Below are 72,089 nucleotides of genomic sequence, written 5' to 3' on the forward strand. Positions count from 1 at the left end.
TGTAGCTTTCAGGTATCTCAATATTCCTTTCACTGCCTCCCAATGTTTCTTGCCTGGGTTTGACATGTATCGACTTACTACTCCCAATGCAAATGCAATGTCTGGGCGAGTAGCAATCATTGCATACATCAAACTACCCACTGCAGACGCATATGGAATCTTATACATTTCAGCCTGTTCTTCCCCAGACACAAGACAATCTTGTTTGCTAAGTTTCTCATATGGTGGCAATGGAACACTCAGTGCCTTTCCCTTCTCCCTATTGAAACGTTGCAAAACCTTGTCAATATACTTTGTTTGAGATAACCAAATCAACTTCTTTGATCTGTCTCTCTCAATGCGCATACCAAGTATATGAATTGCCTCACCCATGTCTTTCATGTCAAACGATTTTGCCATCTTTGACTTCAAAGCTGAAATTTCTTCCAAGTGCTTGCTAGCAATCAACATGTCATCCACATACAAAATAAGGATCAGCCAACTACCATCCTTAGCCTTCTTTGTATATAGACAGTGATCGAACTCACTACGTTGTAGCCTTGAGAAAGCATAAACTTGTGGAATTTATGGTACCATGCCCTCGGTGATTGTTTTAAGCCATAAAGACTCTTTAACAATTGGCATACCCAATCTTCCTTGCCTTTCTCAACAAACCCTTCTGGCTGCTGCATGTAAATTTCCACATCTAAATCACCATGCAAGAATGCTGTCTTGACATCCATTTGGTGCAACACCAAATCTAATATGGCAACCAATGCAAGAAAGCATCTCAATGTAGTCATCTTGACCACCGGAGAGAAGACTTCATCAAAGTCAATGCCTTGTTCTTGCTTAAAGTCCTTGGCAACAAGCCTTGCTTTGTACTTTGCCTGACTATCATGAGCGGTGATCTTATACCTGTAAACCCATTTACAAGGTAGAGCCTTTTTTCCCTGTGGTAATTTAACTAGCTTCCATGTCTTGTTTTTATGCAGAGCTGTCATCTCTGACTGCATGGCCAATTGCCAATTCCCGGAGTCCTTCATTTGCACTTCTTCCTTGTAACATGAAGGCTCATTGCAATCAGTCAACATGACATAGTTCATAGATGGAACAAACCTATCAGGAGATCGCGTGGCACGTCCAGATCTACGCACAATAGGTGGCTCAGGCTCAGCCACAACCTGTGGTTCCACTCTATCCTGTCCTTGCTCCTCTTGAGCCCTGACATTTTATCTTGCACGTACAGGTCCATCTTCTTGGAAGACAACTCTTCTAATCTCCTCAACCCTCTCTGGTTTAGAATGATATTTGGATTCATTAAAGTGAACATCATTGCTGCGGACAACCTTTCTAGATTCGGGATCCCAAAGTCTGTACCCCATCTCACCAGAATTACCATAGCCTAGAAAGATGCACTTTCTACTCTTTGGCTCAAGTTTGTTCCTAAATTCCTTTGGAACGTGAGTATATGCCTCACAGCCAAAGACTCTGAGATGCTTGTATGAGGGCATTTTGCCTGACCATACCATATCTGGCACTGAATCCTTCTGCAAAACCTTGCTAGGAGATCTATTTACAAGATGAACAGCTGTTGATACAGCTTCAGCCCAAAACCCATTTGGCAGTTGTGCATTAGACAACATACTTCTGACCTTCTCTTGTATGGTCCTATTCATCCTCTCAGCAACACCATTTTGAGGAGGATTGTAAGGAGTAGTAAGTTCACGTTTTATACCTTTTGACTCACAAAAGTCCTGAAAGGCCTTTGAAACATACTCTCCACCATTGTCAGTGCGTAAGCATTTAAGCTTCTTGCCACTCTGATTCTCCACAAGTGTCACAAACGTTTTGAAAACACTAAACGCTTCATCCTTGTGCTTGAGAAAGTAAACCCATACTTTCCTCGAGTAATCATCTATAAATGTCATAAAGTAAGAAGCTCCCCCTAGAGATAGGTTAGGCATAGGTCCACACAAATCACTATGAACAAGTGCCAACTGTGTATCTCTTCTACTGCTTCTATGCTTATGTGGCGTCTGTGTTTGCTTACCATACAGACAATGTTCACAGAATTCAAAATCATTAAATGAAAAGCCAGGCAAATAACCAGAACGAGACAAGATTTCCATTCCCTTCTTGGACATATGTCCTAACCGGCTATGCCACAAAGAAACGTTCGGCTGCTCGGTTACATTGATTACATTTTTAGAGACATTTGATACATAAATCATGTAAAGTCCTCCAGAATTTACTCCATGTGCTACTGTCATAGAACCCTTGGATATCTTCCACATGTTCTGTCCAAAAGTGGTGACGTAGCCAGCATCATCAAGTAAACCTGTGCTGATCAAGTTCTTTGTAATTGCGGGAACATGTCTCACATTCTTCAGCCTGAAAGAAGAGCCATTCTGAAACTTCAATTGAACATCTCCAACAACTAAGATCTCACATGTCTGCCCATTGCCTAGCCGAACATGATCTTTAGTGGTCACATAAGAAGTAAACAACTCCTTGTTTGGAGACACATGAAGTGATGCCCCTGAGTCTATAATCCAGTCACTCAGTGCATTTCCATCAGATGCTGTAAGAAGAGCTGAGTCCATTGTATTCTTCAAGAAGTAGATGTCTCCTGACACTAGACTGTCATCCTCTGCAACAGTGTTTGTCACATTTATTTCTTGAATCTTCACTGAGGACTTGTTCTTCTCACCATGGTCTTTAGCTTTCTCTTTGCCTTTTTCTGCTTTCCATTCTCTGCAGTCTCTTTTCATGTGACCCTTCTTGCGACAATGGTAGCATTCTATGTCACTCTTGCCTTTAGCACTGCGGGACTTGCTACGAGACTGATTCCTCTTTCCACCTTTGTACTTTTCTTTGGTCCTTCCCCTGACAACTAAGGCTGTTCCTTTGCCTTTGTCCATTGTCTTTCTATTGGTTTCTTCAGTAAGCAGACTTCCTTCTACACCTGCTATGTTCAAACCATCTGGAGGTGCAGAATTACTCAAAGCTGTGCAAAAAGTGTCCCAACTTTTCGGCAATGTGATCAACAGGAACATAGCTCTAACAGGTTCATCAAACTTGACACCTTGAGCTGACAACTGACTGTAGATTGTGTTGAATTCATTCAGATGATTGGACATAGGTGTCCCTTCTTTCATCTTCAAGTCAACAAGCTTCTTAAGCCAGTATACCTGTGAAGCTGCACTCTGCTTCTCATAAAGATCACTCAGCTTTAACCATGCTTGATAAGCCAACATCTCCCTCACACCCCCGAGGGTTTTCATCATTTGTCAATCTCTCTCTCTCTCTCTCTCTCTCTCTCTCTCTCTCTCTCTCTCTCTCTCTCTCTCTCTCTCTCTCTCTCTCTCTCTCTCTCTCTCTCTCTCTGTGTGTGTGTGTGTGTGTGTGTGTGTGTGTGTGTGTGTAAGTTTGCGGTGTTCACATCATCGTGGTCTACGTCCTAGCCGCTCAAAGCTAGGTGGTGCCCCCTGTTCGCTTTACCGTGACCGGCTCGAGGCGTGCCATTGGTCCCCGACGTTTTAGAGGCCGTCGTGGTTCGGGTGTCAATTTGCTCCCGTCAGCATAAATAGGATGTCCCATCATTGGACATATGCATTAGACACTCTATTTGGCTTCCACCTATGCACCTTGAGTGGACTACAACAAACCAATGTTCATCATGCTACCCTTTCATATTTGCTGCCTTTTTAATTTCATATCTATCAACAAATAATCCCCTCAGTACTTTGTTAATATTTCCCATGCTTATAAGTACTCCAACAATGCGCGTATCCCAAAGGCATTTTTTTTCCACTGGGTTTTTTTCTTTGATCATCTAGGTATTATACCCTAATTTAGATCCTCATCATTCTACTTCCCTTGTACATACTTTTCATAAATAAACATCAGCCTCATCATTATGCTATTACAATGAACAAATGCAACATCATCTCTCACATCAGACATTTTTGGACCAATCAAGATGCTGCAGCAAATTGAACCTCATCAACAAGTTCAATGACAGATAAAGACAATCAGCCCCATCAACAACCAATAAAAACCTTCCACAGCCTCCATGGACACTTTTCAATAGTGTCCAAGGACGGGCACTAAAATCGGAAGGGGGGAATGTTAACTGAGTCAATGTCAGTTAACAGAAGCTGCTAAAGACCAAAGACATACGTGAAGAAGCATTAAAGATTGGAGTTACACATTTTTCATGTTTCTCCAAAATGGTCATGTATTGTAAATTCCCGATTTATTTCAAGCCATTGTAATATTCTAATGTGTTACAGGCTCAATGGGAGTTCCAAGCTATAAAGAATAGGTCAGATATTGTGCCTAGGTTGCAGATCACTAAGTGGTGGAGCCCTGAAGGCCTTGGGCGCCCGGACAATGCATATTTTTACCATAGGTATATAAGGCAGTGTATAAAAGAAATTAGGGTTTTCAAGTTCATTTGTTGAGAGCACTCTTTCTTGAGAGCTCTTGAGGTGTGTGGCTATGGAGTCCTTGAGCTTCTCCTTGCTCATGAGACTTGATTAACACTAATCAATGATTCATTCTCTTTCACTATGCCTCTCTCATGCTTCTTATGATTGTCTATGATGCTTAAATTAACTAGATCTTAACTAATTAGTGGTTAATCCCTCTCTAATCTTGTGTGATTTTCCTCTTTTGCTTGTGTGTGCATGTAGGTTTGATTGGAGTGTGGTGCTCGATAGATCTATGTGTATGTGCTTGCAATTAGTGTGTTGCATGATAGGATTAGTGTTGTGTGTGTCTTGCAATCATAGTGTGTGTGATTGGGTCGATTAGAGGTGAAGAGAAGTGGATATGGAGATTGCCCTTCATTGTGGCTTAGCTCCTCCATAGGCCAAGAAGCTCACCTCGTAGAGTTAACCATTTGTGTTGCCACGATTAGCTCACTAACCGTGTGAGTGTTTCCATGCCCTAGCCGGGTAGCTCATCCCTCCGGATTGATAATTTTGTTGGTCATTAGAGCTATTGCAACGATGGGGCCCCCAACATTGTGGGCCATGGCATGCATGTCTTGTCTTGAGCTACCGGGATTATGCATTGGGTAACCCTCCATGATGTCATAGTCAGAGGAAGAGTCACTAGATGCAATATGTGGGTCCTGAGTGGTACTACCTTGGGTTCCCGCCTGAGGGCCTAGAGCCTAAGGTAGAGCAAAAAAGAGTGCCCTGCACGTAAATGGAGACACTCTCGATGTGCTCGTCCTCTAGCACACAACCAGAGCGTAGGTGCATGTGACCTCAACACTCTAGAGGTGTTGGTGAGTGCCCGTGAAGGTCGCTCACCTAGTTTTTTAGGTGTTTACAACCCAAATTTTTTGTATTTTTGGTCCCTTTTTTTAACCAAGCCATGGAATATGGGGTGTGATAGCTCAAAACAAGACTCTTGGCTAGGGGGACGTGCTATGATTTACAGCCCCCAATTCGGTTACGTACAACCATCAGAATCCTAGAACCCGTCTTTTCTTAGATGGGGAGAGGGCTAGAATTAGTAAATCCAAAGGGTGAGTGTGAAGGGGATAGTGGAGGACTTGAGGAACTTGTCCCACATGTCCTCCCTTCACTTGAGGACCTAGTCTTTATATATAAACTGGTGTGTATAGTATATCATAAGACTGAGGCCTAGGCCTAGGCATGGGCCTGGGCTTGGGAAAGATCTCGATCCCTTCCTTTTAAGATAAGGTTTTTTAAAATTTTTATTTTGAGTTTTCTTTTTAGTCCCAAATATCCCAAATGTAAATTTTTATTATTATTTTAAAAAAAAACTTTTTTTGAGGATAATGTGGCCGTGTGGATGTCGAGCTCCCCCGCCTGTTAAGTATGGAGCCTGATTTACCCTTGTAATTTTCTGTGGTAAAAGCGCACATTTGTAAGGCCCCCATTATGAGCGCACATTTGTAAGGCCCCCATTATGAGGAGAAGCCATCGTGCATGAAGGAAAATCACTCACCGGAAACCAAAATTTTCAGGGACAAGAATCAGGGGCCGGAATATTCCTTTTCGCCCGAATATTATGGCCGGACGACAGCCGGAAAGTGGTCGAAAAACAACCGATCGGTTGGCCGGTGGCCGGTAGTCAATGGCCGATGGCTGGTGGTCGAAAGTCAATGGCCGGTGGCCGAATTCAAAAGCGGACTTGTCTTCTCAAGGGCGGCCACACATGGGCGGATTGGAGGGGCCGATTTGTACTTACTCGCACAAGGACGGCTACACATGGCTATCTCTCATAAGAGAGGGCAACCCTTTTGGCCTATAAAAGGAGGCCATTTCTACACACATTTCATAGAGTAAAGTTGATGCAACAACGTGAGTGTGAGATGGTGAGAGTGAAGCAAGGCGGGAGCTCCATTAAGGGTATAATCCATTTGTAAACTACTTCTTGTTTTGAAGTACTAAAGCCATTGAGTGGCTGCTTTCTCGTGGACGTAGCCCACATTGGGTGAACCACGTATATCGTGTGTACTCTCTCTCTCTCTCTCTCTCTCTCTCTCTCTCTCTCTCTCTCTCTCTCTCTCTCTCTCTGCTCTATAATCTCTTGTGTGTGAAATCTATATCTCTCCATTAAGTAATCTACTCAAATATCTATTTAAGTACGTCTTATTTCCTAACAACTGGTATCAGAGCAAGATTTGCTCGTAGCTAAATTATCTCAAGGAAAGGATTCCTTGAATTGAGTGGGAGTTATGGCGGAGGAAGGGAAGCTCAAGATTGAGAAGTTCAACGGAACAAACTACCAACATTGGAAGATGCAGATTGAAGACTATCTCTACCAGAAGGACCTCTATTTGCCACTAGGCGGTCTTGCGAAGAAGCCCGCAACAATGGCAGATGAAGCATGGATTGTCCTTGAACGAAAGGCACTGGGAACAATCCGGTTAAGCTTGGCGTCAACGATGGCCTTCAATGTTTCGGAGATGAAGACCACGGAGGACTTGATGAAGTCACTTGATGACTTCTACGAGAAACCATCTGCATACAATAAGGTATTTCTTATGAAGCGCTTGTTCAATCTAAAGATGGCAGAGAATGGTTCAGTTGCAGAACACCTGAATGACTTTAACACAAACATAAGTCAACTTCGATCAGTGAAAATCAATTTCAATCATGAAGTGCGAGCTCTCCTTATACTATCATCTCTACCGGATAGTTGGGACAGCCTTGTGATGGCTGTAAGTAATTCTATCTCTAGCACAAATACTCTTAAGTTTGATGATGTTGTGGGTGTTCTCCTAAGTGAGGAAATGCGAAGGAGAAGCACAGGAAAATCATCAAGTGCTGCAGTATCAGTGGAAACAAGAGGAAGGCCTAAGGAGAGGTTCAAAAACCAAAAGGGTCGTGATCGCTCAAGGCGGAGCAAGTCACGCACAAAGTCAGTTCTTGAATGTTGGAACTGCAGCAAGAAGGGCCACGTCAAGAAGGATTGCTGGTACAAGAAGAAGAAGGAGACAGAGTCTCAAGACAACAAGCCAACATCGAAGCCCAATGTGGCAAGCAAAGTACAGCAAGATGCTCTAATTTTCTCATTAGACAATGTGTCTAATTCCTGGATAGTAGATTCCGGGGCTTCATTCCATGCGACACCACACAAGCAACATTTCCAAGACTACACCAAAGATAATTTTGGGTATGTATACTTGGGAGATGATGAAGCTTGTGAGATTGTCGGCAAAGGTACAGTTTCTGTCAAAACTGCTAACGAAAATGAATGGAAGCTTAAAGATGTTAGGCATGTTCCTTCTCTTCGCAAAAATTTGATCTCTACAGGACAATTGGACGATGAAGGTCACAACATTGCATTCGGAAACAAACGGTGGAAGATCTCAAAGGGATCTTTGGTGGTTGCCAAGGGTGAAAAAGTCGGTACACTTTACTTGTGGACTCTTAGCACGCAACCTTCAGCTTGTGCAGCAACTACAGAAGTTGACAGTGCGGTGTGGCACTACCGACTTGGGCATATGAGTGCCAAAGGAATGCAAATCCTTCAAACAAAGAAGCTTCTACCAGGTTTGAAAGAAGTGGACTTAGAGTTCTGTGAAGATTGTGTTTATGGTAAACAAAAGAGGGTAAAATTTCAAAAATCAGGAAATGAAAGAAAAAATAAAAAACTTGAGTTGGTTCATTCTGATGTTTGGGGTCCTGCAAGTACACCATCACTTGGTGGCTCATTGTACTATGTAACATTCATAGACGATGTGACTAGAAAAACATGGGTTTATGTCATGAAGAATAAATCCGATGTATTTTCCATATTTCAAAGGTGGAAAGCCTTTGTGGAGAATGAAACAGGTACCAAGGTTAAATGCCTCAGATCCGACAATGGAGGTGAATATTGCAGCCAAGCTTTTGAAAGCTTTTGTGCTAGCAATGGCATTCGGAGGCAAAGGACAACCCCAAGGACACCTCAACAAAATGGGATTTCAGAAAGGATGAACAGGACAATCATGGAACGAGCACGAAGCATGCGGCTACATGTAGGCCTACCGCTTGAGCTTTGGGCGGAAGCTGTAAGTACGTATGTGTACTTAATCAATCGGTCACCCTCAACGGCATTGGATGGGGGAGTTCCAGAAGAGGTATGGACAGGTAAACCGGTGAATTATGCATTTCTCAAAGTGTTTGGGTGTGAGGCTTTCATGCACATAGATAGAAGCCTAAGATCAAAGCTAGATGCAAAGCCCAAAAAGTGTTTCTTCATTGGCTATGGAGAAGGAGACTTTGGGTATCGCCTATGGAATCCTGAAGATGGTAAAATCTTAAGGAGTAGGGATGTAATTTTTAACGAACAAAATATGTACAAAGATTACTTGGAAAGAAAACAAACAAAAGAAACAGGTGATGAGTACATGGAGCTTGAGGACAGTGAAGACTCAAGGACTGCAAACGGTGACAATGTGCAACAACGTCAACCAAATGAGGAGCCTCAACCTATTCCCCGAAGATCTACAAAAGCAAGTAGACCTCCAGAAAGGTTTGTTCCTTCCTTCAACGATCTCTTGATCTCAGATTCTGGAGAGCCGGAATCATACGAAGAAGCTATGCAACATCAATCCAAAGAAGAATGGACGAAGAGCATGCAAGTGGAGATGGACTCACTACATCGCAACCAGACATGGGAGTTGGTTGAGTTGCCTAAAGGTAAGCAGGCACTTCAAAACAAATGGGTGTACAAGCTAAAGGAAGAAGAAGCTGGGAAGAAAAGGTACAAGTCTAGGCTTGTGGTAAAAGGTTTTTCTAAAAAGAAAGGTATTGACTTCAATGAAATATTTTCTCGTGTTGTAAAAATGAACTCAATTAGGCTTGTATTAAGCCTTGTGGCCGTTCATGATCTAAATCTCGAGCAAATGGATGTAAATACCGCATTCCCTCATGGTGACTTAGAGGAGGAAATCTACATGCTTCAACCAAAGGGGTATGAAGTAAAAGGTAAGGAGAAAATGGTTTGCAGATTAAAGAAGAGCTTGTATGGTTTAAAGCAAGCATCAAGACAATGGTACTTGAAGTTTGATCGATGGATGTTGGATCATGGATTCACAAGATGCAACTCGGATCACTGCGTCTACACGAAGAATTTGGGAGATGGGAAATTCATCATCCTAATGTTGTATGTTGATGACATGTTGATTGCAAGTGCTAACATGCAGGACATCAAAGACCTAAAAGAGGAGCTGTCCAAATCTTTTTCAATGAAAGATTTATGTGCTGCAGAGAGGATACTTGGTATGAAAATATCAAGGGACAGGACGAAGAAGACAATAAAGCTATCTCAAGAAGATTACATCAAGAAGGTACTAGAAAGGTTTGCAATGCAAAATGCAAAACCAGTTTCTACACCTTTGGCTGGTCATTTTAAACTAATGAAGGATATGTGTCCAAAGACACAAGAGGAGATAGCCTATATGTCTAAAGTTCCATATGCTGCAGCGGTAGGTTCTCTAATGTATGCTATGGCCTGGAGAAGGCCAGACATTGCACATGCAGTGGGAGTTGTGAGTAGGTTCATGGACAACCCAGGGAAAGAGCATTGGCAAGCTGTGAAGTGGATACTTAGGTATCTAAAAGGGACAACAACAAATTCTTCGTATTTTGGAGGAACTGATATTTTTCTAGAAGGGTATGTTGATGCAGATATGGCAGGTGACAAAGATACTCGAAGGAGCACTACTGGCTATGTGTTCACGGTTGGAGGCACAGCAGTAAGCTGGGCTTCAAAGTTGCAGAAAGTGGTTTCACTTTCTACCACGGAAGCAGAGTATGTAGCAATGACGGAGGCAAGCAAAGAAATTCTATGGCTTCACAGATTCTTAGAAGAGCTTGGATTCAAACAAGACAATTGTGTCTTGTACAGTGATAGCCAAAGCGCTATCCATCTTGCGAAGAACTCAGCCTTTCATTCAAGGACAAAGCACATTGAGGTGAGATATCACTTCATACGCACTCTTTTGGAAGAGGGACAGCTAAAGCTAGGAAAGGTGCATACAAGTGAAAATCCTGCAGACATGTTTACAAAGGTGGTCAACAAGGAGAAGTTGAGCTTTTGCTCATCTTCAATCGGCATTCAAGGATAAGAAGCCAGAATGGAAAGCAATCACAGGTTTGGTTTGGAGATCAGTCTCCAAGTGGGAGATTGTTAAGTATGGAGCCTGATTTACCCTTGTAATTTTCTGTGGTAAAAGCGCACATTTGTAAGGCCACCATTATGAGGAGAATCCATCGTGCGTGAAGGAAAATCACTCACCGGAAACCAAAATTTTCACGGACAAGAATCAGGGGCAACTTTAGAGGCCTCGGGAACGGAGGCCCCGGAGACTTTTTTTTCGCCGGAATATTATGGCCGGACGGCGGCCGGAAAGTGGTCGGAAAACAACCGATCGGTGGGCCGGTGGCCGGTAGTCAATGGCCGATGGCCGGTGGTCGGAAGTCAATGGCCGGTGGCCGGATTCAAAAGCGGACTTGTCTTCTCAAGGGCGGCCACACATGGGCGGATTGGAGGGTCCGATTTGGACTTATTCGCACAAGGACGGCTACACATGGCTGTCTATCATAAGAGAGGGCAGCCCTTTTGGCCTATAAAAGGAGGCCATTTCTACACACATTTCGTAGTGTAAAGTTGATGCAACAAGGTGAGTGTGAGGTGGTGAAAGTGAAGCAAGGCAAGAGCTCCATTAAGGGTATAATCCCTTTGTAAAGTACTTCTTGTTTTGAAGTACGTACTAAAGCCATTGAGTGGGTGCTTTCCCGTGGACGTAGCCCACATTGGGTGAACCACGTATATCGTGTGTACTCTCTCTCTCTCTCTCTGCTCTATAATCTCTTGTGTGTGAAATCTATCTCTCTCCATTAAGTAATCTACTCAAATATCTATTTAGCTACGTCTTATTTCCTAACACCGCCCACCCAGCAGATCCTACGAGCTCTATCTAACCTCTTTTAACCTAACACAGCTAATTAACATTAACTACCTCTACGAACACACTGTCAAACACAGTATAATGCACACTCACTGACAATCAACTTTACTACTCACTGACTACTCTACTTCTCACTGTCTACACTCACTAATAGATATACTAATACCTGCACCTTATAGATCTTGAAACTAACAAAAACAAGTACAATGCAGGACTAATAGAGCTTACAGCCACTTAACAGAAGCTGACAAAAAACCTGCTAATATGTCCTTTACAGTCACTTGATAGTAGCTAACAAAAACCTGCTAATCCGCCCATTGCAACCATTTAATAGTTCTCACATAATATAGCAAAAAATAGAAAACAGATGGAAGAAAGGCTTCTAGAGGTAGCACTGAGTGCTCCTCAAGCTTAATGCAAGGCACTCCTCGGCAATGGCGCCAAAAATGTACGCTTTGTCGTATGTGTCGAAGCTCGGAACTTGCCTTTGCACTGTGTGCGAGCCTCAAAAGGCTACAAACACACAACTAGAAGAGCCTAGAAAGCTCAAAGGGGCAGGGTGTTCCACTCACCACTCAATGCTTCCGTCATGAAGGATCCTGTGCTGCAAAGAAGAAGGAGCCACCATCAATGCCACACTCAACCGCCTCGCCATCGTCGATGTCGCTGCAATGCTCTCTCTCTCTCTCTCTCTCTCTCTCTCTCTCTCTCTCAAGCATACATACACACACACACACACACACACACCCTGTGAGCACACGAAGGAGAAGGAGACAGAGATGGAGCAAGAGCACTTCTTAGCTTACACCTCAGAGAATGAGGATTTTTAGGTCAAGTGGACCTTTTATAAGAGTTTAACCCATTCACACATGAGCTCCCACAGTGGCCGATTGTTGCAAAACTACTGTAAAAATAAGATAAGTGATGCGCCTCTCATCGGCAATCACCTACACACCTATTGGACTGACAAGCCTAGTCCATGACTCAATCAAATAAATAATATGCGTCCATCAAAGGTGATAGGGTGTTCGTGAGGGTTAACACTGAAAAATTGCACCATTTCTCTGCCACATCCTATGGACTTATACAAGCCAAATAATGGTATTCAAAAATGTTGCACTAGGAGACAATTTTAGGTCTTTTAAAGCTCGTATTCAGAATCAACAATATTATTATTTTAGTGCAAAGTAACAATCCAAAGTGAGCTTATAGCCTAAACCCAAGAACATGTATACCATCTTGAGATTCAATCTTGCATAAATCTCATAAGCCTAGTGTCATTTTAAATTTCAACAAAAGCAATATAGTTTTTGTAAAAAATAAACATGTCACCAAATCAGCATGTAAATGAGAGGATAGATTCTCTATTTATATTCTTGTTGAGGAATGGGATGTAATGATTTATTGATATGGAAAAGAAAAACAGAATCTATACCCATTTTAATAGCTCATGTCGCATGCAAAAAATGAAATATTTCAGTGTGTGCTATTTTGCAACATGTAACAATATATAGTACTTGTAGTTCACTTTGATTCTTTACTTTCATATTCAAGCACAGAATCAAGACAATTTGGAACACACCTATGAAGTACAAAAACTGCATGGATGAAAACAATAGCTTCCACAATGTGGCCTTCTGTATGGAACGTATACCTATCAAGTTGGCTCCAAATCAGAATTTTTTGCTTATTGATGGACCTAAGATTGAAACGTACCATTTTTGTTGAGGGAGATTTAGTAATTTGAAGAAAACATAGTATTAACTCAAAACGAGTCCGATTCTAGTAAAATGGGAAATCACTCCCGGCTTTGTGTTGTTTGCTATTTAGGGTAATAGGTGCCCAAAAACTCAAGGAAGAAGAGTTAGATTGTGAGAACTCCATTTTGAGGACATAAAAGTGTCGTGTTCCCAATCTATGATTAAAGCAATTCTCTATGAGTTCAAACTTATATACACATGCATATATAGAGAATACAAAACAATAGTCTTCATTTTTTTTTCTATGTCAAATATTTTTTAGCTAGTGTTTTAAGATGTCTCTCTACGGTCTTACTATGCAACAATCTACTAGTTTGATCAATAGGCTTAAGAGCCTATGCAGACCCTTATTGTACATTGATGCCATAGCAAATAAACAAGAAATGTTTTCAATGTGCTATTGAAGGTTGTGGTTAAATAGTATAGTCAAATTCTATCAATTTTCATGAACAAGGGTTCATTCCTTCCCTTGAGGATGTCCTATTGCAAGAAGAAGAAGAAAAATTCCACAAAATTTGAAAAGGCGTAACACCACCAGCAAAATGGTTTCTAAACCATCTATAGCTATTGTAAATGGAAGAAAAGTCCTCTTGTAAAAGAAAAGGTCAGAAAGCCAATCTATCTATTTGTTGAAGAGGAATCCAATAAGCATGTTTGTATTACAACCTCTAGGAAAAGACCATTGACAACATAACCAACCATTAAGGAAGACCCAATCATGCAAGGAGAGCAGAAGCTAAAAGGAAAAATCAATATGATAGAAAAATCAAAAAATGCAACCAATATGGATTTGTTGGGGATATAAGAAAAATTCTCTATCTCTTTTAGATCTTTCCATTAACTCTACAAGTCTTTGCCTACTATGCCCTTTGAGCAGGAATACCTCTTTGTTTTTCTAGTGCGCACCCATAAACAAATAGCACTTTGGTCTAGTAGAACATTCTTTAGCATAAGAAGCAAATCTTGAGGGAGGGTTGTTGGGTAAGCTCAAATTATCCCACATAGAACCCTTGGCTCCTTAGTTTAGCACCTCACTATCTTGGGAAACACCCGAAACTTTGCCATTGATGTAATGTAACTTCCTTAGGAACTTCCTAGATACGATATCCTCGTTAAGTAGCTTTTTACAACAACCATCATTAATGACCAAATGTATCATCTGATTTTGTATCAAGGACTTCAAGCCTTGTTATTGTTTGTTGCTATCTGATATATTTGAATAAATTTTTGGTTTTTTTTTTTTTTTTTTTAAGGAAATTAAGTCATGTGGCCTTAAGTTCTAGCATAAAAGAAGTCCTTTAATTGGTATAGACTTCATAAGAGAGTACAAAGAACATCGTAGAGCTCCATAACACTTTGTACCCTCACAATTTCACATAGAAGACCAATTTTTCATACTAGACTATACAGTTGTCATTGAGTTTCTTGACCTTTTAAAAAAGTCAAGAATGTTTGCCCCAAACATACGTGGACAATATCAAATGTAAGCACACCTAGGATAGTGAAACATACTATCTACTAACATAATGTGGCAGAGTACATAACCCTTGCACGTGTCTGTCTCTGCGAGATGAAAGCTAGACGTCAAGTGAGATAAAGGGGAGAGAGAGAGAGAGAGAGAGAGAGAGAGAGAGAGAGAGAGAGAGAGACCGCGAGAGGCGGCCGGCAATACTCGTTGGTCTTGTATAGCGAGCGTTGGTCTTATATAGCGAGAGAAAGCTAGTAACCATCTCACGAACTTAAACAAGGTGAACTAAATAAATATACACAGAGTGTAACCCTACGTTGCCCATGTAGGAAAAAGAACTGTGGAAAGCATTTGCTTTTCGGTAGAAGGTTACTTATTGATATTGTCTTTAACCGTGGCCTTCTCGAGTTCTTTGATGGCGGCGTGCATGAAGTAGAGGTGGAGGGAGAGGGTGGAGAAGGTGACGGAAGGGGTGGGCGAGGCTAGATCGGGGGCGTCGTCGGCGGCAGGGAAAGAGAGGGCGAGGAACACGAATTGCGGGTAGTGGCGGGAGACGGTGACGTTCCAGACGTGCAGGTGGCGGCGGACGTGGTTGATGTGCATAAAGTAGGTGATGGCGGCTTGGAAGGATCTGTTGCAGCTGCGCTCGAGGAGGTACGAGATCTTCTGCGTGATGGTTTTCTCGTAGAGGGCGTGCAGCTTCTTGAGGTTGCGGAGCAGCGATTCCTCCTTCAAAAGGTCAAGCGTCCTCCAGTACTTGTTCATGAAGGTTCTGGTCTCCTCTGTCCCGACCCCAAGGGCCTTCACCAGCGTCTCCACGTAGTTGGACTCTAATTGCAGTCTCGGATGGCACATCATACTGGCTCTTGGCGTTCCCACCGGCAGCCATTTCCACTCCTGCGACGGATCCCTAGTCCTATTGATTGGCTCCCCAGCGCTCCTGTCCATCTCTCACGCCAACGCACCTCTCTCTCCCTCTCTCTCTCTCTCTCTCTCTCTCTCTACCGGCGCAACGCATCATTTTCTCGTGGCTTCCTCATTGACTTGGTTGACACCACGCGGGAATTACATCAATCCACGTGGACTCCTCTCAGCCGTTCGTGAGGTTTGGCTAGGACTTCTCTCTCTCTCTCTCTCTCTCTCTCTCTCTCTCTCTCTCTCTCGATAGTTCCCTACGACATTAAAATCCTCTTCTTCTTCTTCTTCTTCTTCTTCTTCTTCTCTCTCTCTCTCTCTCTCTCTCTCTCTCTCACAAAAGTCCTCCATCAACTCCTTGGGTCCCAGCTACAACAAGGTGGCATGTGGCCATATCCACCCCTTCAAATATGCTAATACGGCCGGCTGGCTCTCTCTCCCTCTTTATCGTGTGCAAAGGGGCTTGTTTTTGTTTTGAACTTTAGCTTTCAAGTCGAAGACTGCGACACGTGTAAAGGGCTCCCCCTTCCGCCATATTATGTTAGTAGATTGAAGAGCTAATTAGTGTTTCTACTAGTGGTTCTAGACACGTCCGGCCCACACAAGGGCAACAAATTGTGGATATAGGAACCTCACACACACACACACCGCCCCCGCCCCACCCCTTCCCCTTTTTCTCCCCTTCACTCTTCACTCTTGATTAAATTAATTAAATTAAATGTCTTGTAAGACCCTCCCCTTCTTGATTAAATTGAATGTTTTGCAAGAAACCTTCACTTTTTATTACATTAGATGTTTTAACCAATGGCCGACACGTGGAAGCTCTCTCCATGCTTGAAATTTTTTAAGCTCAGGGCTCGAACTACATCTTTGTTTAGTTGTGCTCTAGGTTGAGGATTCTTCGGAGCTACATGTATAGCATGGGAACTTTGGGCATTCCTCTTTGGAACCATCTCTTGCATAGTACGTGTAAAAAGCAAACAAGTGTAGGATGTTATCGGCTTTACGGATGGCAAATAAGAAAACCTTTGCAAAGGCTCTTTTGGTTAGATAATGAAAGTGCGTGGGTAGAGAGCTAAGTTGCATTGTATGCTATACATTGTCGTATAAGAACGTCTTAAACGGGTGCATTATACGACATCCATATTTATTTGGCCATATTATACGGTGACACATCAAGAAAATGAGTGTTTTCTATAATTTTTTGTAATTTTGATCAAAATGTATTTCGCTCAAAGTAATTGTTGTCACTAAGTAGAGCCCGCACACTTTGTGTTCATTCTAGGTGGCTCTCTCTTGAAAGCAGTGCCTTGAGCTCACCTAAAAATGAAGCCCACTATAAATTATAAAAAAAAACAAAGAAAGTTCTTTGATTTGTTACTTAGAAATTAAAATGGATAGTTAAGATAGAAAGATAAATTAGTTAAATGTAGTAGTTTGAACTTACTTAGTCTAATCCCATGATAGTGAAATTTAGAGTTTTGCTTTGTGTAGTTTCTATTTCACATTTAGAAGTAATTTAGGTAGATTAGTTAGTGATTGCTTGCCTTGTGTATAGAGGAAACTCACACTTGGAAGTGATTTACTGGTAGCTAAAGTTAGTACTTGTTGTTGTTAGAAAATAAGACGTAGCTAAATAGATAATTGAGTAGATTACTTAATGGAGAGAAACAGATTTACATACACGAGATTATAGAGTAGAGAGAGAGAGTACACACGATATACGTGGTTCACTTAATGTGGGCTACGTCCACGGGAAAGCAGTCACTCAATGGCTCTAGTACTTCAAAACAAGAAGTAGTTTACGAAGGGATTATACCCTTACTGGAGCTCCCGCCTTGCTTCACTCTCACCACCTTACACTCACCTTGTTGCATCAACTTCACACTCTATGAAATGTGTGTAGAAATGGCCTCCTTTTATAGGCCAAAAGAGCTGCCCTCTCTTATGAGAGACAGCCATGTGTAGCCGCCCTTGTGTCAATAAGTCCAAATCGGACCCTCCAATCCGCCCATGTGTGGCCGCCCTTGAGAAGACAAGTCCGCTCTTGAATTCGGCCACCGGCCACCGGCCATTGACTTCCGACCACCGGCCACCGGCCAACCAACCGGTTGTTTTCCGACCACTTTGCGACCGCCGTCCGGCCATAATATTCTTGTCCGTGAAAATTTTGGTTTCCAGTGAGTGATTTTCCTTCACGCATGATGGCTTCTCCTCATAAAGGGGGCCTTACAAATGTGCACTTTTACCACAGAAAATTACAAGGGTAAATCAGGCTCCATACTTAACAATCTCCCACTTGGAGACTGATCTCCAAACCAGACCTGTGACTGCTTTTCATTCTGGCTTCTTATCCTTGAATGCCGATTGAAGATGAGCAAAAGCTCAACTTCTCCTTGTTGACCACCTTTGTAAACATGTCTGCAGGATTTTCACTTGTATGCACCTTTCCTAGCTTTAGCTGTCCCTCTTCCAAAAGAGTGCGTATGAAGTGATATCTCACCTCAATGTGCTTTGTCCTTCAATGAAAGGCTGAGTTCTTCGCAAGATGGATAGCGCTTTGGCTATCACTGTACAAGACACAATTGTCTTGTTTGAATCCAAGCTCTTCTAAGAATCTGTAAAGCCACATAATTTCTTTGCTTGCCTCCGTCATTGCTACATACTCTGCTTCCGTGGTAGAAAGTGAAACCACTTTCTACAGCTTTGAAGCCCAGCTTACTGCTATGCCTCCAACCGTGAACACATAGCCAGTAGTGGTCCTTCGAGTATCTTTGTCACCTGCCATATCTGCATCAGCATACCCTTCTAGAAAAATATCAGTTCCTCCAAAATACAAAGCATTTGTTGTTGTCCCTTTTAGATACCTAAGTATCCACTTCACAGCTTGTCAATCCTCTTTACATGGGTTGTCCATGAACCTACTCACAACTCCCACTGCATGTGCAATGTCTGGCCTTGTCCAAACCATAGCATACATTAGAGAACCTACCGCTGCAGCATATGGAACTTTAGACATATAGGCTATCTCCTCTTGTGTCTTTGGACACATATCCTTCGTTAGTTTAAAATGACCACCCAAAGGTGTAGAAACTTGTTTTGCATTTTGCATTGCAAACCTTTCTAGTACCTTCTTGATGTAATCTTCTTGAGATAGATTTATTGTCTTCTTCGTCCTGTCCCTTGATATTTTCATACCAAGTATCCTCTTTGCAGCACCTAAATCTTTCATTGAAAAATATTTGGACAGCTCCTCTTTTAGGTCTTTGATGTCCTGCATGTTAGCACTTGCAATCAACATGTCATCAACATACAACATTAGGATGATGAATTTCCCATCTCCCAAATTCTTCGTGTAGACGCAGTGATCCGAGTTGCATCTTGTGAATCCATGATCCAACATCCATCGATCAAACTTCAAGTACCATTGTCTTGATGCTTGCTTTAAACCATACAAGCTCTTCTTTAATCTGCAAACCATTTTCTCCTTTCCTTTTACTTCATACCCCTTTGGTTGAAGCATGTAGATTTCCTCCTCTAAGTCACCGTGAGGGAATGCCGTATTTACATCCATTTGCTCGAGATTTAGATCATGAGTAGCCACAAGGCTTAAGACAAGCCTAATTGAGTTCATTTTTACAATAGGAGAAAATATTTCATTGAAGTCAATACCTTTCTTTTGAGAAAAACCTTTTACAACAAGCCTAGACTTGTACCTTTTCTTCCCACCTTCTTCTTCCTTTAGCTTGTACACCCATTTGTTTTGAAGTGCCCACTTACCTTTAGGCAACTCAACCAGCTCCCATGTTTGGTTGCGATGTAGTGAGTCCATCTCCACTTGCATGCTCTTCATCCATTCTTCTTTGGATTCATGTTGCATAGCTTCTTCGTATGATTCCGGCTCTCCAGAATCTGAGATCAAGAGATGGTTGAAGAAAGGAACAAACCTTTCTGGAGGTCTACTCGCTCTTGTAGATCTTCGGGGAATAGGTTGAGGCTCCTCATTTGGTTGACGTTGTTGCACATTGTCACCGTTTGCAGTCCTTGAGTCTTCACTGTCCTCAAGCTCCATGTACTCATCACCTGTTTCTTTTGTTTGTTTTCTTTCCAAGTAATCTTTGTACATATTTTGTTCGTTAAAAATTACATCCCTACTCCTTAAGATTTTACCATCTTCAGGATTCCATAGGCGATACCCAAAGTCTCCTTCTCCATAGCCAATGAAGAAACACTTTTTTGGACTTTGCATCTAACTTTGATCTTAGGCTGCTATCTATTTGCATGAAAGCCTCACACCCAAACACTTTAAGAAATGCATAATTCACTGGTTTACCTGTCCATGCCTCTTCTGGAACTCCCCCATCCAATGCCGTTGAGGGTGACCGATTGATTATGTACACAGACGTACTTATAGCTTCCGCCCAAATCTCAAGCGGTAGACCTGCATGTAGCCGCATGCTTCGTGCTCGTTCCATGATTGTCCTGTTCATCCTTTTCGAAATCCCATTTTGTTGAGGTGTCCTTGGGGTTGTCCTTTGCCTCCGAATGCCATTGCTAGCACAAAAGCTTTCAAAAGCTTGGCTGCAATATTCGCCTCCATTGTCGGATCTGAGGCATATAACCTTGGTACCCGTTTCATTCTCCACAAAGGCTTTCCACCTTTGAAATATGAAAAATACATCGGATTTATTCTTCATAACATAAACCCATGTTTTTCTAGTCGCATCGTCTATGAATGTTACATAGTACAATGAGCCACCAAGTGATGGTGTACTTGCAGGACCCCAAACATCAGAATGAACCAACTCAAGTTTTTTATTTTTTCTTTCATGTCCTGATTTTTGAAATTTTACCCTCTTTTGTTTACCATAAACACAATCTTCACAGAACTCTAAGTCCACTTCTTTCAAACATGGTAGAAGCTTCTTTGTTTGAAGGATTTGCATTCCTTTGGCACTCATATGCCCAAGTCGGTAGTGCCACACCGCACTGTCAACTTTTGTAGTTGCCGCACAAGATGAAGGTTGCGTGCTAACAGTACAGACCTTCATCGTCCACTTGTCCTGTAGAGATCAAATTTTTGCGAAGAGAACGAACATGCCTAACATCTTTAAGCTTCCATTCATTTCCGTTAGCAGTTTTGACAGAAATTGTACCTTTGCCGACAATCTCACGAGCTTCATCATCTCCCAAGTATACATATCCAAAATTACCTTTGGTGCAGTCTTGGAAATGTTGCTTGTGTGGTGTCGCTTGGAATGAAGCCCCGGAATCTACTATCCAGGAATTAGACACATTGTCTAATGAGAGAATTAGAGCATCTTGCTCTACTTTACCTGCCACATTGGCCTCCGATGTTGGCTTGTTGTCTTGAGACTCTATCTCCTTCTTCTTCTTGTACCAGCAATCCTTCTTGACGTGGCCCTTCTTGCTGCAGTTCCAACATTCAAGAACTGACTTTGTGCGTGACTTGCTCCGCCTTGAGCGATCACGACCCTTTTGGTTTTTGAACCTCTCCTTAGGCCTTCCCCTTGTTTCCACTGATAGTGCAGCACTTGATGATTCTCCTGTGCTTCTCCTTCGCATTTCCTTGCTTAGGAGAACACCCACAACATCATCAAACTTAAGAGTATTTGTGCTAGAGATAGAATTACTTACAGCCATCACAAGGCTGTCCCAACTATCCGATAGAGATGATATAGGAGAGCTCGCAATTCATGATTGAAATTGATTTTCACTGATCGAAGTTGACTTATGTTTGTGTTAAAGTCATTCAGGTGTTCTGCAACTGAACCATTCTCTGCCATCTTTAGATTGAACAAGCGCTTAATAAGAAATACCTTATTGGATGCCGATGGTTTCTCGTAGAAGTCGTCAAGTGACTTCATCAAGTCCTCCGTGGTCTTCATCTCTGAAACATTGAAGGCCACCGTTGACGCCAAGCTTAACCGGATTGTTCCGAGTGCCTTTCGATCAAGGACAATCCATGCTTCATCTGCCATTGTTGCGGGCTTCTTCGCAAGACTGCCTAGTGGCAAATAGAGGTCCTTCTGGTAGAGATAGTCTTCAATCTGCATCTTCCAATGTTGGTAGTTTTTGCCGTTGAACTTCTCAATCTTGAGCTTCCCTTCCTCCGCCATAACTCCCACTCAATTCAAGGAATCCTTTCCTTGAGATAATTTAGCTACGAGCAAACCTTGCTCTGATACCAGTTGTTAGGAAATAAGACGTAGCTAAATAGATATTTGAGTAGATTACTTAATGGAGAGAGATAGATTTCACACACAAGAGATTATAGAGCAGAGAGAGAGAGAGAGAGAGAGAGAGAGTACACACGATATACGTGGTTCACCCAATGTGGGCTACGTCCACGGGAAATCACCCACTCAATGGTTTTAGTACTTCAAAACAAAAAGTAGTTTACAAAGGGATTATACCCTTACTGGAGCTCCCGCCTTGCTTCACTCTCACCACCTCACACTCACCTTGTTGCATCAACTTCACACTCTTTGAAATGTGTGTAGAAATGGCCTCCTTTTATAGGCCAAAAGGGTTGCCCTCTGTTATGAGAGACAGCCATGTGTAGTCGCCCTTGTGCGAATAAGTCCAAATCGGACCCTCCAATCCGCCCATGTGTGGCCGCCCTTGAGAAGACAAGTCCGCTTTTGAATTCGGCCACCAGCCATTGAATTCGGCCACCGGCCACCGGCCATTGACTTCCGACCACCGGCCATCGGCCATTAACTACCGGCCACCGGCCAACCGATCGGTTGTTTTCCGACCACTTTCCGGCCGCCGGCCGGCCATAATATTCCGACGAGAAGGAATATTCCGGTGAGTTGCCCCTGATTCTTGTCCGTGAAAATTTTGGTTTCCGGTGAGTGATTTTCCTTCACGCACGATGGTTCTCCTCATAATGGGGGCCTTACAAATGTGCGCTTTTACCATAGAAGATTACAAGGGTAAATCAGGCTCCATACTTAACAGTTGCCTTGTGTTGAGCTATGCTCGCACCTGGAAGTAACTTAGGCTAAATTTATCTAGTGGTTGGTTGCCATGTGTAGAGCAATACTCACATTGGTGGCAATCTAAGTAGGTACCTCTTGCCTTGTGTAGAGGTATTCTCACAGTTTTAATGATTACCTGCCATGTGTAGAGTTTGACTCACACTAGGAGGTCATATAACTTGCCATTTGTAGAGTTGTAGTTAGTATTTCTCATCATGTGTAGAGAGAGAAAGAGAGAGAGACAAAGACAGAGAGAGAGAGAGAGAGATGGTGCCTATGTTTGATGCTGCGAATGATGCATAATGTTTATTTTTCACGTGAAACTCAATTTTAAAATGCTTATTATAAATGGAATGTGCCAAATTGTCAGTGATGTCTCCCCCCATCTCTCTCTCTCTCTCTCTCTCTCTCTCTCTCTCTCTCTCTCTCTCTCTCTCTCTCTCTCTCTCTCCCCTAGAGGAGAGGTAGGGGGATAGGTAGAGAGAGACATGGTGAAAATTGCAGCAACACAAGTCATATTAAATTCATTTAAGTTACAAAAAAGATCTAATGGTTGTCCATTAATTTAGTTTATTGGTTGAACCTCTCATAAAATCAGATAGGTGAAACTCATCTGTACCCAATGATCTGCTTGGACCAGCATTGTGTATCGTTGATTTGTTTGTTGGTCCATACTTTGCCTTGTACCATGCTAGCTTCCTTTCTAGCTCCCTTATACCAATGCATAACATAGCCAAGGTCTCTTCTTGGCTTTCTAGGTGCACTCGAGTCGCAAGTTGCTCAAGGACTTCCATCTCCTTAGGGAGATATATACATCCTTTTTTGAGAGAAGGTTCTTCTTGGTTTGCCTCCTGAGCATGAACCTTCTCTATCGGGCATCCTTTATCGTTGTGTTCTATAGTGGGATGATCATTCCAATCTACTTTGAGTTGCAACACATAGTAACAATGGCATTGTTGCACAAAGCATATTTTCACATGATTGTCATTCAAAGGTGACCTATATACTTGTATGAATCTAGAGATCATATGTTTTGCAAAAAACGTGTGCTACAAGTCAAAAACCTTAAAGAAGGGAGATCCCTTAGCATTGCTGCTAACCCGGAAAAGCATATCACAACCAAAATGGTTGGAGCACAACTGTCTGCATTGCCTGTAGTTCAATGGCTCTCTAGAAAGCTCTGATTTTTCCTCTTGAGACGTAGCCAAAACCCTAAGATTGTCACTTGTGACCCACATTTCCTCCTCTAGTTCCATGGTTGAGCAATGAATTGAGAGGTGGATTCTGGTTAAGGGCAGGTATGGTCTCTTCATTCTGAGGTTGGTTCTCATTATTTGGGTCAACATTCTCCATATTTGCATTGCAACATGATAAGAGAAGATCCACATCTTCTTGCAAAGAGATTCAACTTACTAAGTTAATTGATTTTAAGGACCCAACTTGAAATAATTTAAAGACCCAAGTTGGAATAACATTACATACTACCGAAGGCAGATATATTGTTTCTTTGTTTAATCATCAATAGGCCGCAAGCCAGAATAAGGTACAATAACATAGCCGACAATATGGGCTCCATTCAAACAAAGGCTCAAACCCCATAAGTTAGGTCTATCTAAGGGATTTTTTAATTTTCCTTGGATAAGGTGTTTGTTTACATTTCACAAAAACTCTTGCTTGGGGGCCCTAGAAGGTTCAAGCATACACACAATCAAGCATTTAAGGATAAAGGATAGGCTATATACATCAGAGGCTTTGGTAAAAGGAGGTGGGTTTGTGTTGATGTTTTCAAGAGCCACCCATGGATAATCTCACCCGAACTAAGCTCTAGGTCCAGGGTTGAGATTTGAGAGCTTTGGAAAAGTTTGCAAAGTGTTTGAGATTGTACTTTGTACTCAATTTGTAAACTGTTTGTGATTCTACTTTGTGCCCAATTGTCAATCCCGACATACACTCCTTGCTTGCCAAAATGCAATAGAGTATTCTTGGTATGCAAGTCATTGCGAATGAATTCATGGATGTGTAGGAAGTTCATGGTCTGTAAAAGAGCATTGCAGATTGGTATGATGTTGTCTACAAACTGTTGTATAGTCCCAAACGTGTGCTAAAACTCTCAGATAACAAGTCTGCTTCCATCATAATAGCAAGCTTGGATCTATTGCTCAAGATGGCCTCCATTCCATATTCTAAAGATAAGCATTGGCCTTTTGATATGTCGTACAAGGGCATGGGATAGAATCATGCCACAATGCTACAATGTTGCTTCTAGTAGTGCTATATAAAATCAGTTTAGTTCCTAGCTGGTCCTTGCAGATCTTTGTTGCATAGAATGGATCTTTGAAAAGAGGATGGTCCAATGAGACTTGCCTACATTTGCAAAGCACCCTTCACCAAGTTGGGATTCATGTAGGTGAAATATGGAGAGCTCACCAAGCAAGTGCTAGATAAGAGGGCAGGTAGTCTCATCTAAAGTAACAACTTCTAAAGGTTGCACTGAGGGCTAGAGTAGCTACATCCCATTCAGCCTTGGGGCATTAGAAGAGCCTCCTCCTTTGTCTTTGATCTTCAACTCTGAATGTAGCTATGAAATAAGCTGCATGTACTTCTTTATTCTTGGCTTGGCCTTGATTTTTGGGTGAACCATACTCTCAAGACTTCTTAAATCTTAGACTAACAGTTTCTTTACTCTACTGTGCAGGACATTTTTTGTGCAAAGATCTCGGACAAATGCTGAGGGAAACACAACACACAACCTCATAAAATAGTGTTCCACAAGCTCAATCACAAAATCATTGAACTTTGACTAAAGTGTATCACAGGCACGATGGATATGATCCTCAAAGCAAGATAAAGGTAGAGAATAAGAGCATCGCAAATGATCTTGCAATGCACATGTAATATCTTCGTCTCTACCATGGCTAAAAACGTAAAAAAAATAAGGATTAGATAAAATAGTTGTAAAAAATATATCTCTTTAATAATATGGCTAAAATTAGATAAATAAAATAATGGCTAATGATGGAACATGCTTATTCACTTCCAAAAAATTGATAACCCTCTTTGCAGTGCGACATGAAGGTCAACAAGTGCCAGGGATGATCAATTATTTGACCTATAACCCCTACTTGCAGTGTGACCCAATGGTCAGTAACAAGGAGTCTATTATACTTAAATCCCCTTGCAGTGTGAGGCGGCAGTCAACAATAGCGAGGGATGAGAAATCTAAAACATCCTAACCCCTCTTTACAAAGCAACATGGTGGTCAACAACAACCAAGGATGAGGAATCTAGAACACCCTAAGCCACTCCTTGCAGTGCGACATGAAGGTCAACAACAATCAAGGATGAGGAATGTAGAACATCCTAAGCAATTCCCTTTAGTGCAACACAAAGGCTAGCAACAGCCAAGGATGAGGAATCTATTATACCTATCCTTACTACAGTGCAACATGGTGGTTAGTAGCAATGACAGATGGTAGATTAGCACTAAGGCTTTCTCATCGATGGGCTCTTTTGACTGCATCATCTTGATGGGAATAGCATTGCATGTGGGGTTTTGACCTAATAAAGGTTGAGGTCTTTCCATGCTCATTTATAGGTTTCTTCATTTGTGCCATTTGGTGTTACCTATATGTAGGTTATCCTTGTGGCCTCATTGTCACATATTGTGCATTCCCCTTGTGGTAAGGCTTGTACTAGAACTAGTGGTCTCATGGTGTAATGAAAATGGCCTATGAACTTTGAGAATAGCGGAATTAAGAGAATTAGAGTGAGCATTTTTGTGAGACTACTTTGAGAACATAAAGGGTGAATTTAATTGATCGTAGCAACATAAACATAGTACTTAATTAACTTGGCATGAACAATACTTTTGCAAGAGAGAGAGTATTAGAACATGAAAATAGTTGAGGACCGTATTTACTTGGAGCCGGAGGTCCCCCCTCCAAAAGACGTTTGTATTATAGATTCTCCCATCAAGAGAGACTTGATACAATAAAATCTTTGTGTTCCTTGTGACCTAGGTGATGCAATGAAGATGAAAAGCTTCATGCATCACGAGCATAACATAAACTTTGCAAAAAGCATTAACTATCCCAAGCCTCAATCTTAAGGCCTCAAACTCCTTCGAAGGTGGAGAGAGCTAGCAAACTCATAGGACCCCTCATTCGTCACTTTTGGTGTAGATGGGCAATGGCGACGATCATGGCTGCTCATCCTAGCCAAATTTTCAAAATTGAGTTTTGGTCACATTTTTGGGTTTCCCTTGGTCTTTTTAGCTAGGATATCAAGTTTCATCAAGTTTGGAGCTTGTTTAAGTCCTCTACGGCCTTTAGGAGTCTTGGTTCGCTCGCATGTAAGTTTCTCGCTATTTGCTAGATCTACCTTGTATAGAGAGTGTGACACCTTTTTCCTTAGTGCATTTCTTGTTGGAGCTTTGCATTTGATGCTTCCATGCACTAGTTGGGTCAACTACCCTCGGATTGACAAATTATGTTGGTTTAAGTTCTTGCTACGCTAGATTGTCCGATCGCGGCGATCCACCAACATTGGCGTCATTGCCGAGGGCATAAGACTTGCACTAGCGGAGGAGGTTGCAGTGAGGTTTAACCATCATCCGTGTGTTACAGTTCCAATTAGTTGTTCATACTTACTTTAGATAGAGAGGCAGGGAGGCTTACTGTTTTCTCTTTGATTGGATTAGAAGCCCAGTGTGCTTCTCAGACTTTTCGTTTAGGTTAGACGGATTTGGTTGATGGTTTTGGTGCTTGGCATCGAGTCCACGCTTGCGTTGTTGTGGTTTAGCATAGCTAGGTTAGATTTGGTGTTCAGGGAGTGAGCGGAAATAGATTAGATCACCGCCCATCTTTGTCATCTAATTTTTTAGTTTTCTTTCAGTTTTAGTGTAGATTTTGTCTTTGATTTGCTTTAAGGATTAGCAATTAGTTTAAGATATGGCTTTGGTGTTGTCACATGCATAAAAGTTTGCATTTGAGTGCTTAATTTGACTTTGCAGTTTTGCATTGCGGTTTTTCAGATTCAGAGTTGACCTAGAGCATATATGGATGTGTGAGTGAGAATTTGAGGTGCTTAAATTGAAAAATCTTGCTCATACATTTGCACTAGCACTAGATAGGTTGATATGTACTGATTTGGTTGTCAAATATTGACCATATTGTTGTGTTTAGAGTTTAAGATAAAAAACCGCCAAGAACACAGGTTTGTGTTTTATTGTTTGAATCGAAGTGGGAAATCGGGAATTTTTTTGTGCACTTGCACAAGACTAGGTTTAAGGTACTTGCAATGTTTTTGTTGTCATATGACTTGAAAATGGCAGGTTAGGTAAGTGTGTGAGTCTTTAACTAGGTCTGGTAGAGCAAAATTGATCATATCATGCAGGAAAACCATCATCTGGAGGTTCACAAAGGCCCAAAAGAACATATAGGCGATAGGGAAGATAGGGCAACACTCATAGGTGCAAACTTCTATATATGTCACCAACCACTTTAGGTGGCACCATGCCCAAAATTGCAGTTTGACTATGCCATTAGGTGCTCCTTGACTTGGGCTATCCACTCATATCTACCAAATTTCATTTGGCTGCCTAAATCTCTCTAGATCTAAGATTTTGTGTGCACTAGACTAAGAAGAAAAATAGCCTTTTGATAGGGTTTTTGAGCTCCAAATTCAGTGAGCATAGGCTCAAGAGGGTGCCCAGACCTCTGGCTACTCATTATTTCAACAAATCCCAAGGGAAATGCTTAAATCCTTGTAGATCTAAAAATTTGGTGCTATTTGAGCTTAAGCAGTAAAGCCCAATTTTGCAAGTGACAAACTTGTTCAAAATTTTTGTGCATACGCTCATTGGAAAGCCCTGACCATAAGGAACAATTGGACACTTTCAAAACTCTCAAAATCCACATATGGTAGTGATCGTTGTCACTGCCACATGTACACTTGATCTGGGATCTGACATCACCATTGGGTACAAGACAACCTAGGCGGTCTTCTCAGACCCCCACAAGCCATTTGAACCTCTAAATTGCCCTAGATCTGAAAGTTTAGCCAAGTGGGATGCCAAGAGTGTTGCGACCATTTTGGAAGAGGAAATTTTATCCAAATTTAGTGTGCATATGATCAGAGGGCTTCCCAAACCACAGAGCATAGGGAGGCGCTTTCAAACTTTACGTCAAGGTGGCAGGTGACCGCGGTCACTGCCTTGCCACTAGCTCATTTTTTGGAAACTAAGGTAGCTACATGTGCACATAACCTAGGATCCTCATTGGTACTACACCCCCTCCCCCACTCCCAACCCCCTCTCCCAACTCAATTTGGGTTCTCAAAATTGCAATATAAATTGCAAATTGGCCAAAACGGCAGCCATAAGAGCTTGGAGGAAAATTGGTAGGGAATTCTAACTTAAAACTCTTGGTACATAGAGACAGGGGATCTCCCCTTGCATGAACATCAAGGCAAACCCAAGAAGCCCACCCATAATCCCAACAAGTGCCTAAAACTTGAATAAAATTGGTGATGTATCTTAGCTCCATGCAATTGATCTTGGGCTATAGGTAGAATTCCAAAAGTACTTGACCATAATCTCAAGGTGATTCCAAGACCACTCTAACAAACATCCTGTAGCATTCAAGTCTATAGAAGCCATCAAGTCTCGGCATATACTGAAGTGCCTTACCAAGTGACCGACCTAGGAATACCACAAAGGCAAGAACCTTTTGGGATCAACATCAAACTCAAATTGAGCTTACAAAAGAACCAATTGAAAACCCTAGGAGAGGAGAATTGAAATCTCAAAATCTTCAGAATAGATTGGCTTGCCTATCTTAGGTTAAGACCATTAGAGCTTGCTAAGACCAATTGGAGCTTAACTTCCTAAAAGTTCTAGACCTTCTGGCTAAGTGGCAAAACCTTCAGGGTAGGACATTCAGAATCTACAAGCGATCAAAAAGAGACTGACTGGACCAGATCTCAAGAAATTTATGGGGATTCACAGGCTGAAATTTGACATAATAGGTCAAAGACCCAAAGCCTGACCAAAGACCGCGTCGATGAGTTAAGGTAAATCCCATAGCCAAAATCATGGAGGATGTCATAATAATCAATATCTAATTCTCCTAAATGATTTTCTCATATTAAACTGATCATTTAATGTGGGGAAGTGCCAAGGGAGAAAAAGCTAGAATATTGGTTAAGTTAGCAGACCGGCCACAGTAGGGATCCAAAGGAGGGAAAATAGGGATCCAAAGGGGGGGCCATCTGCAAAAGAGCCATGTGAAACAATGGGCCAAAAAGACCCTAAGGTTCAGCCCATTAAGACTTCCAAAATGCTAAGGTTCCAAAATTCAAAGGTTGTGTCCAAAGGTCAACCCTAGGGAAAATTGGATGCTTAGTGTGTGCCCAAAAAGTCTTTCTGCATCCCTACATGGGAGGGGGCGAGCCCCAAAGCTAGGGGATGAGAGAGAAAGCCACACACACACACACAGGCTCCCTTTACACAAAGGGAATGAGGGACACATGTCAGCTCCCTAGGCCAGATGCCCACAAGGTGTGCCCAATTCCTATTGGAAGACCCTTGAAGTGGACCAATGAGAATTAGGCTAGAGTAAATCTAGTTTAATTAATTTAAAAACATTTAATAAAAGAAACCAATGAGAATTAAGTCTCCTAGAAGACTATTGGGCAGTCTCCCAAAGGGTCCAATGAGCATTCAGGAGCCCCATGGCTTGCCTGATTCCTATTGGCCAAGAGGCAAAGGAGTCCAATGAGAGTTTAGTTTAATTATTTAATTACCTAAAACTCTCACAAAAGGGGAAAGGGGGACACATGTCAGAAGGCTATCACTTATGCTGCTTAATCCCTATTGGCTTGACCTGGGGAGGTCCAATGAGGCAAAAGCCAGACTTATTTAGCAGCTAGGGCTCGCCCAAGAGAGGGGGGGGGCTGATTTTTGCTTGGCATTGACACACACACTCTCACACTTGACCATGTGTGAAGGGAAAATACTCTATCTCCTCCCAAGCTTTAATGGAGAGCTCATCACCTACTCCAAGCTTGTGAGATAGAAGCCTACATCAACACTCTCTTGGCATGTGGATGCAAATCCAACCAAGAGCCAAGCTTCAATGCATGCTCATCTTCTCTACCAAGCTAATTACTAAGCTAAGCTATGCTAATATGAGTGATTATGTGAGGAGATGTACTTCTTTCTCGTAAGATACTTCTTTTTCCTCTCAATCTACTCTCATACCCTGCTAGCTCTCACCATCTTCGAAGGTGTGTGAGGTCTTGGGTCTGAGAACGGGGATAATTCAAGTTGTGTTTGATTAAGTGTTTTGCTTGGTGTATGAAGCTTCCATCTTCATTGCACTAGCTAGTCTTGAAGGAACACAAAGAATTGTATTGTACAATGTCTCTCTTGATGGGAGAAACCATAATACAAAGCCTTTTGGAGGGGGGACCGGCTCCATGCAAATCCGGTCCTCAACTGTTGTCAATAGCTTAATTGCTCTCTCTTTTGAAAGTATTGTCGATGCTATCTAACTAGGTGTTATGCTTTTTGTTGCTCTCTCTCTCCACCCAAGCACTCTTGTAATTCTCATTAGGAATCAACTCTAATGAAATGCCCACTATGTTCATGCTAAATTCCGCTACACAAAAGATTTTAGGCCATTAAATGTTACATTGGTATCAGAGCTCAAGGTTTCTCTTTTCTTGCTCAAGAAGGGAGGTCCTCAAGCTAGCTACAAATGGTTGGTATTATTAATTGCCTGTGAGTAAGTAGAATAGGGATTTTTCAGCCTTGCAGTGCGCCTGCCTTTGTGCAGTTAACGGGGCAACACCGTCGAGAGCTATGGTCTTAATAGTGGAGTCCTACGGGGCTTGCCTACGGCTTAACCACTATTGAGCTATTAGAAGCTTGACAGGAGCCGGTGCTGTTTTGGTGTCGAAAGACCCTCTCTTCTATTCCTTGCAATTAATGGTATTCGAGCCGCGGGTACAGTAGCTTGAGTGCTTTTTCTAAAGGGGTAAAGAGGAGTAGCAACTAGGGCTTGAAGTGCCAAAGTACACCTAAAAAGTTTACACCTAAAAGTTGTTAGAATGGCTGACAATAGTAAAGAGAGTGAAATTAATGTTGATAACTTTGATTTTGCTCATGAGCAAGCTACTAATGATGCTTCAATGCTTGTTAACTATCTTGTTTCTAGGCTTCAACAAGCCATGGGCAATCCATCTCTCCAAAGTGAAGTGCAACGGCAGTTCCGTGCTCACGGGATTCTCCAAGCTCATCACCATGACGAGAGAACACCTAGGAAGCCTCCTTGTGAGACTACCAAAAGAGGTCTCTCTCCGATTCGGGAAGAAGAAGAGAATCCATATGAAGGGCTCAAGAACTTACTTCTTGATGATGCATCTCCTTCCCAAAGGAGAACTCAAGAGCCTCCACCGAAGGAACGAGAAAGAAGCGAGTCTCCCGTCACCTCGGCGGAGATGGCTCCACGAAGACGGCGGGCTAAACGCTCTCCATCACCACCAAAGCGGAGAAGACCATTACACTCTTCTCCACGCCATAATTCAAAGAGGGATGATAAAAAGCAAGAGAAGAAAAAGGCGAGAAAGAGGACACCCTCTTCTCCATCTTCTTCATCCTCTTCCTCTTATGAAAGCTATGGTGAAGACGACAAAGATCAAGACAAAAAAAAGGCGAGAAAGAGGTCACCCTCTTCTCCACCTTCTTCAAATTCTTCATCTTCTGAAGAAAGTGATGGTGCAACTTTTGAACCATCAAAAAGAAGAGGCCATAGAAAATCCTATGCCACATGGAAGAGGTCGTCCAAGCTGAAGAAATTCAAAGAGGGAGGGAAGAGCATCTCTTTCCTTACCTATGATGGCACCTTCGGTGCTACAGACAAAGTTTTGGCCTTTATCCAGCAATTCGATGCGGCGTTTGGAGATGAGGGCTTCACGGAGTCCTCTAAGCTACGCCATGTAGCTATGCACTTTCAAAAGTCCGCCAGACAATGGTGGTCTAGCCTACGAGCCAACGGTGAAGCTCCACGAACATGGAAGGCTTTAAGAGCTTCCATTATGAAGCAGTTTTTGGCCACCGATTCCAAAGACAAAGTACTCACCGAATGGCGAAGCTTAAAGCTCTCTCCCAATGAATCCATCCACAAATATGTAGACAAGTTTTGGGACCTACAACTCAAAGCCACTGTCTTCAAAAAGTTGGATTTTGGAGAGCAAAAGCAACAATTTTGTGCGGGCTTAACCGAAGAAATGGCGGAGTATGTCAACTCCCAAAGGCCACGTACCATATCGGCGGTAATACACCATACTATGGTGGCCTCGCGAATCAATTTCCAAACGGGGGGTAAAAGAAATAATAAGCCCCCGGAAAACAAGGGTTCCAATGAGCCTAAGGGGAAGGACAATGTCCAAAAGTCTCCTAAGGGCAATTCCAACAAAGCTAAAGAGAAGGGAGTTTACAAAGGAAAGAATAAACTCTCTCCTGAAGAGCTTGAGCGTTATCGTAAAGATAACAGGTGTTTCAAGTGCGGCGAACAAGGGCATGCGTATCGCGCTTGTCCCCAAAAGAACAACCGCCAAGATCCTCCTAGAGCTTCTTTGGTTGAAATCCAAGAGGAGGAGATTCACCAAACTCACCACAAAGGATCTCCTCTATGCCATGCTTGGGGAAAGGTAAGAGAACATGATGCTTTTATTCTCTTTGACCCTGGTTCTACTCACAATTTTATATCTATGGAGTTAGCCACCAAGCTAGGCATACAATCCTACGAGATGGGAGATATCCTACCCGCAGACAGTGCCTTCAAGGGGCAAGAAGCTTCAGTCACTCCCTTAATCGGGAAATTGAGGCTTCATGTCCAAGGCTATGTGGACAAAGAGGACTTCTTTATCTCTCCTCTCAAGCATGAGGATGTAATCCTAGGGGCACCATGGTTTGACCGTCTGGCTGCCCATGTTAAATTTCCTGAAAGGAGAATCTCCTTTAAGTTCAGGGAAAAGGACATGTATATAGATGCTAGGGAGATGAGTAACACCATCCCCATTGTACATACACCAGCTTTCAACAAGTCAATAAAGAGCTCTATTTCCGTGTACATGATTTTTGTTAAAGATTCTCAAAATGAACCTAATGCTTTAGCAAAAGAAAATAAAAGCAACCAAAAGGAATTAGAGTTATCCAATTTTCTCAAGGGGTTTCAAGATGTCTTTATTGACGACATCCCTTGTGAGCTACCTCCTAAACGAGGTAATGACGACCATGCAATTGAACTTCTTCCAGGAAGTTCACCGCCTAACAAACCTCCTTATAGAGTTTCTCAAGCTCAACAAGAGGAGATTATGCGGCAAGTGCATGAGTTAATTGAGAAGGGCATGGTTAGGCCTAGCTCATCTCCATTTTGCTCACCTGTGCTATTAGTGCAAAAGAAAGACGGCACATATCGTATGTGTGTCGACTATAGAGCACTAAATAGGATCACTATCAAGAATAGGTTTCCCGTTCCACGGGTAGAAGACCTATTTGATAAGCTACAAGGATCGACCTACTTCAGTAGGATTGACCTAAAAAGTGGCTATCATCAAATAAGGATAGTTGACCAAGACATTGTAAAGACCGCATTTCGTACTACATTTGGTCTTTACGAATACATTGTCATGCCTTTTGGCTTGACTAATGCACCAGCCACATTTAACCGCTTGATGGAGAAGCTGTTCAGGCCTCATCGAACCTTCACTGGAGTGTTCTTTGATGATATTATCATCTACTCTAATTCATTGGAGGAACACAAGCAACACCTCCAGGTAATATTTCAAGTTTTAAGAGAGAATAAACTTTATGTTAATCGAAAGAAAAGTGAATTTTTCTTGCAAGAGATTCAATATTTAGGTCACATTATCTCTCAAGATGGAATCCAAATGGATCCATCCAAGTTAGAGGTAATAAAAGGATGGCCTAAACCAAAGAATCTTCATGAACTAAGAAGCTTTATAGGTATGTGTGCATACTATAGACGCTTCATAGAAAAGTTCTCACAAATTGCGGGACCATTACATGACCTAACAAAGAAAAATGTTAGGTATACGTGGTCTGCTAAGGAGAACAATGCTTTCGAAAAGCTTAAAGAAAAGCTTATCTCTCAACCTGTGCTTACACTACCGGATCTCTCAAAACCATTTGAGGTCCAATGTGATGCTTGTGGTGATTGCCTTGGGGCTGTTCTGCTCCAAGAAGGGCACGCCATAGGCTATGAGAGTCGAAGGCTTGACCCTGTTGAGCAAGCTCTAGGCATATACAAAAAAGAACTCCTTGCAGTTCTACATGCCTTAGACTCATGGAAGCACTATTTATTGGGGACTCCTTTCATTCTGCGAACGGATCACCAAAGTCTTAAGTACTTCATGACGCAGACCAAGCTCTCCGACAAACAAATGAGGTGGGCAAATTTCCTTTCGCAATTTCATTTTCATATTGCTCACATTGCTGGCAAGCATAATCAAGTAGCCGATGCACTCTCAAGACGACCGAGAGTGAATGCGGTTTCCATAGCAACTCACAATGATCTATCTTTAATGATAGATGAGTATGCTATTGATCCCGATTTTAGAGATGTGATTTCAGCCCTTGCATTAGGGAAGAAAGAAGAACCATTTACTTTACAAGATGGTTATCTTCTCTATGGCAATAGACTATGCGTTACTAACTCACTACGTGAGAAAGTAATGTATGAATCTCATGCTCCCCCATATGCGGGGCATAGAGGGATTCAGTCTACCCTAAAGGGAATTGAAACATATTTCTATTGGCCTACCATGAAAGTGAACATACACGAGTATGTTTCCAAATGTGTGGTATGTCAAAAGACAAAATTTGATAGAGGGAAGCAACTTGGATTGCTTCAACCATTGCCAATCCCTAATTCACCTTGGGAGAGCATATCCATGGATTTTATCTTTGGATTGCCTAAGTCTATCCATGGGAATACGGGAATATGGACGATAGTAGACAGGTTCAGTAAACAAGCTCATTTTATACCTGTCAAAAAGACTATCAAAGCCCATCAAATGGCAACCCTCTTCATTTCACAAATTTTCAAGTACCATGGCTTGCCAATATCCATAGTGTCGGATAGAGATCCTAGAATGACCAGTAATTTCTGGAAGGGTCTCTTTGAGAATTTAGGAACAAGGCTAAACTTCTCTTCGGCCTATCATCCACAAACTGATGGCCAAAGTGAAATAGCTAACCTAACCATTCTCGATCTACTAAAAGCCTATGTAACGGAAGTAGATCAAAGATCCCAATGGGAGAAGTACTTACCCTTAGTAGAGTATGCTTACAATAACACTGTACATACTTCCACAGGAAAAGCACCTTTCGAGGTAATTGAGGGAAGATCAAAAAGTCCCTTGCTACTTAAAGTACATGGGAAGATCTTCGCTGCAGATGAGTATAGCCGAGACCTACAAGAATCTTTCCAAAAGATTAAGGATGCTATCTCTATCTCACAGCAAAGGCAAAAGGCTGCTGCTGACAAGCACAGAAGAGCCCAAGCCTTTAAAGAAAACGATTGGGTCTTGTTAAAGTTTCCCAAGGCTCGATTAAGGCACACGACGGGCAAGAATCCTACGGGCCACCAAAAGTACTATGCTAAACTAGCAAAAAGGTATTATGGTCCCTTCCAGATTCTTAGGCCAATCAATGAGATGGCCTATCAACTTAAGTTGCCCAATCATTGGCTCATACACAATGCTTTTCATGTGAGCCTCTTAAAGCCTTACAAAGGAGAGCCACCTCAAGAACCAACTATTGAAGACCCACCGGAGATCGAGGACCACGAGGAGGTGCTGCAGCCCGAGTCCATTCTCCGACATGAAGACAAGGTATTAAGAGGCGGTAAGACTATCCGACGATATCTTATTAAGTTTAAGAATTATCCTTTTGAAGATGCTAGATGGATGCAAGGCATACAATTAAAGGATAACCTAAACCTTGTCAATGCTTACAATGCTTCCCAAGAGTAAGCAAATGTACAAAATGTTAAAAATGAACAAAAAATTTTTGTCTTATAAGACTCTCTTTTTCTTTATTTGTGCACAAAAATGAAGTAGTATGCATGCTTAGATCAAGTTTGCGGAGACGACGTCTCCCGAACACCAAGTAGAGCTTGTCACTCTACTATGGAAGACTGATAGGACTAATGTGCAGACATGCTTGCGGCAGCCTCAGGCTCTCAAGCGCCAAATGGACTAGTCATCCATTATGGAATGATGTCGTAGGGCAACATAGGGATCCTCTACCCGCTAAGAAAAGGACTCATGCATATGCTTTATCTTCTCTACACCATAGTCGAGGACGACTATGATTTCAAGAGAGAGGTAATGTCATAATAATCAATATCTAATTCTCCTAAATGATTTTCTCATATTAAACTGATCATTTAATGTGGGGAAGTGCCAAGGGAGAAAAAGCTAGAATATTGGTTAAGTTAGCAGACCGGCCACAGTAGGGATCCAAAGGAGGGAAAATAGGGATCCAAAGGGGGGGCCATCTGCAAAAGAGCCATGTGAAACAATGGGCCAAAAAGACCCTAAGGTTCAGCCCATTAAGACTTCCAAAATGCTAAGGTTCCAAAATTCAAAGGTTGTGTCCAAAGGTCAACCCTAGGGAAAATTGGATGCTTAGTGTGTGCCCAAAAAGTCTTTCTGCATCCCTACATGGGAGGGGGCGAGCCCCAAAGCTAGGGGATGAGAGAGAAAGCCACACACACACACACAGGCTCCCTTTACACAAAGGGAATGAGGGACACATGTCAGCTCCCTAGGCCAGATGCCCACAAGGTGTGCCCAATTCCTATTGGAAGACCCTTGAAGTGGACCAATGAGAATTAGTCTAGAGTAAATCTAGTTTAATTAATTTAAAAACATTTAATAAAAGAAACCAATGAGAATTAAGTCTCCTAGAAGACTATTGGGCAGTCTCCCAAAGGGTCCAATGAGCATTCAGGAGCCCCATGGCTTGCCTGATTCCTATTGGCCAGGAGGCAAAGGAGTCCAATGAGAGTTTAGTTTAATTATTTAATTACCTAAAACTCTCACAAAAGGGGAAAGGGGGACACATGTCAGAAGGCTATCACTTATGCTGCTTAATCCCTATTGGCTTGACCTGGGGAGGTCCAATGAGGCAAAAGCCAGACTTATTTAGCAGCTAGGGCTCGCCCAAGAGAGGGGGGGGGCTGATTTTTGCTTGGCATTGACACACACACTCTCACACTTGACCATGTGTGAAGGGAAAATACTCTATCTCCTCCCAAGCTTTAATGGAGAGCTCATCACCTACTCCAAGCTTGTGAGATAGAAGCCTACATCAACACTCTCTTGGCATGTGGATGCAAATCCAACCAAGAGCCAAGCTTCAATGCATGCTCATCTTCTCTACCAAGCTAATTACTAAGCTAAGCTATGCTAATATGAGTGATTATGTGAGGAGATGTACTTCTTTCTCGTAAGATACTTCTTTTTCCTCTCAATCTACTCTCATACCCTGCTAGCTCTCACCATCTTCGAAGGTGTGTGAGGTCTTGGGTCTGAGAACGGGGATAATTCAAGTTGTGTTTGATTAAGTGTTTTGCTTGGTGTATGAAGCTTCCATCTTCATTCCACTAGCTAGTCTTGAAGGAACACAAAGAATTGTATTGTACAATGTCTCTCTTGATGGGAGAAACCATAATACAAAGCCTTTTGGAGGGGGGACCGGCTCCATGAAAATCCGGTCCTCAACTGTTGTCAATAGCTTAATTGCTCTCTCTTTTGAAAGTATTGTCGATGCTATCTAACTAGGTGTTATGCTTTTTGTTGCTCTCTCTCCACCCAAGCACTCTTGTAATTCTCATTAGGAATCAACTCTAATGAAATGCCCACTATGTTCATGCTAAATTCCGCTACACAAAAGATTTTAGGCCATTAAATGTTACAGAGGAGACTCACTCTATTAGTGTCGAGAACATAAGCGGTACACAAGACATGTACTCAACTAGGAAATACACGACAATATATCTAGAAGGAACAAAATATCACAGAGATTTAGTTTATGCCAATTCTGAGGGATGGAAATGTGTGTGCATTGAGGAAACACCAGCTCAACCATCAAAATTAGTCCAAGTGCATGATGAGGGAGACAAATTCTAAGATAATGAAGGTACAACTTACCTAATTGTCAAAAATCTGGAACACTATAATCGGTATGGTGAATATGTGATGAATGAGAAAATAGTTTCTGAAATAGTAGAAACACCACCTCAATTAGACCTTCCTGGAGCCATATGTATCTACAATAAGAAGGTGATAAAAATAGCGACAAATCATGGTTAGTTAGGGATATATGATCACATGGTTGGAGGAGTTACATCCTACTTTTAGTGTTCAAAACCCTACTCAAGCGAGTTGAGTACTAAAAAGATCTTGTATTTGTTCACATTTGACAGAGTCCTAGGAAGTGATATATTACATGTTGATAAGTACAAACGTGAATAAAAACCCATAGATCCAAAGGAGGTAGCACAAGTTGCTATGCCAGGAACATTCCGGAGGCAAACCATAAAAGCTGACGGTCATTGCAATCTGGGTTTCACATAGAGACAACACCAAAACACGGTATGTAATGGGTGAACATCAAGCTGTAACAAGCTTACCAACACCACTAGAATCACTCTTACAATGGCATAAGGGAGAGAATAAAGTATGGTTTTCAGATTTAACTGCCAGAGACTGTCAAAGTTGACGATGCGGAAGCGTAGAGACCAAGGGGAGTGAGCACGTGAGAGAGAGAGAGAGAGAGTCTCTTGAACCAACCAATCTTGGAAATGAATAATTGAATGTGTATACAATGGAGGCAAGGGGTTGCTTATATATCAATCCTAGTAAATTACCCTACCCAAGACTTTGACAAATAAGTAAAATAAACACCTAAAAGCCAAACTAAATAATGGGATCACATTGGGCAGTTCACTTGAGATGCCAAAACTTAAACACCCTCTTTGCAACTCATAGTGGACATCAATAGTGAGACCTTGGACTACTGGATACACCTCGGTGTTGCTCTCCTCAACTTTGTACCTCAAAGTAATGCCATCTTGAGCATCGGTTGCCTTAATTTGTAGAATCTTTGAACTGTAGGCCATACTACGTCCAGTAATCCCCATTCGTGAACTGTGAACACATCACGTCCAAAATATAAAACTCCAAGATAATGAACTATGGAACGCATCATGTCCATGATTTGACCAACAAAAATGAATTGGTGCACCCATCCATAGTGTTTTAGACCGTTGATTGGTTCCCTGCCAGATGCATGTGTATTGAAATCCAACCTACGGGTCCAAACACCAATAACTTGAACTCCAACACGAGGGTTCAAATTAATTATAGGGAACATTGCTTACCCCTCTCTACCAGTCACAAGCCTCTCTCTGGCTAAAGCTAGTGGTGATACCTGTCATATGACTAGAGATCTGACGTTGAGGCCACTGATGCCATCGCCACAAGTGCCATGCCGATCTCCTCTGTCAGATCTTTATTACTGTAATCTCTGTCTAGCTTGCCTTTATCCTTTTCTTCAAGTGAATTATTCCTTTTGCCTTTGGCTTCCAACTTTTGAGCCAAACAAAGCATTGAATCACAATCATGCCTGTGTTTGTACCTCCTAGGTACCAAGACAGCTAACTGAGTACTTGTTAAGTATGGAGCCTGATTTACCCTTGTAATTTTCTGTGGTGAAAGCGCACATTTGTAAGGCCCCCATTATGAGAAGAAGCCATCGTGCGTGAAGGAAAATCACTCACCGAAAACCAAAATTTTCACGGACAAGAATCAGGGGCAACTTTAAAGGCCTCGGGGACGGAGGCCCTCGAGACTTTTTTCGCCGGAATATTCTTTTTTGCCGGAATATTATGGCCGGACGGCGGCCGGAAAGTGGTCGGATAACAACCGGTTGGTTGGCCGGTGGCCGGTAGTCAATGGCCGATGGCCAGTGGTCGGAAGTCAATGGCCGGTGGCCGAATTCAATGGCCGGGGGCCGAATTCAAAAGCGGACTTGTCTTCTCAAGGGTGGCCACACATGGGCGGATTGGAGGGTCCGATTTGGACTCATTCACACAAGGGCGGCTACACATGGCTGTCTCTCATAACAGAGGGCAACCCTTTTGGCCTATAAAAGGAGGCCATTTCTACACACATTTCATAGTGTGAAGTTGATGCAACAAGGTGAGTGTGAGGTGGTGAGAGTGAAGCAAGGCGGGAGCTCCATTAAGGGTATAATCCCTTTGTAAACTACTTCTTGTTTTAAAGTACTAAAGCCATTGAGTGGCTGCTTTCCCGTGGACGTAGCCCAAATCGGGTGAACCACGTATATCGTGTGTACTCTCTCTCTCTCTCTCTCTCTCTCTCTCTCTCTCTCTCTCTCTCTCTCTCTCTCTCTCTCTCTCTCTCTCTCTCTCTACTCTATAATCTCGTGTATGTAAATCTGTCTCTCTCCATTAAGTAATCTACTCAATTATCTATTTAGCTACGTCTTATTTCCTAAATACTGGTATCAGAGCAAGGTTTGCTCGTAGCTAAATTATCTCAAGGAAAGGATTCCTTGAATTGAGTGGGAGTTATGGAGGAGGAAGGGAAGCTCAAGATTGAGAAGTTCAACGGCAAAAACTACCAACATTGGAAGATGCAGATTGAAGACTATCTCTACCAGAAGGACCTCTATTTGCCACTAGGCGGTCTTGCGAAGAAGCCCGCAACAATGGCAGATGAAGCATGGATTGTCCTTGATTGAAAGGCACTGGGAACAATCCGGTTAAGCTTGGCATCAACGGTGGCCTTCAATGTTTCGGAGATGAAGACCACGGAGAACTTGATGAAGTCACTTGACGACTTCTACGAGAAACCATCGGCATCCAATAAGGTATTTCTTATGAAGCGCTTGTTCAATCTAAAGATGGCAGAGAATGGTTCAGTTGCAGAACACCTGAATGACTTTAACACAAACATAAGTCAACTTCGATCAGTGAAAATCAATTTCAATCATGAAGTGCGAGCTCTCCTTATACTATCATCTCTACCGGATAGTTGGGACAGCCTTGTGATGGCTGTAAGTAATTCTATCTCTAGCACAAATACTCTTAAGTTTGATGATGTTGTGGGTGTTCTCCTAAGCGAGGAAATGCGAAGGAGAAGCACAGGAGAATCATCAAGTGCTGCACTATCAGTGGAAACAAGAGGAAGGCCTAAAGAGAGGTTCAAAAACCAAAAGGGTCGTGATCGCTCAACGCGGAGCAAGTCACGCACAAAGTCAGTTCTTGAATGTTGGAACTGCAGCAAGAAGGGCCACGTCAAGAAGGATTGCTGGTACAAGAAGAAGAAGGAGATAGAGTCTCAAGACAACAAGCCAACATCGGAGGCAAATGTGGCAGGTAAAGTAGAGCAAAATGCTCTAATTCTCTCATTAGACAATGTGTCTAATTCCTGGATAGTAGATTCCGGGGCTTCATTCCATGCGACACCACACAGACAACATTTCCAAGACTACACCAAAGGTAATTTTGAGTATGTATACTTGGGAGATGATGAAGCTTGTGAGATTGTCGGCAAAGGTACAGTTTCTCTCAAAACTGCTAACGGAAATGAATGGAAGCTTAAAGATGTTAGGCATGTTCCTTCTCTTCGCAAAAATTTGATCTCTACAGGACAATTGGACGATGAAGGTCACAACATTGCATTCGGAAACAAACGGTGGAAGATCTTAAAGGGATCTTTGGTGGTTGCCAGGGGTGAAAAAGTCGGTACACTTTACTTGTGTACTGTTAGCACGCAGCCTTCAGCTTGTGCAGCAACTACAGAAGTTGACAGTGCGTTGTGGCACTACCGACTTGGGCATATGAGTGCCAAAGGAATGCAAATCCTTCAAACAAAAAAGCTTCTACCAGGTTTGAGAGAAGTGGACTTAGAGTTCTGCGAAGATTGTGTTTATGGTAAACAAAAGAGGGTAAAATTTCAAAAATCAGGAAATGAAAGAAAAAATAAAAAACTTGAGTTGGTTCATTCTGATGTTTGGGGTCCTGCAAGTACACCATCACTTGGTGGCTCATTGTACTATGTAACATTCATAGACGATGCGACTAGAAAAACATGGGTTTATGTTATGAAGAATAAATCCGATGTATTTTCCATATTCCAAAGGTGGAAAGCCTTTGTGGAGAATGAAACGGGTACCAAGGTTATATGCCTCAGATCCGACAATGGAGGCGAATATTGCAGCCAAGCTTTTGAAAGCTTTTGTGCTAGCAATGGCATTCGGAGGCAAAGGACAACCCCAAGGACACCTCAACAAAATGGGATTTCGGAAAGGATGAACAGGACAATCATGGAACGAGCACGAAGCATGCGGCTACATGTAGGCCTACCGCTTGAGATTTGGGCGGAAGCTATAAGTACGTCTGTGTACATAATCAATCGGTCACCCTCAACGGCATTGGATGGGGCAGTTCCAGAAGAGGCATGGACAGGTAAACCAGTGAATTATGCATTTCTCAAAGTGTTTGGGTGTGAGGCTTTCATGCAAATAGATAGAAGCCTAAGATCAAAGTTAGATGCAAAGTCCAAAAAAGTGTTTCTTCATTGGCTATGGAGAAGGAGACTTTGGGTATCGCCTATGGAATCCTGAAGATGGTAAAATCTTAAGGAGTAGGGATGTAATTTTTAACGAACAAAATATGTACAAAGATTACTTGGAAAGAAATCAAACAAAAGAAACAGGTGATGAGTACATGGAGCTTCAGGACGGTGAAGACTCAAGGACTGCAAACGGTGACAATGTGCAACAACGTCAACCAAATGAGGAGCCTCAACCTATTCCCCGAAGATCTACTAGAGCAAGTAGACCTCCAGAAAGGTTTGTTCCTTCCTTCAACCATCTCTTGATCTCAGATTCTGGAGAGCCGGAATCATATGAAGAAGCTATGCGACATGAATCCAAAGAAGAATGGACGAAGATCATGCAAGTGGAGATGGACTCACTACATCGCAACCAAACATGGGAGTTGGTTGAGCTGCCTAAAGCTAAGCGGGCACTTCAAAACAAATGGGTGTACAAGCTAAAGGAAGAAGAAGGTGGGAAGAAAAGGTACAAGTCTAGGCTTGTGGTAAAAGGTTTTTCTCAAAAGAAAGGTATTGACTTCAACGAAATATTTTCTCCTGTTGTAAAAATGAACTCAATTAGGCTTGTCTTAAGCCTTGTGGCTGCTCATGATCTAAATCTCGAGCAAATCGATGTAAATACGGCATTCCCTCACGGTGACTTAGAGGAGGAAATCTACATGCTTCAACCAAAGGGGTATGAAGTAAAAGGTAAGGAGAAAATGGTTTGCAGATTAAAGAAGAGCTTGTATGGTTTAAAGCAAGCATCAAGACAATCGTACTTGAAGTTTGATCGATGGATGTTGGATCATGGATTCACAAGATGCAACTCGGATCACTGCATCTACACGGAGAATTTGGGAGATGGGAAATTCATCATCCTAATGTTGTATGTTGATGACATGTTGATTGCAAGTGCTAACATGCAGGACATCAAAGACCTAAAAGAGGAGCTATCCAAATCTTTTTCAATGAAAGATTTAGGTGCTGCAAAGAGGATACTTGGTATGAAAATATCAAGGGACAAGACGAAGAAGACAATAAAGCTAACTCAAGAAAATTACATCAACAAGGTACTAGAAAGGTTTGCAATGCAAAATGCAAAACCAGTTTCTACACCTTTGGCTGGTCATTTTCAACTAACGAAGGATATGTGTCCAAAGACACAAGAGGAGATAGCCTATATTTCTAAAGTTCCATATGCTGCAGCGGTAGGTTCTCTAATGTATGCTATGGTCTGGACAAGGCCAGACATTGCACATGCAGTGGGAGTTGTGAGTAGGTTCATGGACAACCCAGGTAAAGAGCATTGGCAAGCTGTGAAGTGGATACTTAGGTATCTAAAAGGGACAACAACAAATGCTTTGTATTTTGGAGGAACTGATATTTTTCTAGAAGGGTATGTTGATGCAGATATGGCAGGTGACAAAGATACTCGAAGGACCACTACTGGCTATGTGTTCACGGTTGGAGGCACAGCAGTAAGCTGGGCTTCAAAGCTGCAGAAAGTGGTTTCACTTTCTACCACGGAAGCAGAGTATGTAGCAATGACGGAGGCAAGCAAAGAAATTATGTGGCTTTACAGATTCTTAGAAGAGCTTGGATTCAAACAAGACAATTGTGTCTTGTACAGTGATAGCCAAAGCGCTATCCATCTTGCGAAGAACTCGGCCTTTCATTCAAGGACAAAGCACATTGAGGTGAGATATCACTTCATACGCACTCTTTTGGAAGAGGGACAACTAAAGCTAGGAAAGGTGCATACAAGTGAAAATCCTTCACACATGTTTACAAAGGTGGTCAACAAGGAGAAGTTGAGCTTTTGCTCATCTTCAATCGGCATTCAAGGATAAGAAGCCAGAATGGAAAGCAGTCACAGGTTTGGTTTGGAGATCAGTCTCCAAGTGGGAGATTGTTAAGTATGGAGCCTGATTTACCCTTGTAATTTTCTGTGGTAAAAGCGCACATTTGTAAGGCCCCCATTATGAGGAGAAGCCATCGTGCGTGAAGGTAAATCACTCACCGGAAACCAAAATTTTCACGGACAAGAATCAGGGGCAACTTTAAAGGCCTCGGGGGCGGAGGCCCTCGAGACTTTTTTTCACCGGAATATTCTTTTTCGTCGGAATATTATGGCCGGACGGCGGCCGGAAAGTGGTCGGAAAACAACCGGTTGGTTGGCCGGTGGCCGGTAGTCAATGGCCGATGGCCAGCGGTCGGAAGTCAATGGCTGGTGGCCGAATTCAATGGCCGGGGGCCGAATTCAAAAGCGGACTTGTCTTCTCAAGGGTGGCCACACATGGGCGGATTGGAGGGTCCGATTTGGACTTATTCGCACAAGGGCGGCTACACATGGCTGTCTCTCATAAGAGAGGGCAGCCCTTTTGGCCTATAAAAGGAGGCCATTTCTACACACATTTCATAGTGTGAAGTTGATGCAACAAGGTGAGTGTGAGGTGGTGAGAGTGAAGCAAGGCGGGAGCTCCATTAAGGGTATAATCCCTTTGTAAACTACTTCTTGTTTTGAAGTACTAAAGCCATTGAGTGGCTGCTTTCCCGTGGACGTAGCCCAAATTGGGTGAACCACGTATATTGTGTGTACTCTCTCTCTCTCTCTCTCTCTCTCTCTCTCTCTCTCTCTCTCCCTCTCTCTCTCTCTCTCTCTCTATAATCTCGTGTATGTAAATCTGTCTCTCTCCATTAAGTAGTCTACTCAATTATCTATTTAGCTACGTCTTATTTCCTAACAGTACTGGTATTGCCATCCTTGTCCAACTAACCTTTGCCAATGTCCTCTAGCAAACTCCTCCATTTGCTTTTGACTTCACAAACTCGAGCCAAACAATTTGTCGAGCTCCTTGAGAGCTGTGTGGATGCATAGGCCGCTAAATGGATGGTTGATAATCCATTATCCATAGCTTTTGGTCAATTTTTGTGGTTTTCATTGGGGATGCTCGAGCAAGGGGGCACCAGTGTTGAAATTGCAAAACTTGGTAATCTCGTACTTTCTCGCTCCAATAGGCCACAAAAATCCCAAGCCAAAAGAACTCCAAGTTGTTCCATTTTCCAAGACGATCCTCTCCTCTACCATTCCCAAGTGTCTCCAATAACCGCCTCTTTGTCTCCTAAGCTACACCTCAATCCGCCTTTCACAAGCCACCTAGGCAATGCCAAAACTCTTAACGCCCTCTCTTCACCTTTGTTGTCACCTTGCCTCACCGCGGTCGGTCGCCCAAGGAGAACCACCCCAAGTCCCTCTCTTTACTTTGAGAACTACCCTACTTTGGACACAGCAGCTATTGGCATTTCAAAACGCAGGGGGTCGGGGAGGAGGTCGACGTCGCCAAGCTTGGTTGTTGGCCTTGCATTTTAAAACATTGGCCTTAGCGCCTCTAGAACTGGCAGGCAGGGGAGGGAAGGTGGCGCCACACAGGTTAGCCTCTGCAACACGTTTCAAAACGCGGATGGGAGGGGGCAAGGCGTCGTCGACAGGGCAGCAGGAGGATCCAGCAGTATAGGGATAGAACCAACAGCATTTTAAAACGTTGTCGCAAGACAGGGGGAGCTAGTACCGACTAGAGGTAATCCTCAGCAAAACGTCAACATTTCAAAAACGCTGGAAGTGAGAGTGGTCTTCGGTGCCAACCAAGGAGAACACCTATGCTACAAACGCTAGTGTTTTAGAATGCTAGCAACTTGATGAGGAATGGGCAGCAAAAAGGAAGATGGAGAGTGGAACGCCGATGGCGGGTGTGCTCTTCTCTCCTTTTGCGGGATGCTCCTCCACCAAAGCTCTTCACGTGCGGAGCTGCACAAAGCGCTCTGATACCATGTCAAAGTCGAAAATGGAGAGCGTAGAGACCAAGGGGAGTGAGCACGAGAGAGAGAGAGAGAGAGAGAGAGAGAGAGAGAGAGAGAGAGAGAGAGAGAGAGAGAGAGAGAGAGAGAAAGAGAGAGAGAGAGAGAGAGAGAAAGAGGGTCTCTTGAACCAAACAACCTTGGCACTGAATAATTGAATGTGTATACAATGGAGGCAAGAATTTTCTTATATAGCAATCCCACTAAATTTCCCTACTGAAGACTTTTGACAAATAAGTAAAATAAATACCTAAAAGCCAAACTAAATAATGGGATCACATTGGGAAATTCACTTGAGATTCCAAAACTTGAACAAAGACATGCCAGACATGAAGAGAGCTAGAGCGAAACGAGATCCTTAGGAGATCTACATGTCCTACGACATCATAGAGAATACGGCTCAGGGGATCCTGCAGAAGTAGACCCCTTAGCAGCCCATAGACCAGAAGCTAGAGAGGGGCTTGACCATTGACGTATTGACCATCCCAATTCCTAAAATGGGTAAACAAGAAATACTCCAGAGATAAAGATATGAGAGATCACATAGCGCCATTCTCAAGAGTGATCAAAGCAACAGACATTTTGGATTTTACAACATGATTTGTGGGATTTGGACTGACGCTAGAAGATGACACGAGTACATGGTTTGACTCGTTGGAAAGACAAGATTTTGACTCTTAACGAGCTATTTGAAGAGTTGATCAAAGAATTCTCGCAGAAAGGTATAGCTCACAATATGGTCTTGCGATCTCACAGATATAATGCAGGCATGATTAATTTTGATCTTTATTGAGGGTATGAGACATGCGAGTCTTCAGAAGGAACTGCATATGATAAGGGGCCTGACGCTAAACTAATTGATCAAAGAAGCTCTTTATCTGGTAGAAAATTGTCAGGTATATAAAGACAAGGACTATGAGATTCAAGAGGATGACATATCCTCTCAGCACAATGATTCACAGAGCACTGAGTCCTATTGGAATTAGGATGCAAAGAAACACACACAGTTTGGAGAAGATGAAGGAAGCTCAAGGCACACAACTGAGAGTGTATTACTTAGTGTGCAATGGAAAGATAGATAGCCCTAGAGTGATGGGCGTATATACAATGCACGGAGGAAAAAACCTCCTAAAGAGGGAAAAATGCCCGGGCAGTCCTAGTGTGTTCACACACATCACTACCACATGTATATGGTAACAAATCCCCCCTGGAGTGATGCGATGAATGAGAGATGGCATATTAGTAAAGGGAAGTGCCATGCCCTGAGGACATGATCAGTCCACAAAGGGGAGTAAGCTCAAAGCTTTGCGGAAAGCTTCAAGCTTCTCACGAGACAATGCCTTTGTGGAAAGATCTGCAAGGTTGTCTTGTGTTGGCACATAAGTCAAGCCGGTCTCTCGTGTTGACAGCCTCTCCCTGACATAGTGGTAATGCACCTCAGTGTGCTTTGTGCAAGCATGGAAAACTGGGTTCCTCGCAACTGCCAATGCGCTCTGACTATTAGTGTAGATAGTGTTGGCAGTGCCCTATCCAAGACCCAAATCAGCCATAAGGCGTCTAATCCATACACACTCAACCATAGCTGTGAAGATTGCCATGTACTTAGCCGCACAACTCAAAGTGGCCACAGTAGGTTGCTTCTTGCTCAACCATGATATACATGAACTACCAAGCATGAAACAAAAACCACTTGTGGACACTCGCGTGTCAAAACAACCAGCCCAATCTGAGTCCAAAAGAGCATGTAAGTCTGGCGGCAATGATCCCCCCTTGGGATAAAACAAGCCAAGATGTAAAGTGCCACTAAGGTAGCAAAAAATCCTCTTGACAGCCTGCCAATTCTTAGACCCTGGGTTATGCATAAATCTACTAACATGTGAGACTGCAAACTGAATATCCGGCCTCATGTTGCATACATAAATGAGGCATCCAACAGAAGTTTGGTAAAGAGTGACATCTGCAAGATCACTGGCATCATGGAGACTCAATTTCAAACATGTTTCCATGGGAGTGGCAATAGGTTTGCAATCCTCAAGTCCAAACTTACATAGCAACATCTCTATGTAACTTTTCTAACACAAGGCAATACCACCATCACACTGCTTAAACTATATACCCAAGTAATGATGCAACAACCCCAAATCTTTCATCTTGAAAGTAGCATTAAAATCAGCCTTAAATTCAGCAATATGTTTCTCATTTGGTCGAGTGATCAACAAATCATCTACATAAAGAACCACAATGAGAAGTACATCATCCTCACGCTTTACATACAATGTGCTTTCTATTGGACTGTTACGAAAGCCTTGTTTGACGAAATGAATGTCAACTTTCTCATACCAAGCACGAGGAGATTGCTTCAACCCATACAGAGCCTTGTTACATTTGGACACTTTGTCCTCTTGTCCTTTCTAGACAAAACCACGAGGCTGTGTTACATAAACATCCTCAAATATGTCACCATTCAAGAAAGCAGTAACAATGTCTGATTGATGTACATCCCAACCAGAATTAGTTGCCAATGCACATATAAAATGCACAGTAGTCATACGACAAGTGGGAGAAAAAGTCTCTTCATAATCTATGCCTTTTTGTTGTGCATAGCCCTTTGCAACAAGTCGAGCCTTATGGCGATTGATCTCACCGTCCGGCTTGAATTTCAACTTGTAAACCCACTTTGTACCAATGGCCTTTTGCCCATGAGGCAAATCACAAAAATTCCATGTGTCATTTTCTATAAGTACATCATATTCTAATTGCATGGCAGCCATCCAATTTTCTAAATTTTGTGCTTCATCAAAAGACAGAGGCTCCTCAACATCATGTAAGCTAGACACAGCCAAAGCATAACAATCTGATGCATAACATGCATGGTGAGAGCCTGAACGAGTACCACTAGACAAAGGTGCATCCAATTTACTGTCACACAATGTATGCACCAGCCATTTTGGCATACCTCTAGTCTGCTCATTCTCAGTCCTTTCCTCATCAAGTACATCATGTACACCTGCTTCAGTAATAGACTGATCTGTAACCTTTTCGGAAAACCCATAGGCTGAATATTTGCCTCATTGGAATTTACATTCGAACTTCCACCACTCAAAAGAGGCAACAAAGTGTCATAAATATCATGTGAGCTTACCTTACTATCTCTAGTACATGACAACAAGGACTGAACAGAATCTTCCACAAACACTACATATCTTAAGACCAGAATACGCTTTGTTTGCAGATGATACAACCTGTAACCTTTGCTTTCAGCACTATAACCAACAAAAATACATTTGATAGCCTTATCATCCAATTTTCTGTGTTGTATTTGTGGCACCAAAGCATATGCCAAACATCCAAAAACATGCTTGTGCTCAATAGAAGGCTTTCTATCATGGCATGCTATATATGGAGTAATAGATTGCAAAGATTTTGTAGGACACGTGTTAAGTACATAAGTGGCATTTTTTACCTCAAGCCAAAAAGAATGCGACAAAGCTTGACTTTTGACCATACATAGTGCCATTTTTGTAAGTGGCCTATTTTTCCTCTCAGCAGCACCATTTTGTTGAGGTGTTTAAGGTACTATACGTTGGTGTTTTATCCCACGACTTAGCCAGAAATGCATTAAATTCATGAGACATATACTCCCCCCCTCGATTGGAACGGATGCCATAGCCAAAAATTGTTTGAAGCACATAAAAACTTCGGACTTCGCTTTAAGCGGAAATACCCATGCATACCTGGAGTAATCATTAATGAAAGTCACAAAGTACACGTAATTGCCCAAGAACTGAGTTTGCATGGGCCCACAAACATCACTATGCACAAGCTTCAACTTGCATGTGGGCCTAACTAAACCATCCTTTGGAAACTTAGAATGTTGCATTTTACCCAAAATACAGCCTTCACAAACATGTTTGACAGGTGCTTCAAGAGGTGGAAAAGAAGCAACCATATCAGATTTCTACAAACGCACCAAACTGGTAAAATTCAGATGACCAAAATGTGCATGCCAAAGTTTTGCATCTGATATAGCCCTTGAATCTGCAACTGCATTTGTCAAATTTTCTCCACACTTGTCATACAAAGTGAGCTTATACAGCCCACGGCACAAAAGCCCAAATGCAACAATTTCATCACCAAAACTGAGATCATGAACTGTACATCTGTCATCCACAAAATTTGACTACAAGTCCAAGTCTAGCAAGTGCAGATACAGACAAAAGATTCTTCTTGATCACAGGTACATAAAGTGCATCAACAAGTGTGAAAGAACTGCCATTTGCAGTAGTAAGCACAATCTTTCCAACTCCCTGAACCGGATAAGAAGCATTGTTGGCACTAGTGACTGAATTCCCATGAGAGACAGACTCGAGAGAGGTGAACAATTCACAATGTGAGGTAATGTGCTTTGTAGCACCATTGTCGAAATACCACACATGTGAATCTGCAGCAACTGACATGCATGCATCATGGACAATAGGATTGTAAGTGCACTTTGCACTAAAAGCCCATTCGACATCAACATCAGCATCAAAGTCTCCTTTCACAGAAGACTCAGCAATGGTTGCATTTGTAATGGAACCAGCATTTGCAGTGGAACCACCTCTTTCTTATTAGCCTCTTTTTGCCTTCAACTTAGGACACTGCTTGATCAAGTGATCATTAGCTTTATAATAATGGCAATGCATCTTCTTTTTACCCTTATCACCAGAATTTTGAGACAAATTGCTGTCAGCAGAAGCATTAGGAACAGAAGTTTTGCCACTCGCAGCAGAACCATAAGAAGTGGCTACATTGTTGTTACCACCCTTTCTTTTAGAAGCAGTAAAAGCCTATTCAACTGCATGCTACCTAGTCCTGTTTTTTTGGAAAGTGACTCTTGCAACAGCAATGTGCATAATGCATCAAACTTGACAACTTCAGGATTTCCTTGGGTCATAAGTCTTCAAGTACTAGCAAAAGTCTGATAAGATACTGGTAAGGTATCAAGAACAGTCTACACAAGGGAACTGTCTGAAATGACTTCACCTACAGAAATAAGTTGCTCATTGATATCCTTAACACCAGCAAGGAAAGTGTCCATATCATCTTCCTCATGCATAATCTTCTATTCCAGCTCTTTACGCAACAAAGCAATTTTAGCCTCATTGCGGCATAAGACCTGCTAGAGTATCCCAAGCCTATTTTGCAGATTTTACTGAACGAATGTGAGGAACAATGGTGCACTTCACAAACAGCGCAATCAATGCATGAGCTTGTGCATCCTTTACATCCCAATGAGCTTGTTCTATCGTAGGCAAAACAACTCTAATAGTAGCAATCCTTGCAGCAAGACCTGCAACATCCTCAACATGGCCTACATCCTCAGAACCAGGACGTACATCAATGCCCTACACAATATTCCAAATTCCCTTTGACACAAGAACATGTTGCATCATGTAACCCCGCATAGGGTAATTTTCCCCATCCAATCTGTCCTCAGCAGCAAACATCTTGAACACATCTGTGTTGTTGTCAACCATGGTAAATGTTGCAATTGATGTGAAAAATGTCCGTAAAGAGGAGAAACGAAGTGGGAACAGCACTTGATATATATCAGAAACCGTAGAATATTATAAGGCACCTATTGTGCAAAAAACACCACTGACAAAAAAATTGCACAAAATGACAAAATTGCCTGTGCAAACTTGCCTGTAGTGAAAAATGAGGCCGAAATGAGCTCGAATCAGAAATCTGAGCAGACTGAGCTCTACGAGTCACCCCAAATTTTTTGTCAACCTGCTAACGCTCACCAAAGCTCACTGAAATCAGAGAAAATGAGCAGGCGTGTGTGCGGGAGCTGCTGGCGACTAAGCCCGGAAGGATGCAACCTGCTCTAATACCAATTATTGAAATTAGGGTTGGAGAGATTCACACACAGCTTGGAGAAGATGAAGGAAGCTCAAGGCACACAACTAAGAGTGTATTACTTAGTGTGAAATGGAAAGATAGATAGCCCTAGAGTGATGGGCGTATCTACAACACTCGGGGAAAAAACCTCCTAAAGAGGGAAAAAATGCCCTAACGGTCCTAGTGTGTTCACACACCACTACCACATGTATATGGTAACAAGTCCATTGCAAAACTAGTAGCACCTATCGATCAAGAAAAGTTTATAGATGACATAGTCAAGAGGTTAACTCCTCTTGTAAAGTTTGATTTGGAGGAGCCTAAGTGGTGCGAAATTGAGAGCAAATGGACAAACCATACGAGGGAAGAGTGCTACTATAGCAAGGAATATGCTAGGGAGAGGTATGTACAACCTGTTCCAGTAGCACCTACTCCACCTAGATACACTACGGGGGATGTGTTAGGTCCAGTAGGGGTTTCAAGACCACATCCTCTCTTAGGACAACAACCTCCACTTCCAGGTGCTAGAATGCTGGTAGACATGAGATGCATGTCGATGATGGAAGCATCTAATAAAGAAGCGCTAGTACCAAAAACAATGTGTTATAATAACCAAAGCAAGTACTACCCTTCAAAGCAACAAGAGACAAGAGAAATTCATGGAGTGGTGAGGCTGGTAGAACCTCCACCTCCTGTGATTTGATGTGAAGAAAGAAGGTATGAGCTCTTTCTTTTACAAAAATGTCTTTTGTACCTAGGTCTACTCAAAAGAATGACTTTAGGTTCCATTCCCATTTGGTATAGCTTCATAGAATGAAAGTGGGATTTATAGATTACAAAATCAAAAGTGGGGCTTGAGGAATTTGATATTACATCATGGCTTTTACAAGGAATATTAATCTAAAAGGGATATCTATGGAAACATCTCCAAACACTCCCCCTAGGAAATGATGCTTGCCCTCGACATTATTTAATCAAGGAGTCAATATTTGTAAGCATCGAGTGAGTTGAGAGATTTGAGGTACCTTGATACTCTTGCTTTAGTTTCAGATGCATGTGCGATGTATTTCAAGGGGTTTGTGATCACTTGATTCTGATAGGTGATTGCCTTGCTTGTGAGTCCTTCGTTCGGTGATGAAATTTTCCTCCAATGTTTGCAAGTAGTGGATGGCCAAGAGCATCATCTTGAGCTATAAGCCATGATGATATTCGTTGATGGTGTATTGGCAAGGTCCCAATACAAGCCTAAACTAGTCCATGGATGACATGGTGCTTTCACATCTTTGAATAAATTGATACTAGGGATCAACATTTGGCTTTCTTTCATAGCATTTGGCATGCTAAGTCAAGCACATATCGTAGAAAATGTTGGGGTAAAGGCACTACGCCTTTTTCCCGGGGCCAGATGTAAGATGTCCGACTGCCCGTCCACATGTGTACATATCTTATTCTTTATATAGAAATAATAAGGAGCACCTCACTCACACTACTTCCTGAGGCTGCTCCACCCACACACAGTCCTGTGCTTCTTCCCTTTCCCATACGCACCACATCGTGCATGCACGCACGCATGCACTCACTCACAAGTGGTATCAGATCTACAGCTAGGCAGTGGTGGTGGTCTCTCACGGAGCTCGGCACTTTGCAGCATCAGATCAGGTTGATTTAGGGTAGATCCAGCATGGATAGAGGAGATTGTTGGATCTTAGAGTCCAAGAATGTGCAGCATCCCCTCGGAGAAGGGAGATCTTGGAGATTATGAGGCATTACAACAAGAAAGGTGCAGCTTGGAGCTTTGCAGCATTTGAGCGGTGGAGCATAAGAAGAATCTAGGAATGCTTGTGTGTACACACACAAACTCTGCTCATAGGAAGAAACCAGGGAATCCAGTAGTGGATAGCAATAATTAAAAGCAAAGCAAGCACGAGAGTGTGACCAAGCTCTGGGTAGCTAATCAGTACACTCGACATGCAGGTAATTGGGGGTTTTGTTTAAGGTTTTGAGGTTCTGAAGTTGCAAGCCTTGGAAGCGAAGGGGAATTGAAGGCTTTTCTATAGCACAAATAGCAGTTCTGTTAAGCTAGCTTCCTAGTTTACCTTATACGTATCAACTGTGGGATATTGCCCTTATAAATATAATAAGTTTTTTAAAGAAAAACCCTTAGCTTGCATAATAAGTAGTTTACTACCCTCTCTAAACCCTGTCATGAAGGCCCTATGGCGGTATCTTCCATAAACAAAACCGCGTCACAAGCAGCTGTGCTTGATCAGAACCTGCTGCAACATGGTTGGTTACCATGTTTTCGTCTCACTGATTGCATTATAGTCATTTTTTTGGATATTATTGTTATGGTATTGCTCTTTGTATGGGTGGTTTGACTCGGCTTGACAAAGCATGCTATGAGTCGGTTGATCGATAAAAACCACGGTGTGGGATGGAATTGCTTTGGTAACACCACTAAGGAGTATGGTTAAAATGCTATAAGCCCCGTTTTTTACTCGCTATGCTTGGCATCATATGGTTAAATGATTGAATCTTTGGGCTTAACTTACTAATTTTCTGATCGCGCTAAGAAAATTGTTTTTCTACTTGTGATGATGGGGTACTAACACCTGGCTGGACCATGCAGTATATTTTTTTTTGTAGACTATACGATATAAAAATTAAAAAAGGAAGGGTCTAACCTGGTAATTAATGGTCGCAATCACATGACCTTGCTGGGTAAACAACTTAAAATATGGGGGCATAAATTTTTGCATTTTTTGCTAAAAACCACTTTAAGGTTGCTTTAATCTGACAATTAATGGCACTAACTAAAGGTTTTTTTGGCTAAACCCCTTAGCTAGGTTTTGGTTCGTTACAGGTTAACACACATTGGCCTAAAGTAAGGATGCACTTAACAAAGATGTTTTGGAAAGTTTGTACTTAAATGATTAGGTTGGTGATTGATACCGCTTTACACCTTAAGCTATTCGGTTAACTCTGTGATAATTGGCTCATTGGTTTGGTTAAAACTCTGCCCACTGTGAACCACATTAAAGCTCTGAGTACAAACCTAGAGGGGTTTCTTCTTGTATATGGATGTGTCACTATCATTATAGTAATATGCTTTAGGATGAGGGTGTTCCCTTGATGACTATTGGCTTCCATGATTGGTATTGTCGCTGTAATTCATTGACATGAAAAAAACTGTCGCTTTTGGATATAAGTATAAACACCTATGGTTGGGTGTACTTTGGGAATCCTGTTTTGTCGTACATTGCCTGCTAAAACACGTTGCTTTTGGGCAAACCTATGGGGTTTTTTTCAGTTACACTGCTTATTGGCACCTGTTTTTTATAAAATGGGATAATGAAAAACTCTTTATACATTCACTACTTGATGGGAGTTTATGACTTAGGAAGGATCGGATTACGTTGTAAACCATATCAGTTCTGAATTTATTCTACAACGAGTCTATACTCATTTATATCATGTTTTAACTTCTTCACAGATGGTGCTCCATTAATTTACTCAAGGTTGTTTGGGCTGGGTAACTTACCATTTGAAGTAGTAGTAGGAGGTATGGCTCTCTATGCTAAGACCAAAATACTAAAATTTTGAGGGTTAATAAAACCTTATATATAAAAGAACATAAGTACTTTGGACTAAGCTAGAATTTTTTTAAAAAATATTAAAAGATGGAAATGGATAACAACTGATATAGTCCATTGATACCTGTAAAACACATCCAAGGCTAACATATCTATTGTCTTGTTTGGATGGATGCAGGTAAGGACTCTATCATATCTTGGAAGGTTTTTTGGCTTTTAGCAATTGTTCAATACAGGACGATACATACACCTATTGCAAGGGAAGTACTTTTGATATCTGTATTTAGGAATGAGGCTTTATTCATACAAACACTGTACAAAGATAATTATAAGACTAAGTTTTTTTTGTACTTATCATTTCTCTTTCTCTAAAGCCAGCTGTCTTTTGAATGTAAAAGTGCAAATTATGTCTTATTATTTGTGATAAAACAGCTACACTCACTTCCTATACATAAGAATTTTTCATTCTTATGGAGAAACCAGAATGCTAGCTTTGGAAACTAATTCTAAAACTTAGTTCTAAGATGGACCCATAGTCTGTTATCCCTTGATTGGTTGACTGGTGTTAGGTGGTCCTTCTTAGACTATTTTTTTGGTCTCCTGCTCATGGCTATTATAGTCCTTGACTTTGCCGATTTAAGGATTGCAAGCCCAAACTACTACTACTACTATCCTATTTTTGTTTATATATTTCCTTACAGGACCACAAACACTCTAGAATGACAGCCCGCATGAGAGAAAACACAATCGTATGAATCATACAAAGATTCTAGAGTAGATTAAGTTGTACCTTGATGACCATAACCCTAAAAATACCTTGGCAGCTAGAACCCGACCTTTCCTGGATAGAAAAGCAAAATATTATATTACTTACTACAAAAAGTAGTCTTAACCTCACTAACTTTTTTGGTATACTGCAGACCCTTGCTCTCTCGCAAGGATTGAAATTGACCTCTGAACCCCTCTCTATGGCAACTTCTCTTGTCCTTAGATGTATTAATAGCTTGGATGCATCTCGGCTAATCTTTGATTCGGCGCTTACCTCAGAAAAAAAAATGTCTATCTTACACATGTTATCTTTTAATGGCTGGGTCAAAGTTTTGGCTACCCTAGACAAGTATTCCAAGGAAGGTGTGAATTTAATTTCCCAATACATAGCATAGCATCCCATTCTCTCTTTACAATACAACAGGATCTTTGTTGCCCTATACATGTGGTAGTGCATGTGTGAACACACTAGGACCACCAGGGCATTTTTTCCCTCTTTAGGAGGTTTTTTCCCCCGTGCATTGTATATACGCCCATCACTCTAGGGCCATCTATCTTTCCATTGCACACCAAGTAACACTCTCTCTATTGTGTGCCTTGAGCTTCCTTCATCTTCTCCAAGCTGTGTGTGTTTCTCTGCAACCCTAATTCCAACAATTGGTATCAGAGCAGGTAACGTCCTCCCGGGCTTAGTCGCCGGCTGCTCCAGCACACGCCTGCTCACTTTCTCCGATTACAGTAAGGTTTGGAGAGCGTTTACAAGTTGACAAATATTTTGGGATTGCTCATAGAACTCAGTCTGCTTAGATTTTTGATTCGGGCTCATTTCGGTCTCCGTTTCTCGACTACAAGCAGGCCTGCAATTTTGTCATTTTGTGCAAAATTTTTGTCAGTGCCGTTTTCTGCATAACAGGTGCCTTATAGTCTTCTACGGTTTGTGCTATATAGCACGTGTTGTTCCCTATTTTCGGGTAGTTTTCACATCAGGTGTGGCATATACCATGGCTAACAACAACACAGATGTCTTCAAGATGTTTGTTGCTAAGGCAGGCTGGATGGGGACAATTACCCTTTGTGGGCTTATATGATGCAACACGTTCTTGTGTCAAAGGGCGTCTGGAATATTGTGCAGGGCAATGATGTACCTCCTGGTTCTGAGGATGTAGGCAATGTTGACGATGTTGCAAGTCTTGCTACAAGGATTGCTATTATTAGAGTTGTTTTGCCTATGACAGAACAAGCTTATTGGGATGTAAAGGATGCGCAGGCTCATGCATTGATTGCATAATCTGTGAAGTGCGCCATTTTTCCTCACACCCGTTCAGCAAAATCTGCAAAACGGGCTTGGGATATTTTGGCTGGTCTTTATGCAAGTCGCAATGAGGCTAAAATTGCTTTGCTGTGTAAAGAGCTAGAGTCGAAGATTATGTATGAGGAAGATGATATGGATACTTTCCTTGCTAGTGTCAAGGATATCAATGAGCAACTTATTTCTGCAAGTGAAATCATTTCAGATAGTTCCCTTGTGCAGACGGTTCTTGATGCCATACCAGATTCTTACCAGACTTTTGCTAGTACTTGGAGACTTATGACCCAAGGAAATTCTGAAGTTGTCAAGTTTGATGCATTATGCACATTGCTATTGCAAGAGTCACTTTCGAAAAAACAGGACTGGACAGCGTGCGATTGAACAGGCTTTTATTCCTTCTCAAAGAAAGGGTGGTAACAGCAATGTAGCCGCTTCTTATGGTTCTGCTACAAGTGGCAAAACTTCTGCTCCCAATGCTTCTGCTCGCAGCACATCGTCTGGCAATTCTGGTGATAAGGGCAAGCTGAAGATGCGTTGCCATTATTATAAAGCTAATGATCACTTGATCAAGCAGTGTCCTAAGTTAAAGGCCAAAGAGGCTAAGAAGAAAGAGGGTGGTTCCATTGCAAATGCTGTTCCACTACAAATGCAGCCATTATTGAGTCTTCTGTAAAAGGAGATTGTAATGCTAATGTTGATGCAGAATGGGCTTTTAGTGCACAGTGTACTTACAATCCTACTGTCCATGATGCATGCATGTCAGTTGCTGCAGATTCACATGTGTGGTATTTCGACAGTGGTTCTACAAAGCACATTACCTCACATTGTGAATTGTTCACCTCTGTCCCTCATGGGAATTCAGTCACTTATGCCAACAATGCCTCTTATCCGGTTTAGGGAGTTGGAAATGTTGTGCTTACTGCTGCTAATGGTAGTTCTTTCACACTTGTTGATGCATTCTATGTACCTGGGATCAAGAAGAATCTTTTGTCTGTATCCGCACTTGCTAGACTTGGACTTGTAGTCAAATTTGTGGATGACAGATGTACAGTTCATGATCTCAGTTTTGGTGATGAAATCGTTGCATTTAGGCTTTTGTGTCGTGGGCTTTATAAGCTCACTTTGTATGACAAGTGTGGACAAAATTTTGCAAATACAGTTGCAGATTCAAGGGCTATTTCAAATGCAAAACTTTGGCATGCACGTTTTGGTGATTTGAATTTTGCCAGTTTGCTACGTTTGTAGAAATTTGATATGGCTACTTCTTTGCCGCCTCTTGAAGCACCTGTAAAACATGTTTGTGAAGGCTGTATTTTGGGTAAGATGCAGTGTTCTAAATTTCCAAAGGATGGTTCAGTTCGGGCCACATGCAGGTTGCGGCTTGTGCATAGTGATGTTTGTGGGCCCATGCAAACTCCGTCCTTGGGCAATTACCTTTACTTCGTGACTTTCATTGATGATTACTCCAAGCATGCTTTGGTATTTCCGCTTAAAGCGAAGTCCGAAGTTTTTATGTGCTTCAAACAATTTCTGGCTATGGCTGAAAATGTCTCGAAATAATGTACTATGGGCACCCTCCATTCCGATCGAGGGGGGGAGTATATGTCTCATGAATTCAATGCATTTATGGCTAGTCATGGGATAAAACACCAATGTACAGTGCCTTATACACCTTAGCAAAATGGTGTTGCTGAGAGGAAAAACAGGTCACTTACAGAAATGACATGATGTATGGTCAAAAGTCAAGCTTTGCCAAATTCTTTTTGGCTTGAGGCCATCATGTGTGCCACTTATGTACTAAATAGGTGTCCTATGAAAGCTTTGCAGTCTATTACTCCATATTAAGCATGGCATGATAGAAAGCCTTCTATTGAGCACGTGCGTGTTTTTGGCTGTTTGGCATATGCTTTGGTGCCACAAACACAGCGCAGAAAATTGGATGATAAGGCTGTCAAATGTAATTTTGTTGGTTATAGTGCTGAAAGCAAATGTTATAGGTTGTATCAATCGCAAAAAAACGTATTCTGGTTTGATGTGATGTAGTGTTTGTGGAAGATTCTGTTTAGCCCTTACTGTCATGTACTAGAGACACTAATGTAAGCTCACGGGACATTTATGACACTTTGTTGCCTCTTTTCAGTGGTGGAAATAAGAATGTAAGTTCCAATGAGGCAAATGTACAGCCTATGGGGGTTTCTAAAAATGTTACAGATCAGCCTATTTCTGATGCAGATGTACATGATGTACTTGATGAGGAAAGGGCTGAAAATGAGCAGGCTAGAGGTATGCCAAAATGGTTGGTGTACACTTTGTGTGACAGTAAATTGGATGCACCTTTGTCTAGTTGTACTCATTCAGGCTCTTGCCATGCATCTTATGCATCAAATTGTTATGCTATGGCTGTGTCTAGCTTACATGATGTTGAGGAGCCTTTGTCTTTTGATGAAGCATAAAATTCAAAAAATTGGATGGCTGCCATGCAATCAAAATATGATGCACTTATAGAAAATGACACATGGAGTCTATGCAATTTGCCTCTTGGCAAAAAGGCCATAGGTACAAAGTGGGTTTACAAGTCGAAACGCAAGCTCGATGGTAAGATCAATCGTCATAAGGCTCGACTTGTTGCAAAGGTTTATGCCCAGCAAAAAGGCATAGATTATGAAGAGACCTTTGCTCCCACTTGTCGTATGACTACTGTGCATTTTCTATGTACATTGGCAGCTCATTTTGGTTGGGATGTACATCAATCAGACATTGCTACTACTTTCTTGAATGGTGACATATTTGAGAAAGTTTATGTAACGCAGCCTCGCGGTTTTGTCAACAAAGGACAAGAGGACAAAGTATGCAAATGTAACAAGGCTCTGTATGGGTTGAAGCAATCTCCTCGTGCTTAGGTATGAGAAAGCTGACACTCATTTGGTCAAACAAGGCTTTCGTAACAATCCAGCAGAAAGCACATTATATGTAAAGCGTGAGGGTGATGTACTTCTCATTATGGTTCTTTATGTAGATGATTTGCTCATCACTGGACCAAATGAGAGGCATATTGCTGAATTTAAGGCTGATTTGAATGCTACTTTCAAGATGAAAGATTTGGGGTTGTTGCATCATCATTTGGGCATATAGTTTAAGCAGTGTGATGGTGGTATTGCCTTGTGTCAAACTAGTTACATAGATACATTGCTATGTAGGTTTGAACTTGAGGATTGCAAACCTATTTCCACTCCCATGGAAACAGGTTCGAAGTTGAGTCTACATGATGCTCGCGATCCTACTGATGTCACTCTTTACCAAATTGTTGTTGGCTACCTCATTTATGTATGCAACACGAGGCCAGATATTCAGTTTGCAGTCTCACAAATCATCAGATTTATGCATAGCCTAGGGTCTAAGCATTGGCAGGCTGTTAAGAGGATTTTTCTCTACCTTAGTGGCACTTTACATCTTGGCTCGTTTTATCCCAAGGGGGGATCATTGCCGCCAGATTTACATGCTTTTTTGGACTCAAATTGGGCTAGTTGTTTTGACACGTGAGTGTCCACAAGTGGTTTTTGTTTCATGCTTCGCAGTTCGTATATCATGGTTGATCAAGAAGCAACCTACTATGGACACTTTGAGTTGTGAGGCTGAGTACATGGCAGTCTTCATAGCTACGGTTGAGTGTGTATGGCTCGGATGCCTTATGATTGATTTGGGTGTTAGACATGACACTACCAACACTATCTACACTGACAGTCAGAGCGCATTGGCAGTTGCAAGGAACCCAGATTTTCATGCTCGCACGAAGCACATTGAGGTGCATTACCACTATGTCAGGGAGAGGCTCTCAGCAGGAGAGATCACCTTGGCTTATGTGCCAACACAGGACAACCTTGCAGATCTTTTCACAAAGGCATTGTCTCGTGAGAAGCTCGAAGCTTTCCACAAAGCTTTGGGCTTACTCCCCTTTGTGGACTGGTCATGTCCTTAGGGCATGGCACTTCTCTTTACTCATGTGCCAGCTCTCGTTCACCGCATCACTCCAAGGGGCATTTGTTACCATATACATGTGGTAGTGATGTGTGTGAACACACTAGGACCGTCGGGGCATTTTTTCCCTCTTTAGGAGGTTTTTTCCCCCGTGCATTGTATATACGCCCATCACTCTAGGGCTATCTATCTTTCCATTGCACACCAAGTAACACTCTCTCTATTGTGTGCCTTGAGCTTCCTTGGTCTTCTCCAAGCTGTGTGTGTTCCTCTCTCACCCTAATTCCAATAAGCTTGCCCTATTCTCTTCTTTAGGGGCAGATCTGTCTAAGTTTTTGAAGAAATTATACAACCTCAATCCATCTTTTATTAGTACCCCTGCTACCCCTTCTATCCCTCAAACTGGTGACATATTTTGTAGGGATAGTGCAACACTTGAAGCCATCAAGGAATTTCAGAGTAATCTCTGCTCTGTCAATGACTCTAACCTCTTAGAAATGGTACCAAAAATCCCTAAAGTTTTTCCTTTCCTACCTGTTAGGCACATTGAAATTGAATCTTTTGGGGTAGACCATCAACTTTGTATCTTACCTAACAAAGCGTTTTTAGCACCAATCTAAGTGGAACCTGGGTTTACCTTGCTAATCTCCCCGTCTCTACTGTAGAAGACTGCATACTTAAGATCATGAAAGGAGGCCAATTCCTCAATAAAGGAGAACTCATAAAAGCCTCGTTCAACCTCAATCTCATTGACCATTCCAAATGCCCCTCCAATACTGGCCTCTACATTCGTACAAAGGGTAACATGGAGTTTGCCAAAAGCAACCCAGATTTCTACACAGAATCTATTTGGTATGTTTTTTGACCCTATGTTAAATGTGCTTGTAAATTTCTTGACCCTAAAGCCTCTTAGGAATCCAGCATCATGTGGTTTGATCATGCCATTTGGTTTATTCTCAACCATCTTGACCTACTTTTCCCTGAAAAACCCTTGGGTTTTCACCTCTCTCTTATTTGCTCTTGGTTGGGCTGCCAAGCGAAGCAAATAGTGATTGCTCAGATTGCCTTTAACATCTTTCATGGACTAATTCTAGATATCTTGAAGGAATTGAAATTTGATGAACCCAGAATCTATTTAATCACTTATGCTAACTACAAAGGAGTAAAGATCATCAATAGCTTACTCAAACGTTGCATTGATGAAGATGATTCCCCTTCTCTGAAAAGACCCAATTCTCTTGCTACTCCCAACTCTTTTATGTCTATTTTGACACCTAGTTCTTCCTCTAATAGAGGGGAAGAGGCAGAAACTCCCCTATCAAGAACTTTCTTGATATGTAATACTTGATAAACATGCAGGTTGCTGCGAGCCCATGTGAAAGGAGGTTTCTCAACAAAAAAGCTCTAGGACATGACTCTATTTACGTGCACTGTCTTTTCATAATGTACCTATCGATTGGATACAACCTAAAACACTTTCTTTTTAGTGTTTTGACCTACTTTTTAGCTGTCATAAACTACTAGACAATGTACATATTGGTTGGAAGTATCAACAATTCATTAAAAACTTAGTCTACAATAATAAAAATTTTCGACAGGAATCCATTCCTGCATGTATCTGCAATCAATTTATCACATTTTGTAAAAACTTTGATACATATGGGATGCATGTTTATACTTGCAATCTTAGCATCATAGGTTTGCACATCCCCGATATAGCAAAGCCCCAAGTCATCAACCCTTTTATCTAAGGCTAAGCTTATCAAATTTTTATCTTAATCATCCATTGCCTCACAAAAAATTGAACTAAGTGTCTTTGTAATCAAAAGGCGTTTTTGAATGTGTTTCTAGAATTCTCACTTTGTAACTCTTCTTCCTTGAGCTTTGGGGCACCTAATACCCAACACAAAGACAGGATGTGTGTGTGTGTGTGTGTGTGTGTGTGTGTGTGTGTGTGTGTGTGTGTGTGTGTGTGTGTGTGTGTGTGTGTGTGTGTGTGTGTGTGTGTGTGTGTGTGTGTGTGTGTTGTATTAAACTTATACACAAGCAAAATAAAAGTTCAAAAGACAATTGGCTTTAGACAAAGGATAGAGCTGATAGAGTACCTAGATTAGGAGAGTCAATGGATACAGATGATGTCACAGCTGCCACAGACACAAGTGTGGTAGCTAATTTCAATGGTGGTGATGGGGCTAAAGGAGATACGTTTGAGAGGAAAGAGAGGTCAGACACAACTGAGACCAATAATGATGATAGTAATGCCTCCCCATAAAGATCAAGAGTTTGGTTGGGCATTTACAAAATTGTTGTCTTGAGCTTTCACAAGCATGATGTGACACTTGATAAAGTAACATCCTTACAAACATCAAGGACTAGCTAGAGTGATTCCCCATGACATGAAATCTAATGTATTAGTTAGTGTCAAATACTAGATTAGAGCAATGATGTCTTGGTGCCATCTTGCACTATTTTCCAAAAGAAGTGGAATTGCTCATCTATTGTTCAATGCTATGTTTGAGGGAACAACAAGAAAACATGCAAGGGTTTTATGATACTTTCTTAAAGTTTAGGAACTAATTGTGTTTCCCTTATATTGGCATTTGTTGTAGCAAACATTGCATATAAGCCCCACACAAACAGAATGGGACGTATATGGGTGTATATCTTTGTTTCCTACTTGAAGAGTTACAATAACTATGGACAGGCATAGAATAAGTATCCTAGATGGGTACAATGACTTCAATACCTTGGCTACTATGCAAAGGTGTGCCTAAAGACTTCACCAGCTTGATAGAAGGATTTACATGCTAACTACAAGCTTTCACACTCTCCTTCAATTTCTCTTGCTCTGCAGCTTGCAAGATATTGTAGTTTAAGCAAGCAAAATATTCACTAAAACTTGGAAATTTTTAGGGGTTCTCTTTATGGCAAGCTCAAAATCTAGCCAAAAAGTTGCAAGTTTAGCTCAAGTAAGACTCCACCAACCCCGAATTGTTGGCAAACATTGGTAGTCACTTTGTTGTCAAACACTGTAAGTCACTTTAGAGACTTATAGAATGTGTCTTTCTACCCAAAAGAGTCAGAAGTCAAGGTACTTTTTTTGGAAAAAACCAAAGTAAATAAATATGGTAGGTGAGCATCAAGGGTTAAGTCCCATAGCCTCCAAACCACAACAACCATCAAGAGCCTTAACCAGGGCTAGTTTCCAACCCAAGGATTATGAGATAAGGGAGGTATAGCTTAGAGATAAGTTTAAACCTCTAATTACCTTCTATGAAAATCAATATCAGTAGAGAAACCTCGAGCTAAAACCACTCGATGTGTTGCACATACACACTCAAACACAGCACAAAAGACATGTACATGAAGCTAAGAGCATGTAGAAGCAACCTGAAGTTTCATTGCAATTCCATACCCATACAAGGAGATGTGAGTGTACAAGTGTACACCGATATCCATGTATGCTCCTTAGTTCACAATAATTGATCTCCCCTAATAATTAGAACTGTTGGCTTATATACCTCGCACACTAAAGTAGGTATTTGGGCTAAAAAGAGACAATTATTACAACAATGGGTGCACCAAGCTCTCTAGCCTTCTTCATTATTACACAACTTTCGCAGGATTAGGAGTTATACAATCGGCTTTAAGCAGAAAAGTGAAAGAATAATTAATGCACCTTCGTTGACCAGTCAGATTTGATGCGTGTTGGTCAACCGCTTCAACAAAAGCTATAGGAGCTAAGGTGTTCTAGAAGTAGTACTCAATTTTTTGTCAATAAACATATTATTCTTTATTCCTTGCCTAGTCCATTGGCCACATGCACACAAATTTGTTGATCTAAGAAGTGTGCACATTCTTATCTTAGTGTACATTCATTGATTTAGGCAACACCAGCTACAAGTGCAAATTTGTCTATTTAGGTATCATGAGTGCACATTTGTCAATTTAGGTAGCACAACTATAAACAATAGATTGGCCAATTTAAACAATATCACTGTAGATCCATTGGTTTAGGCAGCATAAGTACTCATTCTAGGTAGCATGCCCAATTGGGGTTGATTCAAAAATTAGGTGACACCGATTAGAAATTCATGCTGCAATGGCTGGCCACCTCTCCTACTAGTATGATTTGTCATTTGGGTATATGATGTAAAATGATTTGAAGTATATGTATTTGGATTTGGTTCATGATGATTCAATGGTGAAATGTTTCTCAAATTCGACTTGGAATCAATGAGAATTGATTATTAAACGATGACTATTACCAATGATATCTTGATACATCAGGATATGGAAATGGGACATGAGAATATACAGTTTGTGGATGATACAATGCATAAACAAAATAATCTATGAAAATTTTCACTTTGGTAAGTGCTATTTTTGACAAGTATAACTTTTAGATTAATAACATAGCAACTAAGGACAGTTGCCTCTATAACAGAGAGGTATGTAATGGAAATTGATTTATTCTACCTGACAGGTCACAAAAGCATAATTACATGCTATGGATTTGATAGCTAATCTATGGACATCTTATTAATGTCATAAAACCAACCCAAATGATTTTCTCATATTAAAGTGATCATTTACTATGGGAGAATAAACGGGTACAAGGGTTAGAATATAGACCTGTGCTTATGGATCTATCTCAACAGGGGCGGCCCAGGTTAAAGGGGTCCAAATAAGAGATGTTTTGTCAAAGAGCAAGGCTAGCTAATAGAGCTTAAATTCCTTAGGGTTAGTTTCATTAAAGACCTCCAAATTTTAGTGTTAAAAATCTTTTGACCTTAGGCAAGCTAGGGATGTGCTTGAGGTGGGAACCCGGCCCAAGCTTCAGATGCTTATCATGCTTGCTAACTAAGGTGCTTAAGGTTCTTGAGGTGCTTAATGGATAAGGTGCTAAGGTGCTCCATGACTGAGGTGCTTGAGGGGCTTGAGGAGTTCCAAAATTCAAACTAGATCCCTACTCAAGAAGGGCGAGCCCTCATTGTACGAGCATGAGAGAGAACACACGGACACTCACACAAAGCAAGCTTATACTAAAGAAGTAACAAGGACAATTGTCAAATTCCTCTCCATTTTGCCTTCATGGTGTGCTTAAAGCCTATTGGTTGGTCTCTCAAGGGATCCAATGATAATTTAGCTAGTTTAATTAATTGTTTATGCATTTATCAAGTCCTCTCTCTCAAAGGGGAAAGGGGACACTTGTCCCAAGGCTAGCATGATTGCTTGATTTAACTAAAGCATGTGATTGTCTAAACTTGTGGGGGTCCAATCGAGTTCTCTCATGATCTACAAGGAGAGGTCGGCCAAGTGAAGCTAGGGGTGTGCTTGGGGTTCTCTCTCTCTCTCTCTCTCTCTCTCTCTCTCTCTCTCTCTCTCTCTCTCTCTCACACACACACACACACACACACACACACACACACACACACACACACACACAAGATCATTCTTGCTTGGCAAAGTGCAAGAGCTCCATCTCCTCTCCAAGCTTGTTGAGAAGTTGAGAGCCTACACCAACACTCTTGGCTATGGAATGCAAATCCAACCAAGAGCCATGCTCCAATGCTTAAGCTTGCCATCTTCTTCATCATCATTATTATGTTATTATGCTATGTTATGCAAGAAGAGTGATGATAAGTGAGGAACTTTCTGTTTCTTGTATGTTACTTCTTCTTCCTCTTCTCTACCCTCATTCCCCGCTAGCTCTCTCCACCTTTGAAGGTGTTTGAGGCCTTGGGACTAAGGCCGGGGATGGTTAATGCTTTTACAAAGTTTATGTTATGCTCAGCATGATGCATGAAGCTTTCCATCTTCATTGTATCACCTAGGTCAAAAGGAACACAAAGATTGTATTGTACCAAGTTTTTCTTTATGGGAGAATCTTATTAATACAAAAGCCTATTGGAGGGGGGACCGGCTCCACATAAATCCGGTCCTCAGCTGTTGTCATGTTCTCTAGTTATCTCTCTTGCAGAATTATTGTTCATGCGAAGTTAATTAAGTAAAGTGGTTGTGTTTCTATCGCTAATTAAGTTCAACCTTTGTATTCTCAAAGCAATCTCATAAAAATACTCACTATAATTCTCTTAATTCCGCTATTCTCAATGTTCATATGCCATTTCCATTACATTGGTATCAAAGCTATTGGTTTTTCTTTTCTTACTTAAGAAAAGAGGTCCTTAAGTTGTTAATGGAAGGTTGGACATGTTCATTGCAATAGGGTAAGTGGGACAGGGATCTATTATCTTGGTTGAAAGGACTTAGTTCGAGGTACACCGTTGGGAACTATAGTCTTAATCATGGAGTCTCTAGGGGCTTGCCTTTGGCTTAACCATTATTGAGCTACTAGCAAGCTCAACAGGAACCATAATCAATCAAGCAATGTTAGAACCTCTCCACTAGTCTTTGCAATCAACAATGTCTAAACCACGGGTGTGGCTGCTTGAGAACTAATTTTCAAAGGTAAAGAAGAGTTACAACTAAGATTTTTGAGGGTACCAAAGCACAAAGTAATTTATACCTAAGTTTAATTAGCATAGCTGACAAGAACCAAGAGAGTAGAATGAATATTGGAAACTTGTGCTTATGGGATTTCTCTTTCTCTCCAAGAGGAGAGAGAGCTTAGGAGGCCTCTTGATGAGAGTTGCAAAAGAACACTCTCTTCCATAAGAGAGGAGGAATCCAAAGAACGAGAAAGAAGCCAATCCCTAAGTTCCTCTGAAGATATGGCTCCACGAAGGTACGGTCTAGACGATCGCCAACTCCTCGCAAGAGAAACGGTCAACCCATAGTCCTTCTCCTCGTCACTCCGAAAGGGAAGAGAGGAAACAAAGAAAGAAAAAGGCAAGAAAGAGGTCAACCTCTTCTCCTTCTTCTTCACCTTCCTCCTCTTCCATAAGAGAGGAGGAATCCAAAGAACGAGAAAGAAGCCAATCCCTAAGTTCCTCTGAAGATATGGCTCCACGAAGGTGGCGGTCTAGACGATCGCCAACTCCTCGCAAGAGAAACGGTCAACCCATAGTCCTTCTTTCTCCTCGTCACTCCGAAAGGGAAGAGAGGAAGAAAAAGGCGAGAAAGAGGTCAACCTCTTCTCCTTCTTCTTCACCTTCCTCCTCTTCCGACAAAAGCAACGGATATTCTCCTAGAGAATTCAAGAGGAGAGTACATTGCAAATTCTACCCTGCATAGAGAAGGTCCCAAAAGCTCAAGAAATTCAAAGAGGGAGGAAAAAGTATCTCTTTTCTCACCTATGATGGCACTTTTGGTACTACCGACAAAGTATTGGCCTTCATCCAACAATTTAACATGGCCTTTGGAGACAAGAGCTTCACAGAGTCCTCCAAGCTACGCCATGTAGCTATGCACTTACAAAAATATTATTGTCAATGGTGGACTAGCCTTCATATCAACGATGAAGCTCCAAAGACATGGAAAACTCTAGAGTTTCCATCATGAAGCAATTCCTTGCAAGCGATGCAAAGGACAAAGTGCTTACCGAATGCAGAGTTTGAAGTTGCTCTCCCATGAGTCTATCCACGAATATGTGGACAAGTTTTGGGATTTACATCTCAAGTCTACCGTCTTTCAAAAGATAGACTTTGCCAAGCAAAAGCAACAATTTTGTGCGGGATTACCTGAAGAAGTGGCCGATTATGTCAACTCCCAACGACATGGTTATATCACCAAAGTAATCCACCACACTTTGGTTGCTTTGCACATCAATTTCCAACAAGGGGCTAAATGCCAAGCCCATAAAAAACAAAGACAAAATGATGCAAAGGGAAAAGCCAATGTCCAAAACTCTTCCCAAGGCATTTTCAACAACAACAATTCCAAAGACAATCGGTCCAAGGAGAAGGGAGTTTACAAAGGTAAAAATAAACTCTCTCTTGAAGAGTTAGAAGCTTTTTGTAAGGACCACAAATGTAGTGTGGGGAGCAAGGACATGGCTATTGCTCTTGCACCAAAAGAAATGCCCGCCATGAGACTCCTAGAGCTTCAGAGTCAAAGATCCAAAAGAGGATGCTCATTGCAAAGGATCACCTCTCTCCTATGCTTGGGGAAAGGTAAGGGAGCATGATGCCTTCATCCTGTTTGACCCTGGCTCTACTCTCACAAGTTCATCTCAATAAAGTTGGCCACGAAGTTGTGCATTCAAGCTTTTGAGATGGGAGATAGTGTAACTGCGATGGAACTTTTAAAGGATAGCAAGCCTCCGTTACTCCCTTGATTGGGAAGTTGAGACTTTGTGTCCAAAGCTACGTCGACACAAAGAAGACTTTTTCATCTCTCCTCTCCAACATGAGGATGTTATCCTAGAGGCACCATGGCTCAACCACATGGTTGCAAATATGAAGTTCCTTGAAAGAAGAATCTACTTCACCTACATGGAAAAGAGCATCTATATAGATGCTAATGAGTCCGATTGTACCACACCCCTTGTAAATTCTTCTGATTTTGACAAATCAATGAAAAGCTCAGTTGTTGCGTACATGATTTTTGTCAAGCAATCTATAAAAAGTCCTAATGTTTTATCGAATGAAGGTGGTAGGAATCAAGAAGAGTTAGACTTGTCTAATTTTCTAAATGGATCCCAAGATGTTTTTATCGATTGTGTCCCTTTGGCCTTACCTCCAAAACAAGGGGACGATAATCATCGAGTTGAGCTCCTAACATGAATCTCACTACCTAACAAGCCTCCTTATCGAGTTTCCCAAGCTCAACAAGAGGAGATCATGAGGCAAGTACAAGAATTGGTAGATAAAGAGATGGTGAGGCCATAGATGCTTCATAGCCAAATTTTCTCAAATAGAGGGACCATTGCATGACTTAACAAAGAAGAACGTTAAGTACTCATGGACTGCAAAAGAGAAAAATGCTTTTGACAAGCGAAGAGAAGCTTACCTCCCAACCAGTTTTGATGCTTTCGGATCTCTCAAAGCCATTTGAGGTCCAATGTGATGCTTGTGGTGATTGCCTTGGAGTAGTTTTTCTTCAAGAAGGGCATGCCATAGAATATGAGAGCCGAAGGCTCAATGCCAATGAACGAGTCTTGGGCATACACAAAAAAGAGCTTTTAGCTGTTCTACATGCCTAAACACATGGAAGCACTATATACTGGGGACTCCATTTATTTTGCAAATGGACCACCAAAGTCTCAAGGACTTTATGACGCAAACCAAGCTTTCCGACAAACAAATGAGGTGGATTTATTTTCATATTGCTCACATTTCTGGTAAGCATAATCAAATGGCAGATGCACTTTCACGACAACAAAGAGTTAATGCGATGTCTATAGAAACTCACAATGATCTATCTTCTATGATATATGAGTATGCTACTTACCCCAAATTTTGAGACATAATGTCACTCCTTGCATTGGGGAAGAAAGA

Source organism: Adiantum capillus-veneris, chromosome 17, assembly GCF_014529385.1.
Source record: "Adiantum capillus-veneris isolate H3 chromosome 17, ASM1452938v2, whole genome shotgun sequence".
Lineage (NCBI taxonomy): Eukaryota > Viridiplantae > Streptophyta > Polypodiopsida > Polypodiales > Pteridaceae > Adiantum > Adiantum capillus-veneris.